Source organism: Caloenas nicobarica, chromosome 4, assembly GCF_036013445.1.
Source record: "Caloenas nicobarica isolate bCalNic1 chromosome 4, bCalNic1.hap1, whole genome shotgun sequence".
Classification (NCBI taxonomy): domain Eukaryota; kingdom Metazoa; phylum Chordata; class Aves; order Columbiformes; family Columbidae; genus Caloenas; species Caloenas nicobarica.
The window spans coordinates 66381419-66449701 of NC_088248.1; the positions used below are offsets into that span (position 1 = coordinate 66381419).

The window sequence follows — 68283 nt, forward strand, 5'->3', positions numbered from 1 at the left end:
TCAGAAAATATTTATTTTCAGCAGGCTTTGGAAAACCAATACAAAGCGTATTCGCCCCAGCCGGATAAAACAGAAACCGGCATCTCACAGAGATGAAACACAGAAGACCCTAATAAGCATTACAGAATCCCATTCCTGCATAAATACATATGCACATCATGCTTACTGTTGGTGAGGCCAATCATGTAAGAAAAGATGTTACTGTGTATATATGATGGGTCCTAAGCATAGAGCAAAAGGGAGCAAAAGAAACCTTGAAATGAATTGGGACTTACTCTCTTCCCCCTTACCAAATTTGTTAGGATTTCCTTCTAATAAACCTGTGAATTTTTAAATAAAATAATCAATGCCATTTGTTTAAATTACCATCATTTCTTTGGATTGATTAGAAAATGCGGCACATGCAAGTCATCTGTCAGGCTAGTAATATATGACTGATAATCCGAAAATAGCTAACAAAAATAATTCTTGCTTGTTTGTTAAACCTGTGATCGCTCCACCGTCTCTCTAAATGCAAATCTGCAGTGGCTTACAGGCCTGATGGCTTCTTTAAGGGCTGAGGTAAAGAACTTTTCTCAAAATCTCACACATTCACTTAATGGGCAGCTAATAAACAAAAATTACACTTTATGCAGATATTCCTCTCATCCAGCCCCCTCCCCTGAGTGATCTGTTCTGTAGTGTTGCCATAGAAAATGGAAAGGAAGCCTCCAATTAGGGAAGAGGTCACTCTTAAGCAGAGTTATTATGTAAATATCAGCCAGCCAGCACCCTCAAAAGAAAAAAAAAAAAGGCCTCATCCTGCAAGCCCTCCAAGGGCAGGCCTCAGCTTTGCTCTTGGAAAATCCATACCAGCAGGGCACGGCTTGCAAGAGCAGGTCTAAACCCCCGCAGGCTCTGCCAGTGACACCCGTCTTAACCCCAGGTAAAGCCCAGGAGGAGGGAAGGGCGAGGGGCCCCCGGCCGGGGGACCGGGATGCGCCGCACCGTTATCCCACCCTCCCGCAGGTACCGCCGGCTGCAGAACCGGCCGCGAGGGGGCCGGCAGGGATGGGTGAGCTCGGGTGTGGGTCGGAGGGTTCGTACCCCCCGCAGCCGTGCGATCCGGAGCTCTCCCTTCCACACCGCGGCCGCGCCCCGGCTCGCTGATGGCTGCTGGGGAGTTGCGGGAGGACCAGGGCAGGCGGGGAGCCCGGCCCAGCTGGCCCCCTCGGCGGGCGGGAGCCGCCTCTCCCCGCCTGCGGACAGGCTGCGCCCAGCCCCGCCAAGGACCGGCCGCCCTTCCCGGGGTTTCCTCGCCCGCCGGGCACCAGCACAGAGGGCCGAGCGCAGCCGAGCACGGCCTCGCCCCACCCTGGGCTGCACTTTTTCCCCTCGAGCACCTCACTAGATCAAAGTCTCCGAACGCGGCAGCATCCTCCATCCATCCTCCCTCCCTCCCCCACCCCGTCCTCCGCGCCGCCCCCGCATCACCCACTCGTGCCCCCCGCCGCCGCTACTCACCCGCGCCGTAGCCGGCAACCGCGACAGCGCCCCGCCAAGCCCTTGCCCCGCTTCTTCCCGGGAGGGACCGGCTGGCGCGATGCGGACGAAGCGGCGACGCACCGCCGGCAGCCGCACCTCGCTGCCGGCGCCGGGCTCCCTCCCCAGCTGTCACCGGCGGCCCGCCCCGCGAGGCGGCGGCCCCGAGCCGCTCCCGCAGCCCCGCCCCGAGCGGGCGGGGAGCCCCCGCCGCCGCCGCCGAGAACCGAGAACGGCGGGCGCTCGGGCGGGGGGCGCGGCGACCTCAACCTCGGCAGGTGGCCCGGAGCCCCGCTCCTGCTCCGGGAACCGTCCTCCCGCGCCGATGCGAGCGGCGTGGCCAGGAGTCACGGCAGCTCCTGTGGAATGTGTGCAATATTCCCCCTTAACTCGGCTTGCGACCTCGGTAGAGGTGGACCCGTGCGCGTTAAGAATAGAGTGCTGAAAAGGATTTATCAATTTGATTTTTTTATGTTACGCTGTACCATAGCACACAAGAATTGGACGCAGAGTTGCCAGATTAACTCAACTGTTAGCACCCACTATCCGTGTCAGACGGCTGTAAACCCTAATACCATTTAAAGCCTCATTATTTTGTTAGAATGGAACAGAATAGCTGCATGAGGCTCTCGGGCTCGGGCTTTGCTTGCAGGCTTCAAACCAGACTGCCTCTTCTGCCCCACCATACATTGGCTTTTAACATGCCTGTACTAAAATGGAGTTGGCAACTATATTTCTGTTGATCCAGATTCACTAGAAAAGCATTTCAGATAGTTAAACACAAAGCCCTCAGGGAGTGGGAATGGTCGTGATAATTAACTTAATGTTATGTTGATGGCTAATGCAGTATTTGTATAAATAGGCCCAGTATCAAAGAGAAAATAAGCAGTATTGCCATTGTACTTGTTTTGTTTTTTGGTTTGGGTTTGGGGGTTTTTTTGAGTAGTTGCTGCTGGGGTACTAAGTTTATGCTTAATTTCAGAAGGCAAGATGGATATGGAAAGAAAGCTAGATGGATTTGAAAGAAGAACCATGAACAAGAAATGTTCATCAGTCTTGAAACACGCTCAAAGAAGCAGGCTGATGGGTTTCACCAGAAATACGGCTCTGGGCTGCAACAGTGACAGAAATTTGATAAGGGGACACTTCAGTCTAGCAGATAAAACCATAATACTATTGATGGCCAAACTGAATGCTTCAAATCCAATTTTGAAGTGGAACACATGGTTTAACCGTAAAGGCAAATAAATAGTCAGAACTGCCTTTTTAGACCAAAAGGGAACATGCATTTCTGGGCAGTGTGAAGCAACATTTAAACAAATCTCTTTCCCAAGGGAGGTATTTCAAACAGGAGCTGAAGGAATTCTTGTAGGCAGAATAACCCTGAGAGTTTCTCATTCATAGAGAAAATGCTGGTTTTGATTTTAAAATCAATAAGAATTGAATGTCCCAGTTGGTGTTAATTACTTCATATAGTTTATTTGTTGCATTTTCCAAGACAATTTCAGGTATAAATGTTTGATACATATGCTCTTGAGAAATGTTAACACATTTATTAGTGGCTCTGTTCCAAGTCCGGATTAATGAAACCATAATAAGCAGCTTTTTATGCTTTAGCCACTATCTAACTAGTTTTTACAGGAACAGGACTTTTGAGCCTTAGTTCTGGCCCTGGTCAGAGAGAGAGAGGAAATTGGAGCCTTTAAATAATATATGCATGGCCTTATATTAGTGTTGTGTCTTGTGCAAGGACACAGTGTTGTGTTCTGAAGAAACACAGGATGTTCTGTATAGGGTTTACGTATAATGGGCTGGTGCATAGGGTTGTTACAGGCAAATAATTTTCTGACCTTATTAAATATTTTTTGCTTGAAAGTACTTAACAATAAATAAGAAGGTAAAATGTATAACTTAGCACTTCGTTTCTCATTATTTTTCATTAATAAAAGAGTTAGAGCTTTTTAAAATTTACATAAACTAGGCTTAATGTAAAAGCAAGGTTAGGCAATCATGTTCTTGTCTGCACAAAGTCAAAAAGATCAGCTCCCTGTCAGACATGGCTCTATAATGTGCTGTTCCCTTTAGCTGGAAAGCAACCTTCACTTCATGAACCCTGGAGCATCCTATTGAGAGTGTGCAGTTTGATACCCACAGGAGCTGAGGGACCCTTTGCGCTGTCTGTGCTGCACAAATGTACTGTAAAGATGTGCCCATTCCCAAAGAACTAATGCTACCAGTGAACATGGAATATCCAAGAGCCTAGAATATTGAGTGAAAGGAAAGATTTTAAATCTGATCTGTTTGTTTGTTTGTTTACATCAGCATTGCATCTTGCTGGAAGAAAATGACTGGGTGCTGCAATACTTGCCCAAGTTCATGCAGGAATTCTGTGGGTCAGCCAGAAATTAATCCTGATATATCCTGGTAACTGTGGTGTCCCTGGTAATGTGGGAGGCTGCTGAAAAACACACACAGAGTGTGCGGTAGTGAAATACAGAAGACATCTGCAAAGGAAAAGAAACGTTTAGCCCAGTTAGTGGCTGATATATTGTTACTGTTTATTTGGCTATTGCATTACCAGCTTTCTAGCTCTGCTTTTAGTGATTAGTAAAGCAGATTGAAATATTGAATCTGAAAAGTGCTATGTGAGAGATCAGCAAGAAAATACCGAGCTCTGTTCTGAATCCCTCAAAATCAATGCAAATTCTTCATTTACTTCAGAAGGAATGGAACTGAGACTTGGAATTGACACTTTAAAAATGCATTTAAAATTTTTTGCTAATTTACAGCTATGTAGTTTAGAATTATAAGCATTTAAACTTTATTTTACTCAGGCTGAAGTAACTATATTAAATAGAAAGCAAAACAGAATTCCAAGGACAGTCTATAATTGAAAGGTTAATCCATTTTTAATATTGATATACTCATTGTAAAGACTTTTAAGCATGCGGACTAGCAGAAGGATGTCAGAATCCTTGTTCTAAATTTGCCCTAACTTTTTAATCATAATCAAAATCCCTTGTAAACAGTGGTGATCCTCCTGCTCAGTTAAAACTCAAGGTGTGAGAAATTTTTAAAACTTCAGCTCTGAATAATTGTGATGCTTTAAGCTCTTGCATTCTTTTATGAAAAAATAATCCTATAGCACTTGTGAAACTAATTTACACGCAGAGGAGATTATCTGCTGCTGTAAATGTAAATGGATTGCATTGATCATCTTTTGTTATTGTTGTTGTTATTAATATTATTCTTGATGTGATTGTTATTTTTATTGGTAATGTTATTACCATTATTATTTAGAAATAAGAAATACACATCTAAGGACGGATCTTTGTTTTACACAGTATGGTTTTTCCTATTGAAATGCAGCCATCTGCAGGCAACTATATAATAGTGCGTAGCAACACTACCACAATTACGTATAATATATGGCCATATTTAAAACTTCTCACTGATCAGCACTGATTGATATTAATGTTGATACTGCTCAGGACAGGAAAGGACAAACGAACTACTCTTAGGGGGTAAGTTAGTAGACTTAAGTAGACTGACTGTGATTAACCACTTTAAAGGATTTGGGTGTGATCTTTTATGGGAGTGACTTTTCTAGAAAAGTTGGATCCAAGACATTCATTTCAGAAAGCATGGGAGATTCAGAGTCATTGGAATGAGGTTTGTTCTTCTAAGTTATTGCAGCATTGTGAAACTTGCAGTGGATTTTCATTTAAAACAGTAATGTTTTCATATTAATTTAAAATGCTTTTAAAATCCTATTTATTCATATGCAAAATGGCTGGGAAGAGCTGACCTGATTTTCTACAGTAGGTGAGATGTGTTTTGGTCAGAGAACTGGCCTGCTAAGTGTCTGCAGATGGGTTACCTGGGCTCCCTCTCTCCACTGCAGGTAAATCTCTGTCAAGGCCACCTTGGCCCCAGAGCAGAGGTACTTCTTGCAAACCCCTAGAGAACGTCTTGCTGTGCAGTCATGTATGAAATTGATAGTGGTGTCAACACGCACAAGAAAAAAATCACCTGCCATGCTGTCGAATTTCAAAATACAGAATTTGTATGTGCTGAACCAAAAGGGAAGCTGGTGCTGGTGTCTGCAGCTCATAAGGTGGAACTTTAACTGATGGGGGACACTGTTCAGTTTGGCCAAGGCAAAAGCCACCTACACCTGCCTGCAGCCTCATGTGAGTTAAACAAATCCTTTCTATAACACGTATTTTGTCAGAAGCAAATCTTCTTTTATAAGTCGTAGAAACATGGATATGACAGGTTGTGGTATATCTTCTTGGAGATGTTCTTCCCTCTCTCACACCCTATTAATGGGTTCTGCCTTAGGTGGGTGTTGGTAGAATAACGTGTGCTTCTAATAGAGAATACCTGCCATACAGTTATCATAGCAGCCAAAGGAATCAGACTGCAATTAAAGAGTTGAAATATGTTCTCTTCCAAGTGTAGTTTTAACAATCATGAGTTACATTTCTCTTTTGCACTGAGTGGATCGTACAATATTCCTTTCTTTTGTTTATGGGCATGTGGCTGCATGGATATGTATGCACTTTTAGCATATTTTTGCACCTGGTTTTGAGAAGTCACTTTTTCCTTAGTAGAGCTGGAAGAGTCTTCTGGGAATATACACGCTGAAATTAGGATTTATTATAGGCTTTATATACAACAGACTTGGTTAAAAGCTGCTTTGTTGTGCAGTAACATATCAAATTAAAAATGACAAAATAAATAGATGAAGTTAACAACTATGCTGTGTAATATGGGAATAAAGCATTTGACTCATGCTAAAACAAAGGGGAAACCTGAAGATTTACAGTATATTAACCCATGTTTGGTCAAAGATACTGTTACAGAAGTAAGCACTAAGGCTTTGGTTGGAAATTGATTTCTAGTGCTACCTGCGTAGTTCTCAATGCATATGTTGAGACGATTAGCTGTAATAAAGAGAGGCTAGGGATTAAAGGGTAAAAATAACAGCCATTATACTTCTTAGAAGGAATTCTCTGAGGATGTGCGCCTGTGGTTCACTGATGTCTGCTTTAGTACATACTACACTCAGCTATTCAGAGCTTTGTTGAAAAAGGCTGTGAAACACAGGTGTTAAAACCAGGAAATTTTGGTGGACCTTTTTTCTCTTCATGATTCTTATTGTTTCTTTTTAAGGATGGGCTATTTAATGGCCACCTCATCTTTCTAAAGACAAGATCTTATTATAGTATTGTATATGTTGATAATATATATGTTTGGCAACTGTAGGTTGTAGCATTCATGTAATAGAAACTGAAGTGCAAAGGAAAAAAGAAAACATACTTTATTAATCACCCAGTTAATACCAGCATTTAATTATATTGAATATTTTAGTACTTCTACAGCAGTTTATGTGGTTACAAAGTAGATGTGCTTTTGTTGTATCAATGTATTCAGAACCAAATATGAGGTTACGCATCATTTCAAAGGATAGGAGCTGGCTGAAAATGTTCATTAAGAAATACCACAGCTTCTGTTATGCACACTGATGTAAATCTTCAATTAGTTTAGAAAAACAAAAAATATTTTACTTCCGTTTTGCAGATAACTGCAAGGTCTTTGTTTTGGTGCATACTGAGATATTCCCTCGGATGTAACTTTCTTATAGAACGAAAAAAAAAAAGTTAGCTGTCATGAAGTTCATCTTCGTGAAGAAAGGATGATGGGGAAATGAACACATAGCCTGATAAATCCCTTCTCTTTTCCCTATTAAAAGAGAAGAGGATCCAAGTATTTGTACATCTTTGGAACTAGGGTATAATTGAGCACAGGAGATGTGCAAGGTGTGCTGTTTCTCACCAGAAAGCAGCTCTCTTTAATGACAGAGTAGGACTTTGAATCTTGAATGTGGTCTTTTCTTTAGAGGCAGAAATTGGACAGGACCAGCTGCTAACCGAAGGAGAAGATACTGGAATCAGTGAGTTATACCCTGTGGAAGATGAAATGGGCACTTCATTACTCATCCCAGTGATGCTCTAGCATGACATTTGTCAGTGAAGATATCGACATTTCTCCTGCATTACCATATTCTTATAAATGCTCAGAGGCAAAACAACTGAAGTTTTTCCTAGCTGTCTGTAGATTTCTTTGTGGTGCTGTACCTTCCCTGCCCACTCCCAATCCATCAAAGTTGCTCAAAGTGAGGTTAAGATAACTAAAGAACAATTAAATTAAGCATTAAATTGGTCCTTTTTGTTGTTGTTGTTGTTTCATCCAGTGCCCCACGAGTTTCTTGAAGGTTTCTTTCTTCTTCCCACTCTGCTGTTGAACGTTTTGTTTTAAAACCAGATGTCATCCTGAACATGTGTAAACAGCAGATCTCTTATTGTATGAAGATTAATTAAAGCAATAATTCACATGTATGTCAACAAAAGTGAAAAAAGACAAATGTATTTCTGGCTTTTAAATTGCTAATTGTGAATATTGCCAACTATCGTGTTAGCTAACCAATGTTTCAAGCAAGCAAAGTATTATGCTGATCAGATATCCAAATTTATCTCTTACTAAAATAAACAAGACTGGCTGATCAGTGGTCTCAGCTGTGTCCAGCAGAAAAACCTTTTTAGGTTAACTTAGTGACATTAGCAGAAGTAGCAAATAATAAGAGAATAACCTAAATATCATACCTTTTAAAAGTGATATATTGCAAAAATCATATGGAATTGAACACATATCAACATTGTGAAGCTTCTCAAGCCTTGTTTAAAAGAAGAGAGGTTCATAAAGTAAATACCCTTTGTGGTAAGATGAGAAACTATTTACATTTGAAGAATAAAGGAATGTTGATAAAAATCTCAGAGATGGATGAAATTTTGATAGATCATCTGAACTATCTTGTTCTCCATGGCATTATTCCTAATACCTGGATATTCCTTATAGAAGTTTGTATTGCCTCCTCTTAAAAACCTCTGATGATGATTGTACAGATGGTCTGTTTCAGTGTTCTTGTAAAGTTTTAATGTCTACTTTTCTGCAAGTTATTACTACCTGTTCTATCCCCCCTTGAGCACTAAAAGCATTCTCTTTGCAGAAGACTTTGCATATTTTGAAGTATCTTCTTTGCTAAGGCTGAAAGACTAATTTTTCCATCTTTTTCCTAAATTCCATGTAGGTTTTTGAGCCATCACTGCTCTCCTCTAGACTTTGTCCAGGTGATTCACTTTTTTTCCAAGTATAGACCTGGGTTTTGAAGTGTGGCAGCTGTGGCCTTACAATCCTGTGTAGTGAAAGGATTATCTCCTGTATGCCTTATGTGCCACGATGGCACTTGCCTTTATCCGAAATAGAATGACAGTCTTGATTTATCGTTTTTTAATCTAATGTAATCCCCAATGTACTGCTATCTAGACAGTTATTCTTTGTCCCGTGTTGATTTCTTGATCAATCTTACTATTGACCCATCCTAGATCATAGATTAGCTGTATAAAATGTAACATCCTGTATTCGTTCCTATTAAATTCCATCTTGTACTTTTTTTTGCAATCTGTTGCAATCATTGTAATGTTAAAATAAGTGAAGAACTGTAGCAGATTGTCTTTGAGTCATTTAGTTTAAGTTTTCATGGATGAATTCCAGCAGAGAGGTGAATCCTGCACTAGGACAGGGAAAGAAGTAGTAGAGGATTGGTTTTGAATCTCTTCCAGTCCTGTGTTTTTGTGATCATGTAGGGATTTTTCAGTAGTTTCCTTTGCAGTTAACAAAATCAGCAGGAAACTGACTGAAGCTCAGTAGTGAGCTGTGCGAAATGTATTTTGTTTGTTTTAAGCTATGTTGTTAAATTCTGATTCCATTGTGGAAGATATAATAGGTAATCTCCTTCCATGAAAAGTACATCTGACTTCTGCACTCAATACAGAATATAATGGTATCTTCTGATTAATATATTGGGGAAAACCAGGGAAATGCAAACAGGGAACTGCAGATACTGTCATATGTTGAAAATGTGCTAGTATTTATTTTCTCTTTAAGAAAGTCAGAATTACATAATTTATAAATATAATTTATTTGTTCACCAGGAGCAGTATTTCTTGGAAGTGTATCTCAGAAGTGTATCTCTTGTTATACCCGTGACCGATGCAAGTGCATTAAAACAGTGAAGAGAAATAGATGTGCATTAGCAGTGGAGAGGAATAGATGGCACATGTTAAAAGCCAGATAGCTGATATTACCTTGATGAGTTTTTGTAAGTATTTGCTTAAATATACATAGACCTAAGAAAAAGGATATTAGGAATACAAAGGTAAGAGGTTCAATATTAGGAGAGACCGCAATTATATTTCCCTTTGCAACCTACTGCTGTCTTTTTAGGTATATTTGCTGTGGATTTTGCCCTTATTTGCATCCTAATTTCTTTGTCTTTGGAGAATTTATCTTAAGCTTTTTGTGAAGGAATCACCATTCTACATATCTGTTTGGCTTTGGGTTTTTTTAGGAGGAGGGAGGTACAAAAAATCTGAAGTCACTACTGTAGCCTTTAATGTTTAATTCTGTATTCTTAGTATGAACAATTAAATAGGGACAGATGTAAGTATGAGTAAGTGCTTAACTACGAACATTAGGTTAATTTTTAGGTGTTCTTTTGCTAGTGTTTAATATGTTGCAAATTTTGAAACGTTTCATAATACCTGGAGTGTTTGCGTGTCCACAAGCTTGGATGGCCTTTGTCCAATTATATCACTTCGCCTAATAAACAATAGTAACTTTCCCTAAATCCTTGCTGTATTTAACGATTTGTAAGGTCCTTCAGAAAGGCCTTTAAGGAGCTCTTGCAAATAGAGAAACAGAGCAATGAAACAGAGCGATAGAAAATGGCAAATGTGAGGCCTGAGGCAAGGTAGCAATTCAGTCCTGATATGTCTCCCTAAAAAACTCAGTGTCTTTTCATGAATGAGAAGAGTTGATGTGGCTCATTGGGCTCACTACTCTGTCCTGCTTAAGGGGAATATGGCTGCTTTTCTTTACTCTGGTAGATTCATTTTTCACTTGCATTGTTCTCTGTTTATATGTCTCAGCTACAAATCTTCACTATATATTCAGGTAACTGTCAGGGTTTCCTTCCTCCTTGAGAAAGCATTTCACTCGAGATCTTTGTGGCTTCTGATGACCCACCTTCTGTTCTTAGCGGATTCCAACCCTAGTTAGATTATGTTTATGCTCAGTTTAGAGGTGTTACATGCAAATCTGAGCAGATAAAAGACAACCCTGGTCCTCTCATTATGAAGAAAGAGATATCACTACAGAACAAAGCAGCTCAGACTGAAATTCTCAAGTAACTCCCTTCAATATTGACACGGAAAACTCCAAAGGGAAAAGAGAGGATGAATGGTGTATCTCTAGAAACAAAGTTCCTTTATAACAGAGCTATAGGGACTAGAAGTTAAACACAGCTTGTCTTCTTTCATCCCCTGAGAGCATTTGAGGCTGGAAAGTAAGAGGACAAAGGGATGTCTGTACATCTATGAAGGGGACCTGCAATGAGAGTTACCGAGCATAGACACCTGTATTAAATGCACTTGCAGAGTCCCATCACATAAAAAATTATTTCTTATCTGTAGAATCAGGATATGCCAAAAGTCTTAAAAGCATCACCTGTGTAGTTGTTTTTGTTTGGTGTAGTCTCTCTGTAAACTTTAGTGGCAATTTTCCCCTTTCAGCAAATACTGTGTCTGAATTACTTGTTACTTGGCAGATACTAGCTTCTAGCTTTACTAAATACTTTTGGTCTTTAACATTCTCTTTCTTTTTTTTTTTTCATTAAAGCAGGGAATGAAACAATGACCTATTTTGTTGGACATATAAATGGTGAGGGGTGGGGTTGGTCTTGGGCTTTGTGGTTTTTTTTTTTTCAGGTCTCTTTATAGAACAAGGGCACCCTATAGGAAAGCAGTACTCTGTAGAAATTCTCTTATAACATTTAAGTGATTTTTTTTTCCCTTATGCAGGCCAAGGTACCTAACTTGGCAGTGCATTTCATGCAATCACATGCATTATATCTATACTGTAGATCACAACTATTGTGTCCATCAAGTACCTGGCATTTTGACCCTGTCGCTTTGAGTAGATTCAATGAATATTCACCAAATAGATTTGGTAACTGGGAAAAAAAAAAAAAAAAGAAAAAAAAGAAAAAAAGAGTTGAGAAACTTCCACAGTGAACATCCTGTGTTTCAGTTTGTGCGCATTGCCTCCTGGGCAGCACTGAGAAGAGTCTGCCTTCTTTACATCCTTCCATCAGATATTTATAAGCATTGATAAAATATTACTGAATCTTCTGTTCTCCAGTCTGAACCACTTCAGTTCTTTCAGCTTCTCCTCATATAAAACATGTTCTGATCACATCTTTGTGGCTATTCACTGGAGAACCCAGAGTTGGACCCAGCTCTCCAGGTGTGGCCTCACCAGTGCTGAGTAGAGGGGAGGGATCATCTCCCCCCACCTGCCGGCAACTCTCCTCCCAGTGCAGCCCAGGGTACCACAAACCACCTTTGCCTCAGCAGCTCATTGCTGGCTCATGGGCATCTTGTCCACCACAGCCCCCAGGCCTTATTCTGCAAAGCTGCTTTTCAGCCGGTTGGCCCCTGCTCTGTACTGGTTAGCGTGGGCTACTGGACCCCAGCTGTTACTGGTTAGTGTGGTTACTCCTTCCCAATTGCAAGACTTTACTTTCATAACATTTGAGCTTTTAGCTTTGCTTATTATTGCCATAATTTGTTTTAATCCGGGTATTTTTATAAATATGTCTAGGTACGCTAACAAGATTCCTTTAAAATATGCAGATTTATTTCTGTTCAGTGTTAAAAGAACCCATGGTATTACAATACTGATTCTTCTCCAGCACTGCTGGATACATATAAAATCTTCAGTGTTGGCCTTTATCTCTTCAAAGTCAGAAAATTGTAACTGTATGAGTAGAAATGTAACAAAGAAATGATTAAAGGAAGGATTAAAAAAAAAATGGCATGCATGAAAAGAACAGAAGAGAAATAAAATTGTAATGCATGCCTTTTCAGATTCCAGGCTTCTTTAGTGTAGGTTAAGTGTCTTTGCAGGTGTTTTTTACAACTTTGGAGTGTGGGCTATCAAAACTGCTGTGTAACTTTCTATTCTGTTGCTGAATTTATCTGTGCATAGTAGGATTAGAAAGCTTTTGGATATGCATATTAAAATATGTGAAAGGCAAATTTTGGCTTATAAAATAGAATGTGTAACCATGAGTCTCTTCAGCTGTAGAGAGGATCTGTAAGTGTGAAGATGCACTTTGTTCTTTAACTTAATATATTAGAAATAATTTGACTGAACATAGCCTTGCTATTTAGGAGGGAAAGAAAAAGAAAGATTAGAAGATGGGTTGAGGGGTAGGGATTAAAAAGCATCTGTAGTACAGGGAAGCTTGCTAATTCCATAGGCAATACATCTTTCTGTATCACACTCCATCTGTAAGCGGGAAGTTCCTGGACAAGGCTGTTCTTCGGTGGCTGCCGTCCATGAGGGCTCCTGCGATCTCCACCTTTTGCTGACCACACTGTTCTCACGGTGTCCACCCTCCTGCCTTATTTGCGGGGAGTGCACGTTCCAGTGGCTACGTGTTGCTCTGTATTGCTCTTCTTTTCTTATTGCTCAATTAAATCTGTTTCCGTTTCAACCTATGAGTATTTCATCCTTTCTCCTTCCCTCTGCCTGGGGAAGGAAAAGGCCAGAGAGATCAGTTGTTGCACTATTTTAGTCACCACCCGGGGTTAAACAGTTAACACCCAGTTACCAATGTAACACTTTTCATAGAAACAAAGAACTAATAATGTTTTTTTGCATTTACTGGATGACGGTTTTCAAGTCTGAACTACTGTGAAAGAAACAAATTATTATTAATTTTCTCGTACTGTCATTTATCTCCTCAAGCTAAGCAGCTTTTATTCAGTTTTAGGAATCAACATTTTCAGCTGGAAACAGACCTTGTGGCTCCCAAGTTACTTAGAATTTCTTTTAAGAGTGAAATTTCAGACACGTGTCTTAATGATTTTCAGTTTCATCTGCAAATACTGAATGATAATAAGCCATTTTTCTGCAACGATTCTTCTCTTTTATTATTATTAAAGTTACAGCCACAAATCAAATTTAAGATTACGAAAGCTTTTAAGACCTTTTAAGACTTCTGAGAGCCTTCCTGTGAATTATTGCCAGGCTGTTCAGAACAAGGAGAAAAGAAACTTGACATCTTTTAATAGACTTCACTTATCTAACATAAGCTCATGTCTTTTTAAAGTGTCAGAAATATTCTCTCAGGTTGATTGGTTTTTTCAAAGTCCAGTTGTTCAGGAGTGTGATCTCAAATAGCGCGTGTCCATCAAGGTGATTTCCTTTTCCTGCTTTCATAGTTGGACCCAAGATGCAGTCTATAGTGAATCAGCTATGATTTGCCTCACCAAACCTACAGTTTTCTTTCTTCTGGGGCAATTAAATTGGCAAGCAGTTATAAAATATTCTCCTAATCACAGGGCATTGTTAACTAAACAATTGTAAGAAGCTGTGTTCTGAAACAACAAAACACAGACATCTTTCTCACCAGTTGTCTCCCCATCTTCCATTCTAGGAGGGTCTACCAAGCTCCCTGCCAGTTCTTCCTGCAGGCTTCTCTCTCTGGATTTCTCATCCCACCAAATATCACTTGATACCTAGTAACTAATTTTGATGAAGAAATACCATTTCTGAAGAAATTTAGTAATTTTAAGAATATTCATGGCTCTTTCATATGCTTGTTGCCTTTTAAGCAGCTAAAATAGCTCTGTTTATAAAACTACTCAGTTCTTTACAACTCCCAAATGTTTAAACAGTTGTTATTTGAGCCTGCAGGCTGAAATCTGCCTGTCATTTGTTTGTTCACGATGTTTCTTTACGAGACTTGGTCTGAAACTGTTGCTGAATCCTTCTTTTCTTTACACAGCTCTAACTTAAGCCAGCTCAACACATTAATACTGGAAAACTTAACATATTGACAAGGCCAGGACATGTAGCATTCATATAGAGCAGGATCCACAGCCATACGTCACACTGACTGTTCACCTGTACACAAAGATGAACACAGCTGAGGTGTGCTGCCATCCTGAATATGCCACTTCTCAGGTTCCAGAACGTTTTGCAGATGTATGACAGTTATTTATCTCTTTCCCAAAGTCTTGCAATATTTTCCTCTTCCAAGTGTTTTACTGCACAACATTTTGTTGTTCATTTCTAATCAAAACACACAGAAAATTAACATATGGGGGGAAGTAAATCATAGGGGTCTATGGCTGTCTTAGACTCACCTAAGACTTACCTAAGCTTTATGTAACAGAGACGTTCAACCTAATTCTAGGAATAATGCAGGAATACAATCACATATAGAGCAAAGAAGTGCATGAAACTCAAAGAGGATAAGTGCATGGATGAGAAGGTATGACAAAATATTCATCTTGGAAATACCAATCCACCTACGAAAAAAAGCAGTCTGAGTCATAAATCCTTAATAAGAAACAGTAATACTAGAATGACCCAGAGCATACAGTAGAACAACTATGACCTCACAATACAGTGAGGAAAAAAAAAAAAAGTGTTTATTGTGTACAGTGTGCCAAACCAAAGAATTTGCTAGTATCTGATTCAGCACTAATGATGTGACTATTTCCTGCATCCTGGGCAGCCCAAAATTCTGCTAAACCAAATGCTGATGGATGAAGAACTGAGTACAAAGAAAAAAAAATAGAATTAAGTTTTGCAGGGAATTAGGATGAAGGGGGCAAGAAATACATGCCAGAAGTTACTGAAGAAAAGTATGAGGAAGATCAGTGCATCTCCATGCAGTTTGTGCTACTGTCACTCCACCACTAGTGACACTCAACAAAAGCTGCCTTCTGCTTTTTAGGCACCATTCCTGAAGAAGGATAGTGGTAGAAAAAATATTTTATTTGCATTAGAATACTTCACTGAATACTGTGAAAGAAAGGGAAAATTCAGGTATGTATGTAGTATTTCACTGTGTCCTCTATGTCTTGTAGATGCCAACTATTAATTTACTATATCTAGATAAGGACATATATAAGAGTGCAGAACAGCAAGTTCTTGAGAGTGCAGTTGCACAGACTTTTTCTCTCTTTTTTTTTTAATTTTTCCCACTGTGAAAAGTAATTTAGAGTTCTTCATCACCTTTTATTTCTGTTGAAGGATTTCATGTATAAAATTGTGCAGCTTTAGTGAAGAACAATTTCGTCCCAAGGAACAATGGTATCATTAAAAGAGAACGGCTGCTATTTATGACCTGTACCTGATCTGGTATCCTGAGGGTTATATTGACTCTCCTCCAAAATTTGGCTGAAGATGTTTTTCTACACTTATTCTTAACTGTTTCACATTCTAAAAAGTATTCCCAAAAAAGGGGGCGGGGGGGAAAGAAGGAAAATGTATTCTGTAAGTAAAATAAGAACATTAATGCAGCAGCTCAGATTGGAAAATATTAGGTCTATGATAATAAATACCTGACTTCAGCAACTTGGGGATATTTATTATCACTACAAGGTTTGTTATTTATCTGTCTGTTTAGCTGTTTATCATCATTAGAAGCTCTATTTCAGTGAATTAGTTACCTCATTATTAGGCATTTCTAGTGAAGCCTATTTATGCCTATTTAGTTGAGAATGTGCCTTAGATATTTAACTGTGGTTTTGTGTATGATGGTCTGAAGTTCTAGTGATCTTCTGCAGCTGTAATTTTCCTGTACTTGAATGATTCCTTCCACTGAAACAGAATGTGTCTTAATATCATTAGACTATTCAAGAATGTAGAAGGCAGTAAAGTTTCTACTTCTGCACACAACATTGCCTGTTGAAATAATATTTTAGACTTTTTTTTTTTAAGTGTACTGAAAAAGAAAGGAAAGCATAACTCATGTTCTTTTTAAAAAATAAGTTTCACCACTTTTTGATCTTAGGTATTTGTGTTCAAAGGCTTTTCTTCCAGTAACCTATTAGAAACACATGAAAACTAAAACTGGTATTAAATTGCACATTAAGTATCATTGTTCAGGTTTATGCATTTTTTATGTATACTCAGATAAAACTAGCAGTTATGTTTCATAAGCTCTTACAATAAAGGCAGTAACTTGAAATCACCTTACATTGTCCTTAACCTGAACAAAATGGAATATCCTATTTCAACCAATGCTATAAATTATTTTTCTCTGCGCTTTCAACTTCTATACAACTACAGTAGAAGAAAATAATGCTGGTGTTACTATAATCTTTTCCTACATCAGCTTTTCCTTTATGCCAAGTTTAAGCATTTTGGAATAAAACGAAAATGGGCAGTTTATGTGATCACACATGTTCCAATAGGTTGAAAATTCAGAAAGGACAAGAAAGGATTCTGACCAGTTCTGGTTTCTGAGGTTACAGTGAAATGGTTTGGAAATACTTATGAAATGTTATGTATGTACACCTTTACATGGGGGAGCAGGAAAAATTAATTTACTTGCACAGGATTTGTGGCAATTTTTAAATGATGCATTTACTGTTTAAATGATGCGTTAATGTGCAAAAGAACTGTATGTAAAGTATATAAGATGTCCCCAGCTCTTAAAAACCACCATAGGTTGTATTGTATGAGCAGAAACAGGCATTTGTTCTAAACTGTCTCCTCTGTGTGAGAATGTTTGAGTGTTGTCTCCACCTCTTTCCTTAGGACTTGACTGACTGGGTGCTGTCTTCTTCATTCCTTGTGAAGACCATTTTGGGGCACTCAAATCTTGTCAGGTGTTATCATAGAGAACTCAAGAAAACTGAGTGCCTTGCATGCCTGTGTGTGACAAGACACTGAAGAGTCAGGTAACTGTTGTTTTGAGATACCACAACGGTTATATCTTGTGGTTTCCTCAGACGTATCCTTTTTTTCTTCCTGGAAACTTTTCTAGGAGAAATTTGAGGATTTTTCTCACTGGTCAAGGACTTTTTACAAGCTGTCAGACCAATAACCGGGCTGCAACAAATCTGGAAGCCCAGAGCATGTGGATCTTGTACTGCTGGTTTAAGCAGGTGCGCAGGTCTGCAGGTGGAGTTTGTCATGTGTTGTACAGTGGCTGTTGACCATGGACAGCAAGTCCACCACTCCCCGCAAATGGGAGCCTTACAGTGCTTGTGTGCAGATATTTTCTCCTCCAGCAATACAGGATTGGAATACAGCAGCTGTACACCACTTACAGAAATACATCTAGATTAAAAGTCTAAAAAGAGCATTGAATTTGTAGATAAAGGTGTGAATTTGATCAGTCTAACTTTGAGCTAAAATTGTGAGATGTCTGTGATGTTTAAGCTCCCACTAGTAAATTAGCATTTCACACCATCCGTTCTCTGTGGTTTCATCAAAAGGAAAATTTAAACAATTTCAGTTTCAAAGGAACCAAGTGGAGCTTGTATTTATATTGAAATAGATTTTAAGAAACTAACAATGGATATTGCCCAGCACTCTGCAGTCCGTTCCCAAATACAAATTACTTTTTTTAAGTGCTTGTCCCTTGAGAGTTCAGGAAAATCACATTTTCTACCACCTTCACTTTATTATACATCACAATTTTTCCCGCTCTAATTAGTATAATACATAACATACATCTCTACCAACTACAATATAGCAAATGCTTAAAAGAATTAAGAGTGTTATTGCCACCTGGTGGGAGCCTCATATGTATAACTTAGTAATTACAGACAGGATTGTGAAGATGTTGAAATGGCACAAGCTGACCAACACCATCCTGTGAGAGCATACAGACTAACTACATTTGGCACCATGAGAATAATTAGGTGATTGCATTTGCTGTGACTAAACAGCATTATAAAAGAGCTGCAACCTGATCTTATACCCCTTTTCATGTCAAGTAAAGTCACTGTCAAAGTTAGTAGATTCCACTGCTTTTGATGTTAATCAACAGAACTGGAGTACTGACATGCAAAAACAAAATCTGAACAAGCATAGTGAAATATATAATAAAAAAGTGAAATATAATAGAAAAGCTGTATGTAAAAGGTTTTGGAAAGATAAAAGCTGAATGGACAAAGAACAGAGGCTTAAATCTGCATTTCAAATCGTCTGAACCCTTTCTCTTTATTATTTTATGTAACTGACAATGAATAATGTGAACTTTGCAAATAATAATTGTGACATTCTCTATCTGATAATTTCTTAACACTCCACTTTCTTTTCTGTCAAAGTGCTTGTATTCAAAGCTTTGAAATATGTGGCCAGTTTTTTAGGGAGGAAGCAGTGAGATTTGGAGATAGCAATGTTGACATAAATATGATTTGAAATGTTTAATGACTAACTAAAAAACTGAAAGCCACAACATGACAGAATTTGATCAGACATGTAGGATGAACAGCATAGATTTCCTGTCAGAAATTTATTTTTCAATGTGAGTTTTGCACATTTTAAAAAACTTAATTAGGTTCTACACAATCTCTATTACAGAGTCCTTCACATTAAACGTCAATGAAACTGAGATGTAGCAACTCAGTTTTTCAGAGAGCTACTTATACATAACAACTTGTATATGTTTGCTCCTGTGTAGTAGATGGAATCCTGGAAAGGCCTGAAGGTAGTTTATAGAAAACTTTTTGTAGTATCCTTTGCAAATTCTTATTGCTTTATATTTCAAGCCATGTAAGCTTGTCTATTTGGCAGAGAAACAGACGTTTCTATTCATCCAAAGTGGCCAGAGATTATTTCCTCCTGAAATGCGGGAAGATGCTTATAGCGTAAATTCAGGGATTGAATCAACTAATTCCATAGCTAAATTTCCTTTAACCATTACTTTCCAGATTTAACACTGTCAACCATCACAAATTTTTCTTGCGAACTTTCTTGCTATAATGATGTGCTCCTGCAATTTGGGAGGAACTGAACAGAAAAATCTTGGCTTTAGAGATATGGTTTTTTAATCCATTCAAGTTGTTCTGCAAAAGAGAGAGGGGAAATGGTTACTCCAATATGCTTAGGTGATAAAAATGTATATAATATATTGAGGGGTTAATTCATAATTATATTTGGGCCAGGGTTTGGAGAACCTGTACATTTTAGAGCAGGCGTTGCAGAAAACCTGGCATCACTGCCTTCTGATCTGTGTGTCTCATACAAAGTCCAGTACAAGGATGTACTTCAGAAAGCAAAAGCAATCTCTGGCACTTGGGAGCCCTGGAAATTACCTGAATCATGCATAGGGGTTTTGATAAAGAAAAATCTAAACAAAATTACACAGAAATCACTAAATATTTTTTAATTCTTTCTTTATTTAGTATTGTCTGAGGGAATGTTTTTGGTTTTTAGTTTCCTGTTCATGCCTTGCAAGCTTGTTTAATCCATAAAGCAGTCTGTCATATAGTCAAACAGATGGTACACATATGTGTCCCCTTAAACAGGTATCAGTATGAACACGTACAATGTTCTACATGCACCACCTTGGATGGCACTGATCTGTTTCATTCATTCACACTAGAGGTCACTGTGAGCAAAAGATTATGTTCAAGTTGCAAGGGAAAGAACATCAATGGATCAATTCACAGGATGAAATTCATGTCATTTTGCAACTTGAAAGGTTGATGCAAACTCATCTATGTTAACTACGTTGTTTGAGGGGGACCATGGTACTTCTTAATGCAATCTCATTTACTTACAAACTACTTACTAACTTCAGAGTAAGAAGTTACTTCTATCAAGAAATTCTCAGTGCTTAAATATATCCAGTTTAATTTTAGACAAAACTTCATGTCTGGCAACACCGAACTGACTCAAGGTAAGAGTTCCAGAGTTCGTTGATACTTGTTGCTGTTTTTTCATGTATTAGCATTTTAGGTAATGTTCCTCCCCTCTAGGAAAACTGCCCTGTTCTCTCTAGACTGCAGCAGAACAGGACAAGTACAACCTTGATTCAGGCACAGCTTTGGTTAGGCAGCCAAGTCCCATTTACATTGTGGATTAGCAATAAAAGCAGTAGCTGTCTCAGAGTGAAGTTGTGAAAAGAAGAATCAAGAACATTCAAAGAAGTGAAAGAGCGGCACAATTCCCTTCACCTGCTCCAGGGAACACATCCAACCCAGGACTTCTCTTCCAATAGCTGCTGTGTCAGACCTTCGCAGCTTTGCTTAATTATCACCAGTGTCAATCTGGTTGTACCTGTGCCTGTTTCCAAAATCTTTTCCTCTTTCAGAGTGTATGTCCATGATTAGAAAAGATAGCTGAGAATTAAGTGCAAACTGAACATCTGATGCCACATAAGTCACCTACAGTGTTGGTGTTCATGAAAAGGAAAATGCTGACCCTTTCTCACAGCTGAGAGAGCTTATGGGAGAATGACAGCGTTGCTTTTTATATAAAGCAATGATGATGAACACTGTTTGCATGCTGCCATCCAAAGAGTATTAGGCACAAGGACAATAGAATAAAGAGAAGTTAAAGGAGCAGTGGACAGGGAAAGATGCTCACCATTACCCTACATACTTTAGTGCATGAAAAAGCCACTCTAACCCTGAGGCGACAGAGATGTATTTAATATGTAGATCTTGGAAAAAGAGTCTTCATTGCCAATCTTCACAAAACTCCTCCATTTCTATTTTTACATGCTTGTTGTGCCCACTTTCTTATATTTTTATTTGTTTCCTCCCACCTTTGCCTTTTATGAAGTCTTTCTCCTGTATGTCCATCCTAAATGGCACAAATATCTTAGCTGTTGACATCATATTATCGATGCTCCAAATTCTGTGTCCATAATCTCAGTATGCTTAATGTATTAAGCTCTTTCTGACAGAAAATATCCCCTGCTTTAGATTTACAAACCACTTTCCAAAAAAAATTTAAAAAAAAAAAACCCTGTTTTCAGCTTGGTCCTTAGTCTGACACAATGGTACTCAGCTGCTCATGAGGTGTGCTGGAGCTTTTATTGCACTAATTTTACGCTGATGTAATGCTTCCATCAATTAAATGGTACTGTTAAAATGGGTGTAACAGAGTAAACAACAAAACCTATTATTTTGAAATAACAGCTGTTCTCTTAATTGGTAAGGTGGGGCAAAAAAAAGAGATGACCTTTGAGACAGCTTTTAGTACAGGTTATTTAGCATCACTCAGACATTTTCATTTCCATAATGTACTTCCTTTCATAACTATTCAAGATGCACATGGCATTTCTCTATGAATTTCTCAGCTTTTCTCACTCTTATAACCAGAGCACTGCTGACAATATTTTTGCTAGGATTAACATATTACAGAAACACAGAGTAATTACATCGAATCTGTTTCTGAATGCATGAGGGACTGAAGAAATGGACTCTTATTCAGAGCTGTTGTGACAAACCCCGAGTTGAAGGCTGTTTGTTGGAATGATTCATACTTCACGCAGGTCTATTTTCCTGGAGGATCACTGCTTTCTCTCTTCATTTTAGGAACAGTTTGATTAAATAGTTTTTCCTCTGGACTGCTGAGAAACTACTTGTATGCCAGCAATGTTACAAATGTTCTTTCATTTCAGTAATATGATAGGTAACTCAGTCTGGATTGATTTAGTAACAAAATGTTGTATTTAAATGTTGGTTAGCATGATCTTGTCTTCTGATGTTTTGAATTAAATTTTCTAAGAGATGGACTTTTCTTAAAACATTTCAATACTACACACATGCCTAGATGCTGAAATATAAATTTCACAAGAGAATGTGAAAATGTCACTTTGTATCCCATGCAGTTTAACAGAGGTGACACATGAGTTGCTCAGATCATTAGATGTCCCTGTTGAGGTATATTTCTTGAACTCATTGATGATTATATGGAAAAGCAGTTAATTTCAACCTCTACCTCAGTACCCCACCTGAGATGTTCAGGCAATCTGCTACTACATTTTATCCTATCTTGAGTAAACAATGTTCACAGAAATCAGCTAAAGTCAACAAACTCCACTCTGTAAACTTACGATATATTTGTAAAAGGATTGTTGATTCTCCAATACAAAAAGAAATGGGCTGAACTGCAACCTTTTTTATTTTGCTCTTGTTGCAATAAGATTTTTTTTTTAATCTGGGCTGGCAGGAACCTAATACAGTTCAACAAGGAGAAGGGCAAAGTCCTGCACCAGGGAGGAACAACCCCAGGCACCAGGATGTGCTGGGAGCAACCCAGCTGTAAAGCAGCTCGGCAGAAAAGGACGTGGGGGTCCTGGTGAACACTACATTAAACACGAGCCAGTAATGTGGCCTTGTTGGAAAGAAGGGTAACAGAATGCTGGGCTGTGTTAGCAGTGTTGCCAGCAGCTGGAGGGAGATGATCCTTCCCCTCTACTCTGCACTGGCGAGGCCACTCCTGGAGTGCTGGGTCCAGTTCTGGGCTCCCCAGTACAAGACACATGGACAGATTGAAAAGAGTCCAGCAAAGGGCCACAAAGACGATGAAGGGACTGGAGTATCTCTCCTATGAGGAAAGAGCTGGGGCTGTTCAGCCTGGAGAAGAGAAAGCTCAGGAGGATCTTTTCAATGTCTATAAATAGCTGAAGGGAGGGTGCACAGAGGATGGAGCCAGGCTCTTTCTAGTGGTGCCCAGCGACAGGACCAGAGGCAAAGGCCACATACAGGGGGCTCCATTTGAACACCAGGAAAAGGTTTTTTACTGTGAGAGTGACCGAGCACTGGCACAGGTTGCCCAGAGAAGTTGTGGAGTCTCTGTCCTCGGAGGTACTCAAAAGCCATCTAGACATGGTCCTGGGCAACCAGCTGTAGGTGGCCCTGCATGAGCAGGGGGGTTGGAGCATATGACCTCCAGAGGTCACTTCCAACCTCCGCCATTCTATTGATTCTATGAGTCATAGTATATAACTGAAACTAAAAAAGGTGTTGTGACAAATTGTTACAGCACTTCCATGTTTCTTCTCTGTAGCTGTAACAATTATCAACTGTGATAATGCCAAATGGGCACTAATCATTTATGATGAAGTGTAAGCCAAAGTGAAATTAGTGGAGTTGATAATGGAAGCTGCCATCATGTTTGAGCTTGGTTTACTCTCAGTCATGTTATATGTATGTATATAATGTGTACGTGACAATCCATTTACTGCAAAGGTTCAGTTGTCCTTTTCTTAAGTACGGACCTGATCGAGTTCAGCAATGGCACTCGTGCATTTTCAATTTAAGATCGGCCATAAGCAGCCACAGAACATATTTTACATCGAGTCTCTCTATTAAGCAGGTTAGTAGTCCGCGTGGCAGCTTTAACCTTGAACCGAGCTCCTCTGGAACGGCTCCCACCGTGCGTGACTGTGCCTTGCGCTGGACAGGAGTGGGTGCGAGCAGCAGGGGAGACTTCATTTTACACTCCTTACTTTTCCAGCTACCACCCTCATTTCCACCTGTTCCCTGAGCGAGTTACATTCGTTAAGCACACCCACTAAATATCAAATCAATTGTATAGAATAATATCTTGAAGCAAATGCGAATAGCAAGGGGAGCAGATTGCAGCAGTAGAAGTTTGACATATGTGAGTTAAGTCATACTGTCAGTCTAAAGAAACAACTACACAGATAACACAAGGCAGGCATTGTATGTTCCTGATAAAAGCATATTAGACTCAAACCTCAAGTGATCTTCCCCAAAATAACTGTTTTTCTCCAAATTTTATTTTAATTTGAAGTAAACAGATTATTAACTTTGCGTTTGTTGAAACTTATTTTAGGTGAAAGGAAGAATTTTGTTATGACTTCTAAGGCAAGAAAACAGTAAGGATACTCGGGACCACATTTTTGTCTGGGGATTAAAAAATACCCATGCAGCAACATCGAGCAGGATCTAACTGATGTTTTAAAAACAAAACATACAGTAGCTCCCCATGATATGCTGCAAACTTGGAACTTGTGAAAAATCAACCTAATTACTCACATGAATGGCTAAATCTTAAATTTAAATCTCCTATTTTGAGTTTATGAGGTTGGGTGTTTTCTTGGTTTTTGCTTTAAACTAGAAGCTATTCACAGTGCCCTGTAGGGACCTTGGCTTATTTGTTTATTTTAAAGTTGCACAAAAAATAAAAACAAATGTATCGCTTCTAAGTTTACTAGCAACACAACACTTGCAGATAAGTTTCCCAGCCCAGGAGCTTTCCGTGTACTCGGCAGAAGTACAGGAGTACGTAGTAGTAACTCAGACCGTTAGGAATAACTGGTTACTCGGTCACTACCCCTTTTCCCGTCTGGAGGAGCGCTGCGGTAGGTGCTGGCCAGGCCGCGGAAGCCGGTGCCGCCCACCCCGGCTGACAGGGGGCACCTGGGCAGAGCTGGCCCCCGCCCTCCCTTCTGCTCCCAAAGCACGAGTTACGGCCCTACTTCAGAAGAGCTCTGCCGCACGACAGCTCGGGGCCGATGCCGGGAGAGCTGTCGGGCGGCTCCCCCTGCACCCGGGCACCGCTCGGAGCGGCCTCCCCGCCCGCCGCTGCCTGCCCGGGCTGCCCGCGGCCCAGCACCCCGCCCCCGGCCCGCCAGCAGCCGCCTCGCAGGGCCGACCCTCTCCCGAGGGCTGGCACCGCCCCCGCGAACCCGCGCTGCCGTTTTGGAGTTGTCCAAGCCCGCCCCGGCCGCCTCCATCCAGACACCCTCTCCCATCCCCCAGCGGCGGGCAGCGCCCCCCGCCCGCTACCGCAGCGCGGGAAGGGCCGCACACAAGGCGCTGCCTCCGCCGCCCGCCCCCCGCGGCCCGGCCCGCCCCGCCCCCGTCTCCTCCTCCCACCGGCCCGCCCGGCAGCGGCCGAGGCCTCCCGGGGCGCGGCGGGCGGTGAGTGGCAGCGGCGCTGCCCCCTCAGCGGGGAGGGGACCGCGGCGGGTGGGCGGGCCGGGGCCGGCCCATAGCGCTGCGGGCTCCCGGCGGGACGCCACTTGTCACCCAGCTGCCCGCGGAGCCACGGGGGAAAGTTGTTGCCGGGAGTGTGCGCTGCTGATTTCGCCCTGCTGGGCTCGGTGAGCGTCTGGGGCGGGGACCCCGGGCAGGACGGCCCGAGCTGCCGGCCTCCCGCCGGGCTCCGGCTGCGCGCTGGGGCTTCCCGGCCTTCCGGGGCGGCGGTTCTCACCCGGCACCCTCCGGCCTCACGGGGAATGAGGCCGAGCAAACTCCGGCTCTCCCGTCCCGCCCGCCGGGAGCGGCTGGGCGGCCGTAGGCGCAGAGTCACGGCCGGAGCGCGGCTCGGCCGGCCGGGCGTCCCGGGGCGGCGGGGTCCCCGGTTCCTCCTGCAGCCCGGCTGGCTTCGGAACAACCCGGGCTGCCGAAAGGCTTACCCTGCCCCCTGTCCTCAGGCGTTTCAATAAATCCCGAAGTCAAATCTAAGGGCCAACTTCCGTTCACTTCTAATCCTGCAGCAGGGAAACTTAGTGGTGCCTTTTGTAGGAGAAGTGCAGAGTGACTTTTGGGACGGGAGTATTTTTTTGCTAGCTAGCTCACACCGAGGTAAGTGCTTTCCTGTTCATCGCATGCGTACTGGAGAAATGCCTTTGCTGCCCGGCTCCCATTTCTGGGAGGGCTCCGGTCCCCCGGCGCCGGAGTCTCCCGCTGCGGCGCATCCTCCGCCCGCGGCCCGGGCTGCAGCCCCAGCGCCTCCTCGTCCTGCTCGGCTCCCTTGCGAAGCGCTAAGGTCAAGTTTAAAACCAGATGCAAAGTAACTTTTGCGGTTCTACAGTGGTTAAAAATACTCGTGCTGGTTTACTGGGAAAGTATTTTAATCTCTGTATTTTTCCTAGAACTGTTTGAAGGTTGAACTGGACTATGTTGGTTTATTTATAGCTTGATGTAGAAACATAATACAGAGATTCATTTACTTATATCAGTAAAATATCTTCCGGTTTAAGGAAGCTTAACTTTGGCAAGCAAGTTGTCTAAATTACAAAGAATGTTTTACGGTGGTAATACTGCTGGTACTTTTAGCATCCTGTTGTGATTTTTGCATCCTTTAAGTTGTTGGCTGAGTTAGGTAGTGTATCTTTGGTTTTGACTGTACTACTTTCATTTTTACAAGGACATCTTCAGGCCAGTAGTCTGAACATACAGAATTAAAAAGTATAGTGTGTAGTCAGACACCTTCTACAATGTTCCCTGTAAATTGTTTAACTTCAGGGAAGTTGCTCTTAAGCAGCAGGAGTTACTCTGGGTTATATTGTGGTAGTATATGCACACCTTGCTACATTCTGTCTTGTAAAAGCTAAGCTTTCAGTAAGCACTTCCTGAAAGTTCACTGATTAAGGAGCTCTTTACATCATTTAGGGAAGTGCTTACAGTGGAAGTTAAAAGGCCTTGTCCCATAAGGAATTAAAAGGCCTTTCCCTACCTGCCTTAGTGTTTTGGGTTTTTTGGTTGGTTGTTTTGGGGGAGGGTGTTAATAACTATTATTTCTATAAAATTGAACAGTAGTAAATAAAGTCAGCTTAGTTTAGATTGTGTGTATTTCACATGGAAACGTCTATAAAGAGCATCTTTGGTGGTGTCCCTCTCCTCATTTCCAGTTAGCAGAGTTCTACATCTTCTCCTTTGCCTTCTTACCTTTCTTGTCTTTCTCTGTTACCCAATTAGGTGCTGACTGTGAACCAGGCTCTTGATATTAAATGTATTTTTCTATCATTATAGACCTGTCAGTGCTGTTCCATAAAAAGTTAGGGGCTAGTCTTTATTTCTTGCATGTGTAAGTAGAACATTAGATTCAAAGAAGTTATTTGTGTGCAGTACTTCAAGGATTGATTAGTTAATTTTAGCATTTATCTACGCTTGAGAGTCAATTCTTATTTAGTTAGGAAGAAAGGCAGTTGCTATTCTGGCACAATGCTATATATGGTCAGTCTTATTCAACAATAGCTGCTCATGCTTGGAATTATTGAAGAGTGTATAAATACATCTTGAAGTTGCTATCAGCCTTCTTGCCCTTTTCCAGGCTTTTTGTTCAAGTGTTTATATAAATATACTTGGATTTAAAACTTTAACTCAGGTTTTATGTTTTAACCCCTATTAATCATTATTCTCTTCTTTTGCAGCTAAAATGAATTCAGATCCTCATCCCCTCTCCAGTCCCTCTCAGTCCCAGCTGCATCTTGGAAGGTCCCAGCTAAACGCTGCTGCTGTGGATGATAGTGAAAACCATCAGAAATCTCGACCATCCTCAGGAGATACTGCAACTTCTTCTTCAGTTCCTGGCTACTCCCATAGCAGGGAGAAAGCTGAAAAAAATGGTAAGTATGAATTTTCATGCAAAATTGGCTTATGTTAAACATTGGGAGATTATTGTGTGTGTATATATTCTAAACTCTTTTTCAAGAGACACTGTAAAGTCAAAAATAATTTTTTCCAATTTCTTTTAGCCTGTTGATGTAGAAGAGACTTTTCTTCTGCAGCTTACTTTATGCATATTTTCGAGGCTTTTTTCCATCCAATTTTTCCTATGTGCACAGAGCAACAGGAAAGAAGTTTGTTTGAAAAATTATCAGGAAGAATTAAATGTAATTTAGCATAATATTAAGGTTTTGATTTAATTTCTTTACTTGGCTAGATCTCATGCTAACTATAGCTTTAATATGGATTCTAGTGTGGATGAATAGATACTACTGTAATGAAGACTGCGGGAATAATAAACTGATACATGAAACCAGAGCAACAGCAGTGAAGTTAAGATCAGCAGGCAGATAAGAAGTTGGAGTAATAATCATGATACATTTTGAAAGGCAGAATGATGGTTCCCTCCCCTCGGTATGAACCCATTGAGTTTCAAAGAATGTGAAAGGTGATGGGATGAGACGTCTTGTGCAAAAGGTAGAAAGCAAAATACCTGGCTCCTGTATTCAGCTGCCGAGTTCGAGTTTTAAATTCAGTTTGTAATCTAACACTTATGCAAGAAGGTCTTGTGTTTGAGGCCTTGCAAAATTACTGCTCTTTGACTTTCTTTAAAATTGGACTTTTGATTCGGAAACCACTTGTGTGCATGCCCTTACATTCATAAATATGAGTCACTCTGTGGAAGGTAATAAGGCTATCCAAGAGTTTAAAATTGTTAAATGTGTGAAAAACTACATGGCATGTATGAGATGCAGCTGAGCTCTGCACATACTTCAGGCTAGTGTTCAGCTGTGTTAGCACATCTACTTTTTGCCTCTGATTCAAAATTGTCTGTTGGAACCTTCTGGGTTCTGTGTTACTAAAAGGCATATTCCAGATAGAGGGGAATTTTTTTGATACCTGAATTTATAACATGCCTTAGTGTATCATTAGCAACTTTGTCATCTCACCCACTGGTAAAACAATTCAGAGACGATGGAAAATTGATACTTCTAGCATTAATTACATGATTATTAATTTAGAATCAGTGCTAACAGGTATGTATTCTTCCTTCAGTCTCCAGTTTTAGTATGCTTCAACAGGGAAAGAACAGCAACAATATGAGGAATACAGTATGGAGTTATCTTAGACTTTGTTATAATATGATTTGGAAGAGGAAAACATAGGTTTCTCTTGTTGGTGCCCACATTCATGCAAGATGTTGAAGATTAATACAAACTATTGATCTAGTAGTCTTTTACACGGATTCTGTCAGGAATTCTTCTTCAGCTAATTTGGAGATATTCTGTATAAATATTGGACTTTTCAAATCGTATCAAGTTTTGTCTTACTAAATACAGAGGCCTGGAAAGAAAAGTAATGATACCTATGCAGTTTTGTATCATAGATGCTTTTGTTTCTGCCCCTATAGAAGAGGACTTTTAGGCTTCGTATTTCTCTGCTTCAGTTGTGACTCATTCCTGATTACTTTAAGTCTCTTCCCTTGAAAATCTTCTCAGTGCCTGGTGCCACTGTCATTGCCCTTTCCATCCTCATCTTCATATGTCTTGAAAGGTGGTTTTACCTCAAGCCTGTCTACCACGTGCCCATTTGCCCTTCCTGCAAAGTAGGTTGCTGGTATCCTGGGCTGCATTAGACAAAGCATTGCCAACAAGTGAAGGCACACAGAATCACAGAATCACAGAATGTTAGGGATTGGAAGGGACCTCGAAAGATCATCTAGTCCAATCCCCCTGCCAGGGCAGGAACACCTAGGTGAGGTTACACAGGAAGGCGTCCAGGCGGGTTTTGAATGTCTCCAGAGAAGGAGACAGGTGCACCTTCCCCTCTACTCAGCACTGGTGAGGCCACACCTGTAGTGCTGGGCCAGTTCTGGGTTCCCCAGTGCAAGACAGACGTGGACAGGCTGGAGAGAGGCCAGCAAAGGACAACTAAGATGATGAAGGGACGGGAGCATTTCTCCTCCAAGTAAAGGCTGAAAGAGCTGGGGCTGTTCAGCTTGGGGAAGACAGGGCTCGGGGGATCTTTTCAATGTCTATAAATACCTGAAGGGAGGGTACACAGAGGATGGAGCCAGGCTCTTACCAGTGGTGCCCAGTGACAGGGCCAGAGGCAATGAGCACAGGCCGAAACACAGGAGGTTCCCTCTGAACATCAGGAAACAGTTTTTCTTGGTTGGTTGGTTTTGTGCGGTAGGCTTTTTTTTGGTGTTTTGTTTGTTTATTTGTTTGTTTGTTTTGGGTTTTTTTCTACTGTGAGGGTCACCTAGCTCTGGTGCAGGTTGCCCAGAGACATTGCGGAGTTTCTATCCTTGAAGATACTCAAAAGCCATCAGGAAGTGGTCCTGGGCACCCAGCTGTGGGTGGCCATGCATGAGCAGGGGAGTTGGAGCAGACGACCTTCCAACTTCAGCCATTTGGTGATTCTTGAAATATTCTTGCCAATGTATCTGTATTTGTGATCTGTGCTTTTTCTTCCAATCTCTATTATATATGCTGTATTTAAGGCTATAGCATCAACATGAATGTCAAGTAATTTATTTCCTGGAAACACTCATTTCCTACTCATGCAGCATTATCCGTATCTTGCAGTGTAATCCAGCGAATTAATGAATGCCCTGGCTCTGACTCAGTAAAGCACTTAAGCACACACACACATCCTCAGCTGCACAGGTACTTCATTTGGATTGAATTCCTGTACTAGGGGTTTTTTGTCAGTAATTTTTCAATCTATCTTCTGCTAATGTATCATTAGGTAGCATTCTTATTATTTCTTCTATAATTCCTTTCACAGTGGGAGGTCACAGTGCTCTGAGAATTTATTGTGCAAATCAAATCTGGATTTAATGAAAAAACAATATTTCGTTGTTGATCTTGAGATGATTTGTGGATATTTTTGTTGTTTTAAAAAAGGGAGGTATTCCGATTTCTACCCAAAGCTGTTGCATTCTCTAGAACACTTCTTCCTGTATACATTACTGGGGTTTGTGTATGTGGTAGGAATTGAATGAATATCAATACATCAACTCTGTTTAAAAACAAAACAAACAAGAAAAACCCCAAACAAACAACAACAACAAAGTCATTACTCTTTCATGGATGTTCCTGGACAGGAAGTTTATTAGTGAGCAAAGCATATACACTACTAATTAGAGCTTATGAAATTTTAAAACCATTGAGTCACCAGTATCCATGTAAGCAAATTACAGGAAAGTTGCCAGTGGTTTAAACAGAAAATTTCTATCATGATGCTAGTGCTCTGTGCCAAGAGGAGCATGGTGTATAGCAAGGAAGACCAGTGGCTGCTTGCTAGTGAAGCCTGGTGGAGTTTGTTGAAACAGACTAAGACTCAAGTCCCCCAAAGATGCTTTTTTGCCTCCCAGGTGCACAGGCCCCTCAGTTTCTGTCCAACTGCTACAGACCCCTTTTTGGCATGTGTGTTTCATCCACTCTGTGCATCTTCCTTCCTTCAGATACTGCCCTAAAGCGATGCTAAAAGAAATAGCTCAGATGAGAGCTCTGGAGGTCTCAACACTGAATTCTCAAAATAGGCTTAAAAATATCATTCTTTTTGGTGGAATCATCTCCATTGCGTACAGGGAGCAGAGCTAGGAAAAAAGCACCTTCAACATGTTCACTTACTTAGCTTGTATCTGAATACTGCTGCTATTAATGTAATGTTTTTGAAGAGATGCATGAACGCACACTCCAGGAAAGCGGTCTGTATTGCTGTGCTAGAAGGTGGCTTTCTGTGGCCCAGTGGATATTTCACTTTTAATTCAGATGAAAAAGAGAGCAGAGTTGAAACATCTCACAATACAATAGTGATCAAATACTTACTTGTGATGTGGATTCAAGTAAATGCTTCAATTCGGTTATAATGGTAACTTGAACGGGACTGACTCTCACCCCAGGTAAATTTTTATTGTGCTGCAGGTTATCTGGAGGTGTTACCATTTCTTGTAATGCTTGAGTACCTTCAAGCATGTAAAGTGTCTTTTTAAAAAATTCACTGTCTGCCGGTCAGCAGATAAAAGAGGACATCCTAGGATAACAGAGAAATCAGGAGACAGTGTCAAGGTGATAATTTTTCATATGTGGATGAAACAATTTTGTGGGGTTTGTGGGTTTTTGTGGTTTGTTTTGGGGTGTTTTTTTAAGATTTTTGTTTTGGTTTTTTTGTTTGTTTGTTTTGTTGTTTTGGTTTGGTTTTTAATATCATTCAAGCACATTTGCTAGCCAATATGGTTGAAGAGGAGGAATCAGGTAGGAATTCAAAGGTGAGCGTTTGGGAAGTTTTGAGAGCATTGCAAAGCTAAGGTGCAGTGCTTGAAGAAACATCTCTTTGGTTAAGGAACTAATTTTTGTTTTGTATGTGGTTTTGCTGTTAAGGAAATATGCACAAATCTCTTGTTCTAGAATTGAGAACACATGGGGAAGGTATTTGTACTGAAAGCTTTGCAGACAGGAATCAATTTCTTATGTTTTGTTTGTAGATGTGCAGAGTTCTGCTTATACTTAAGGTTATGAGGCTTTTTTATACCTCTTGGAAGAGAACTATTTTATAAATTGCATTACTTAGAATTTATAAATAGTACAAAAATATTCTAAACAGTTTACAGCGCGTTGTAACAATGCACAACAGTGTGTCTCCAATGCATTGCTAAATGATAGCTAATGAATAGGGAACCTCTCTAATTTACAAATATTTTCGGAGTGTTAGCCTCTTCCACTTAAGGTTACAAAGAACCTTTGCTTCAAAGCTCTATTTTAGCACTTCTGTGTCTTCATTTTCTGGCAGTTTGCTTGTACAGACTAACTCTTGAGGTGAAGTGAAATGTTTGTGCAAAGCTTGAAGAAATCTCAGAAAAGTCTTTGATTGTTAGAAGGGGAAGATTATGCCTTGAAGTATTAATTGCTTAACAATTTATCTGTCAGTTTATTAATGCCCCTTCAAACTTCACCTGTAATTACTCAGGCTCCTGGAAAGCTCATTTGCCAAGCATTGCTGTGGGAGAGAAAGGATTCTATCCAAACAAAAGTTAATGACTGTATTTTCAGATAAAATTCTGGGACATTGTCGTAGTACAGAACAATGGGAATTGGCTTTTTCAGGTCTGTTGCTATTGTTGTCAATAACCTGCTGGTGCTTTTACTGTATGTGGTAGTGGATTAGACAGCCATTTGTTTCTGGAAAGATCCTCTACCTTTGCCTCTTTCACCACTTGAAATACATAAATGTTTTCTTTGGCTGATAGCAAAGAGATTGTTACTGACAACAATTTTTACCTTTGCACAATGAACCAGATGAAGGAAAGTGCCCTAGCTCAATATTCCTTTGTTATTTTTCAGGTGGATCAATTTTCTGACCTGTGTTTGTTTATGATAGCAAAATGGTTGTTCTAGCATAGTCCCAGGGTGTTAGAGGGATAGAAATAAATAGCCAAAGAATAGATGAAGATGAGCTAAATTCACATTAGTAAATCATGTAATGAAATAGGAGTAGCTCTGTAAATCGTTCCTATTATACGCATTTAAAAATTTAGTCTAGTGTTTGGAATACAGTCTTTCAATTTACTCTTCCCCAAAACGAATCCAGTATGCATGTTCCACTGTGCGCACAAAATGCATTAAATGAGAACAGTTGGAAAGTTAAAAGTACCTTCCTTAACTGAACCAACTCTCAAATAGAATGTATCTTCATTCATCAGCAGCAAGAACTGCTAATCTCTGCAAATATTTGCAGTGGCTTTGGAGGAAAACATTTGGAAGTCCTTAATGTCTGTACATTCATCTTCAAATAAAACTGCAACAAATCCCTGTTACACCACAATAATCAAGGAGAGACTTGAAAGTGTGCTGTTAGAGGGCCTCTTCCAGCAGCAGAAGGCCACCTTTATTGCTAAAGTTAGAAGGTGATGCTGGACATAAACTGGGAAATAAAACCAATCCTTTGCAAAATCAGTTGGTTATTAGATCTGCTTGCTAAGCAAGGTTGTAGAGCACTGTGGACTTGCAAAACAGTTGGGGTGGGTGTTTTTTTAAGGGCTACTCTGTTTTGACAGTAAGCTACTAACTGCTGGCATGTCTGTCTGGTGAAGAGCCTAAACTGCAGAATTGCTGAAATTCCATTGAGTGTTGTGCAGTTTCTTGTGATAACTTCAGGTCTTCACCTACAAAAATATGTGGACTTGATGAGGTTTATGATATAAACTTTCTCCTTTTTTTTTTTTCCCCTGCAGGTTGCATTTTTCTTTTTTTTTAATTTTGTTTTGGTGAGGAGGGTTAATAATGATGACTTTCAACTGAGAAATGACAAAAAGCTTATTTATTTTTAACTAGAGTTTTAGAACATGTTAGATTTATCCCACCTTAACAATGAAGGTTTTAGTCGGAGATACCTGCATAGAAAAAGCAGCAGGTCTGTCTCATTAGTTGTGTGTAAAATTATTTTAATGACTTTAAATTATCGTTGTACAATAATAGCTATGCTAGAAAGAAATACCTTTTAAGAATAGTTTTCCATCCACTTTTAAATTTTATAGTCTCTATAATATCATCGTACTTAGTCTTCCACCTACATGTTGTGTTTTGGTTTTTTTTTTTTTTCTTATTCCTCTCCTGACAATTTGCCTTCATTTTGTGGAGGTGCAGAAGGTGTTCCCTTTTCCATTTAATGCTATTTGATGACTTGCAATTGTGGTGTGACTAAGACTATTATTGTATCTACAAATGCATTGCTGCTTCCAGAGAAAGCAGAGTTGCATCCTAGATTTCAAGACCTCTGCAAACAACTGTTATTCCCTTATCTCCCATCCAAGTTATCAACTTTAAAATAGAATGCCGGGCAATGTATGCTAATATAAACATTTTTAATTGTTCTTGGGGCAAGTACGACTATCTTAAGATCTCGCCAAGGAAGTGGAAGTGCATAGAAGAAAAACATGCAATGTGCTTTTAATTGTACTAAGCCCTTACTTTGCAGGTAAGGTAAGAATCCAGGAGTCTTCTGAATGGATGAGAGGATTCAACACTCATGGATGAGCAAATAAGAGTCTAAAGTTAATAAAAACATTTATCAAAACCATGAAGTTTGTTGTACAAAATATTTCTTCCTCTCCAGTCAGTTCCTCTGTTTGTGTCATTAGATTCTGTACGTACAAATCATGTTTATGACATGATGCTTAATGCCTGCTTTTAAGTGGAACATCAGTCTTTCCAGAAACTTTACTCCTACATAGGTACTGCACACAATACCACTGAACTTCTGGAGCTTGTGGAAAATGAGTAGGAGGATTTTTCTCGAGACAAACTGGCTCCACTGAATGCTTAAAGCTCAACAGTACAATCCAGTGACACACAAAAGCTATTAGAACCTTAATTTTTGCTACAAAATGTACAGATCAACTTTTTTAAAAAGCACATTGATAATAGACAATCTACCTGTGGATAAACAGTTTAAATCTCTCTTTCCTGAAAGAAAGAGGTCAGACGCCTTTCATTTTGGAGATACGCTTACATAGCATCTTCTAGCAAATGAAAGGATTTTTTAAAAATTTTGTCACTAATATGTATATGCCTTTCCTCCTAAGTGTGTCTTAGATTCTGGAAAGCTTGTTTCATTATTGAAAACAAAATCTGTAATAAAGAGCTGTGCACTGTTGCCTGAAAATGTTGGATTTGTTGGATTTTGATAAACTTATCAGATTTGTGCTTACAGAAGAAACTTTTCTTGGCGGGGGGGGGAGGGGGGTGGAAATCCTGTGTAACACTATCAGGATTACCACCATCTACTTCCAAGAGGGACTGGAGGTGTTATATAGGGTGCGACTCCAAAAGAAATACCTTCTAGGGAGATTTTGAACAAAATGTGTTCTGCTGTTTCTGTTTTGCTTGATATCCCTGGGCAGGCACATCCGTAAGCTTTTATTTTCCTACTTTTTCCTTGACTAGTTTTTGCTTGAACAAATATATCTGTATTATTTACTTTGTAGGTGCGTGAATTCTTGTTACTTCCTAATGTTATAAAATCTTCAGATTTCAACATAGTAAAATTTTCTTTATACTAGCAAGTGAGCTATTGCTGACAATCTGCAAGAAAACGATATTCCGTGGCTAGTATATGTAGAATAGAATCATTTAGGTTGGAGGAGACCCTCAAGATCGAGTCCATCCATAACCTAATGTAACTCCAGCACTAAACCGTGTCCATAAGAACCTCGTCTAAACGCCTTTTAAACCCCTCCAGGGATGGTGACTCCACCACTTCCCTGGGCAGCCTGTTCCAATGCCTGACAACCCTTTCTGTGAAGAATTTTTTCCTGATATCCAATCTGAACCTTCCCTGGCACAACTTGAGGCTGTTTCCTCTTGTCCTATCACTTGCTACTTGGGAGAAGAGACCAACCCCCTCCATGCTCCAACCTCCTTTCAGGCAGTTGCAGACAGCGATCAGGCCTCCCCTCAGCCTCCTGCTCTCCAGGCCGAACAGCCCCAGCTCCCTCGGCCGCTCCTCATCACACTTGTGCTCCAGGCCCCTCACCAGCTTCGTCATCCTAGTTTAATATGTGAATTTCTTAAAGCAAATTAATTCTGTCTTCCAACATAAATTAACTGCTTCACTTTTGTGATGGGCTGTTATTTCTGATGCTTCAGTTATGCTCTGCTTTTTTGGTGGGGGTTTGCTGTATTTTTTTCAGTAGCATAAAAAGAACAGATGATTACACTACAGTCCTATTATAGTTTTGAACTGTGTAGCAAGACCTTTACTGACTTCCTAGGAAGCTATAACAGCTTCTCTTTCTGACTGTAACCCTGGCAAAGGGGACTCTTGGAGGAATAGAGAACAAGACTGGTGAAAGCTGAGGGGGAGACGGAACTCCCTTAGAACAGTGGTTTGAGAATCCTGTTCAATTGACCAGAACCAAAAGACACTAATGCTTCAAAGCAGTCTGCAATACAAAGTTTTGCAGGTGGGTTGTCTTTTGCAGCTGGATACTTGGTTTTAAGGAGCCAGAAGCTTTTTATCTTTTATTTAGTTTTAGCTTTATTCTACAGAATGTGTTGAGATCCAGCGGGGACAGAACACATTTTGGGGCCCTTAAATACAAACTGAGGATGAGAAATGAATGTTAAAAAAATGATGTTAAAAAATGACTGGCTTCCAGAAAGCCGACTTTCTTTGTGGATGTCTATGGTAATAATTAAGGTGATAGGCGTCCTTTTTGTGCACCTCCCTAACTTCCCTTGGGACAGGATTTATAGCGTGTTTTTGAACTGTTACTAGCTGTTTCTTTTCTAAGCTAAAGCAGTGCTGGATCAGATAGCTACAACTTAAACTCTAGGAACAGAGTGCAGTGTTAACTCTTGAGCTTACTGATAGTAGAACAGTACTTAGGCACTTTTGTTCTCTTAAATCTAGGATATGTTGCACTTCAGAAGTAAGTTTTCATGGAAATCTCCAGACGTAAAAGATAAAATAAAAATCCATTTTCAAGTTCATTATCATGAAGGTCATGGAGGAGGCTTTTTCAAATACAGTAACTAATCCAGTCTCTGTCTTTTCTGTGTCATGTCTTTCTCCACCTGCACACTTGTCCAACTTACCTTGTGGAACACAAGCAGGAAGGGTGGAGTTAAGCAGCAAATGTACGTTATTCATACTAGTATCCCCGCAAAGTAAAAGCAAGTAATTATCTGTGTTATTCAGATGATACTTCCTTTCAGATTCAATTACAGTAAGGCCTTCTTGATGAAGCGGTGAAGTGATGTATGCCTGAAGCTTCAAGTAAGAACAGTGCTGTGCAGTGTGACAGAGATCAGTTCTGACATCACTACACGGTATGTGGAGAATTTGTTCATGTGTGAGAGAAGATGTAATGTCAAAGATGACAATCTTCCCTCCCTGCTCCCACCCCAGTGATTTAGCTGGTGGAAGGACCTGTGGATGAGTGCTTCTTCCATACTACTCTTCATCAAACATGTAAATTACTCCTGTCAGTTGATAACATGGAACTGAGGGAGATGGGTGACATCCTGTGACTTCTTATAAGTAAAAAACCCACTTAAGTAGAGAGCTTACTGGATAAAGCTAATGAAAACATGAAGTGCAGTTTTTCTCCCTCTGGATGCCATCCAGCTTTTCTTCTCTCCTGCCTGAACAAACACTGGAGTGTTACAGTTTGTGAACTCTGTACGAAGGATCACAGAAGTTACTGTCAATGCTCAGTATTAATACTGCAGAACCTGAAAGGTGACAGGACTTTTTCAGGTTCGAGATTCTTGCTATGTTTTTCATGAGAATCCTTTATGCTATTATTTACAGCATGCCTGTTAGAGACAGGGAGCTTTTTCTAAATGCAGTGCTAGTGCTGTCCTCATTTGACTTTATTTGTATTTTACTGAGATGTTAAAGGTGTTCGACGGCAGCCGTTTACTTCTTAGAATGTTCTTCTTTAGCACTTTGTAGCCTAGAGACTTCCTTGCTCAGTGTGAGATCTTTGGTAGTGCTTTCTGGTTGGGTTGGTTTTTTTTCTTCTACTCTCAGTTTGTCCAGTTGCTATTTAAACTCATAAATATTTGGCATTGGCCAAATGCTTTTAACCAGTTGATACCCTTTGGTTTTTTGCTTTGGTAAGACATTGAAAGTCTCTCTGGTTACCTTCTCTATTTTGCGAATTCTTCATATATCTAGTGTCATTCTTTTCAGTTTCCTCCCCAGGTCAAAAAGCCCTGGTAACAGTGTCTTGCTAGCACTGAGCCTTTTTTTTTTTTTTTTTTTTCATAAAATGGCATGTTACAACTCCAACGTTTTATTCTGAGTGGTAATAGTTCAGAGCTTATCACTGCATGTACAATGATAAGGTGTCGTCTTGTTTTGCATTTGCTGCATTTCATCTGGCCTTTTGTCACTTCATCAGTCGTGAAATCCTTCTGTGGGTTTTGTTTGGGTTTGGTGTTGTGTGGTTTTTTTCAGTAATCCCTTCTGAGGTGCTGCGGTTTTTGTTGGCCTGAATAACACAGAATCATCAATAGACTTCGTCATCTTCACGTTAGCCACCGTGCCCCCCCCCCCCCCTTTTTATTTTCATTGACGTATAAATGCATTGAATAATATTTGCCTTATTTTATATCCATGCATGTATAAACTGATAACCTTTCCTCTGGGAGAAAGTAACTCGTGTATTTCTATTCTTTGTTTTTTATTTCTTAATCTCTTACCCACATAACACCCTACATTCTAATTTGTTTAGAAGCCTTTCTCCCTACCTTTGGATATAGAAATATGAGCTGGATTTGCCAGTCCTCCAGCCCTTTGACTCCTTCAAGGCTGTCTAATGTCAGGGCTTTCTACCCAGTGTATGTTTTTTTTGCCCCTTCCACAGGCTTATGAGTTGTTTGGTTGTTTTCTTCTATGTGTTTGCCTTCTATGGCTATCAGACTTCATGGTCTCTGTTATCACAGATCTCTCTGGTATTGTACTTGCAGATTTCCATTTCTCAGTTTTAAGTGAGTGGCTACTCGCTGCAGTATATAGTTCAATAGAATACTTGGATAAACAACTAAAAGAATCTGCAGTTTTCAACACAACTAAAAGAAATCATAGCATCTTTTTAGAAGATGTTTGAGACTGCTGCACGGGAGCCTCTCAATGATATTCCCAGGTGGGGAGAAAAAAACCGCACGATGTTTTAGGAGATCTATTTTACTGCAACCTTCTTTTTTTCAAATAACTGTCTGTGGGCCCCATAATCTGCTAAGCTTGCTGCTGGTTGTGTGCTTGAAAAAGGCATAAAATGTAGTAATAGATTCTGCTTTGGGTTGTTTGCCGGACCTTTTTCTCTTTATCTATCACTGTATATATTATAAATTCATTGTTTTTTCTATTTTTCTTTGGTTTGGCATGACCTTCGCTTTACAAGGATGCAGTCTTATTTCTAGAGAACTTTCTTTCTCCTTTTCCAGTCTGGCTTTGCTTTAAAATGCCACTGTAGCAGATTTTTTTCTTCTGACACTCATATCTGAGTACTAAATCTAATGTGCTGTTAGAGTGGCTCACTAACCTCCTAAACTATGTCCTGTACATTGCTCAATTAGAAGCAAGAATTCTATTGGGTATTTTGGTTTCTCTGATTAGTTCATTAAGTCAGTTATTAAATGTATCTAAAATATTATCTTGGTATCATTCTTGAATGCAATACTTTCTGGGAGGTAGTTTAGGTCATTATTGCTGTTTTCTGGCCTTTTTGCTGCTTTTACTTTTCTCAGTGTGTCTTGGTTGTGTTTATTCAAACAAGAGATCAAGAGATCTGCATTTAAAATCCCGTATTTAAAAAAACCTGAAATTTGCAAGATCATTTGTGAGATTAATTACTCATCATTGCTTGGCCCACTTTGCCGAGCTACCTTGATAGCAATTTTCATCTACGGCAACTGTCAAATCTTCTCATGAAATGGTAAAAATATTTATTTACTTTTCTAGGTGTGTGTTTGGTGAGGCTGGATGTGTTACCCCTGGCTAGGACTGAACGTATCAGATGTATTGTGCATGCGTTTAACTCTCCCTGACTATTTTCAGTCACCTCAGGAACGCTTGCTGTACTAACAAAACTGGAAGGCCAATCCGGAAATCTTGTTGTGTATCGTGTCATCTCAGATCCTTTATTCTCCACAACACATGGGTTTTTTCCTCCTCCTCCTGAACATCCCTGTCAGTTTCTTTTTCTGAGCCCAAATGAATGCTTGTAGTCATGATCATATAAAGTGTGTACGCCATACAGGTTTCCTTTATACACTTAGCGTGGGTGTTCCTTAATGCATTAATCTTTTGCTCAGTAGAGTTTGCATGCAGCTTTAATATCCACTTGTAAAACCTGTAATTTGTTTTAAACTTATATATTTCAGATTAATACTTTGTCTTCGTTATTGCTGCCTGTCTGAGAAACTGCTTTCAGTTTTCCTTCTATCCTGTTCTCATTAGGTTTCCGCTGTTCAAAGCACTTAGAAGTTCCAGGCTTGCGTTTGTGTAAAAAAAATATATGTATTGCGCATGATAACATAACTGTCTTGTGGCTGGCCCCTAATAACTGTGTGAACAAGAATGGGTTGGATTGGAAGGGACCTTAAGCATCATCTAGTTCCACCCTCCTGCCATGGGCAGGGACACCTCCCGCTAGACCAGATGCTCAAAGCACCATCCAGCCTGGGCTTGAACACCTCCAGGGATGGGGCATCCACAGCTTCTCTGGGCAGCCTGTTCCAGGGCCTCACCACCCTCCTGGGGAAGAATTTCTTCCTATGTCTAATCTAAATCTACCCTCTTTCAGTTTAAAGCCGTTAACCCTTGTCCTTTCACTACGTGCCCCTGTATTAACAAAAAGTCCCTCTCCAGCTTTCCTGTAGGTCCCCTTTAGGTACTGGAAGGCTGCAATAAGGTCTCCCTAGAGCCTCCTCCAGGCTGAACAACCCCAACTCTCTCAGCCTGTCTTCACAGGAGAGCTGTTCCAGCCCTCTGATCATCTTCTTGGCCTCCTCTGGACTTGCTCCAACAGGTCCAATCTTTAGCTTGAAAGGCATAAGAGACTGAAATAATTTAAAATACCAGTCTGTGGCTTTGGTACTTTTTGATCATGATCTTTCTCCTTTTTTTTTTTTTTGGTATTTGGAGAATTCAGGTGCTGTAGCTGTGACCTTACAAGAGCAAGCTGTGTGCACCTGACCAGCGGGTGATTATAGCAGGCGAGGTGCTAAAACTCCCTTGTTCTGGGTAAATCCACTTTACTGAGGGCTTTAATGTGTTTGTTTTGGTAGGAAAGTAAATCAACAAGCACTTTTATTATTCAAAATGCACTCTGTTGACTCTTTCTGCATGAAATAACTTTAATGGATTTGTTTTAAATTTCCACTTAAGCCTATGTCAGCAAAGCTGGAATCTTACTTTATGCAATCAATCCGCAAAGTAATATGTAGAGTTTCAGAAAGTAAATAATAGTCTTTCGTTTTCATCAGCTTGTCTACAGCCTACCTATGTAAACAGCTGTGTTTAGACTTCTGTATTCTGAGTATTTTTCTGGAGTTGCAAAACATACTTTTTTTTCTAGTAAACAGAAATGACTAGTAATGTTTTGATAGCATCTTTGAAGTCTATCAGCTAATAATGTGCAGCTTTAGTTTGCTCCTGCAAATGCTGTATATGACTGTGAAATGCATAGACCTTTATCAATTCAAGTGTATTGAGTCTCTTTTAATAATTATTTAAATAAAATGGGGTTTAAGTGACAGCTTTAACCTGTTAAATGAAAAACCTGAATTTCAAAAGTGGATATTTCTGTAGCCCTTCAGAGGTTTTAAATGCTTTCTGTAGTATGAGGACATAAATGCAGCAGATTCAAAAATACATCTGCTTCATCCTTTGCAGATCACAAATCTTTGTTTCCCCCCTTTTTTTTTAAGTGGAACTGAGAAAATTAAAGGATGCCATATTATTTCATGTGTTAAACCTAAGACCTAATCCCACAGAATAATAAAAAACATTAAAATTTTATTCCTAACGTCGTTGTTCCAGTATCCCCTGAAGAATTTGTGGTGAGTGACCTGTCTCTGTGAAGGCAGAATTAACTGAATTGGGAACTGAGCCCCAGAGTAGCCTGATGATGAACTAAGCATTACACAGGGTCTTGGTGGCAGGATAGGAACTACAGCCACATATGAAGTACTAAGCACGCTTCCATGTTCCTGTCCTGTCTTAATTTGTTTCTTATATGAATGCTACGTGCCACCTAAAACTTGCGTGGTTTCCCTTGCCTTCATCTGAATGACTGCGGTGCTTGTGAATCTCAAGTGATAGACTCCATTGGCTTATATAAATGCGCCTGACACACAACAGCTAGTGAAGTCTATTTTAATTGCCATAAAAGATACATGAAGTATTGCAAGATGAATGTTCCTCTCTTCTGGAAATTTTTATATTCAAGACAGAGTAAAATTCAACATTAAAAAGACATGAGTTTTTAGAAAAGCTGGAAAATAAAAGCTTCTACTGACAGCATTTCCACTGAAGTACTCTTATGTGGGAGGAATACACATCAAGCCATTTTCTGACTGAAAACATGCTTAAGAATGAGGAGGATAAGTTATAGATCACCATTTTTTATGGTATTTGTATAGTGGGTGTGTTTACTCTTGCATAGTATTTGTTTCAGCGCTGAGCTGAATTGAAATAAGCTGTGTATTGTCCATCCTTGTTCTAAAACAGACTTTGACTGTGTTTTGGACCTTTTACCTTCAGAGACTGACCTAAATATTTCATGAGAAAGTAAGCCGATGTGGCAGCCATGAAACTTGAGTTGTTCATGCTTTATCCTCTTGCTTATCCTTTAAGCAAAGGAAAAATATTGCTAGCTATGGGAACACTATGATACTAAGCTATTCTAAATTTGGTCTCCAAAACACGCCACAACCTGCTCTTCCGCCCTTGCCCTACAACTACAGAAGCAACCTACAGACATAATTTTAATTAACTATCTTATATTTATAGGTCACATGCGAGAGTACATAGAAGCGATAACCAGGTGGGAGGGATTGGACAGCAGGTTGAAAATAACAGCAGGAAGGGTTTCTGTGGCAGTCAGCTCTGTTAGCACAAACATTTCAACAAGTTTGCCCGCAGTACCAGCACATTTTATTTTCTTTTCTCAGTGAAGAAGGTGGTAGTTGGAACATAAGGCTGCACATTCTTAGTTTTGCTTTTTTTCTTTTTGTACCATGTTTGCAAAGAACATTTTTTACATGTTAATCTGCAATGTGATTACAATAAAGTAACTTTATCCTGGTGTTGAAGAAGCGCAATGGGAATGCTCTGCAGCTTTCTATTATAATACGTGTTCTTGTCTAACACATTCATCTGAGCAAGAGATGGAAGGGTTCAGAGCCACACCATGTGTGGCAAGTGGAGCAGGAGAGAAAGGAAGCCACTTTGCACATGTAAGCTGCCAGATAATCACTCCTCTTATTAGGGCTAAGATTAATTTAGCAAACTGCTTTTTATGGTTTGCCTATTTTGTGAGGGTGTCTAAATTCCATTTAATTATCAAACACTGACTTCTGAATGGTGCCTCCTGTTTTGGTTTATCCAGAGCATCATCAAAATATTTGTGGTGATCCCTTCTCAACATGTAGAAGCCCTGAACACACACAAAAAAATCCATAGCCAAGACTGCTGCAGAAATTTTGGTGCAAAATAAGTTAATGAATGTGAAAGCACAGAAAAGAAAACAGAAAAGAAACAGAAAAGAACTGCCTTACCCAACTTTTTTTCCTTTGACTGGGGTAGACGGATGAATATTATGTTTATTTAAACAATATGCTCTTTCCTGTAACTTCTTGTTTATTGTAAGCAGAAAGCCCCTGAGTTATGTCTGCTGGTGTGAGTGGTGCCATCTGGAAAACAGGCTTCTGACTTGTTTAGAGTTCAATCCTGTTGCTTATATATCAGAGCAAGGAGATTAAGTGGTTAATTTTGCAGGGATTCTGTTTGCCTGTTTTACAATAATATTTTTACAGCTTTCTGAAAAGACGAAGTACTAAATGAAAATTATTTTTCATTATGTGCCTTGTTTAGCCAGACAACATGTTATAATCTGGCATTAGTATTTTTCCAAGTGGAGCTTGGCAGGCAAAACTGTGGCTTGATGAAGGAGAAAACTTACTTCATGGTTCACTCTTGTTAAAATAGATCCATTTTAATGAAAGCCTTGGCTTGTAGCCTATTCTTGTTTGGAAATAGTCCCAGTACCAGGGATGTTAAAGGATGTATCCCTGTTCTTTGGGAATCAGTTGGAATTGGGTCTATTTCTTTTTCCTCCTGCCTTTTGAAAAAGAGCTGGTACTAAATGGCAGCTCTGCTAGCAGGGCTGCTTACCAGCTTCTCGCATTATTGCTGCCTGAATTAGCTTGAGGCTGAAATCTGTAACTTTGAGTGGATGCCAGAAAACTTCTCTCAGTTGATTTTCCACATTTGGAAACTTTGCTTCCTCATTGTACTTTCTCAAGCTGTCTGTGCCCCCTGTATATCACTACCAGGCATTGTGGTGTGTTTGGGGACCTTGTTGGGGTAATTTGGTACATGTGGGTCAACCTTTGGTGCTTACTGTTGAGTTTGGATCTTCCTTTCTAACCAGGGGTTGAGGTTGGCTGGTAAAACTGTTATTCTGAGTCAGTGGTCTGTTGCCTTTTCTTACACTTACCCAACAAAGTAGAGGTTGTATTGATTTTTCTCTTTAAAATTCTTCCAAACTAATTTATGAGAAATCTTCTAATAAAAAGTAGCAGTTCTGGTCTTTGTCAGCTTTTCCATTAAACTTATTTTTCATCCATCAAGTAGCATGCAGCATGACATTATTTACAAACACTGGATGTCAGCTAAAGCTCTCAAGATCTTTTTCTTTATGATTGACTGGTGAAGCAATATGATGCTTTTGAATAAGAAAATTGAAAAAAGGCTGTGTGTTTACAATAGATATGAAGGAAGAAAAAATTAAGTGCAAGTGAGGTTTACAAGGTGTAATCATTGTTAGTTTCTATGTGCTCCAGTGACTAAGGAGCTGAGTTTTCAAATACACTGGACATGTTTTAAAGGCTGGTTAATTTTTCAAAGCTCTTGAAGAGGTTTCACTACTAAATAAAGAGGCTGGCAGAGGAAAGACTGAAGTGCTATCAAGAATAAGAATAGTAATAGTACAAAAGCTGATCCATACTATGTTTCACATGTGCTTATATTTATCGTAAGGAATATTCTTCTATTGAGAAATGAATCCTTTGGAAGTAGATGAGAAACTGTAAGCTGTATGTGTCGTCCTGTGACAGGTACCAAATAAGCAATGGTAAATATGCTGAAGTACAACACAGGGGGAGCATAAATACTGTAATGAGTTAAATTGCACTGTTCTTACTAAACAGTCATGTTGGATTTTTTAGATATAATCCTTTAATTCTTCAACCACATATAGCAATGATTTAGAAAATACTGTCAAATATCGCTAGTAAACAATTTTCTTTACCAAATTAATTTATAGAGGGCATGAAGGAAGAACCTGAAGTGCTCTTTGAGGAACTGCTTGAGAGGGCCAAAGCTGGAGAACCAAAAGCACAAACGGAGGTAATTTTACATGCTCTTTGTCCAGTCTTGTTTGTTCTTAATTCCAAAAGTAGCACTGCTTGCTGTAGAGCTATTATATTATCTCTTTAGTTGAACTGTATCTGTTTTGCACTTAAACTGTTCAAAGAAAGGTGATGCCAGATGGTTTTTCTGCCTTGAGAAGTGCTGCTTGCTTCAGAGTGTTACTAGTTTCAGATCCAACTCTTGAGTAAGCCTTTGGGCTTTGGCATTCCATTGTCTGGTGTACTGGTCTAGTATAAATAGCTTAAAATTGTTTAGAAGGGTTTTAATTTGTGTTTAACTTAGTTGGTGTTTTACTTGAGCAGTCTTTTCCAGCTCCAGCTTTGATGGCAAAAGGGAGGGGTTATGGTCTCCTATGTGCTCATTGGTGGTTTGGGTTATTCCCCACGGATCACCACTCTGTTTGCAGAAAGAAAAAAGGTGAGAGTGGGAAAGAAACCCTTTTAAAGCTGGTAAAAAAAAAAAAAATATGGCAATACCAGGCTGGCTTCCCACTCTATCTCAATTTGTTTGAGGGGCAGAGTGTCCTTGGAGTTGTAACCAGAGACAGTAATAAATTCCTCAACCTTGAAACAGCTGGTGGCTTTGCAGAGGATAAAGCTTTAGCCTTGAGGGAATCACTCCTATAAAATCCACATTTTGGCTCTATTCCTCCACACAAAAAAAAGCAAACCCCATAAACGTGCTTTCAGGACATAACTTCCAGTTGACTAAGAAATACCTAGTGTAATCTAAGCCTATGATGTGTGCATATATATGTATATAAGTAATAATTTCTTATCCTTCTCAATTCATTCCAGCTTCACTCCCTTCCTTTAGCTCTTTAACTGTGTACACTTTCTATTCCCACACTATAATAGAATTATTGTCATGAAGAGATCCAGCCTACAATTTTGCTTCACTATGCAGTCAGGATGAATTGACTGCCTGAAAAAGAACCCCAAATACAGTCTCTTCTATGCTATCAAATTACTTGTGACTTTTGGAGAGAGAATTAACTTTTAGTTTTTAAAACTGTGGAAAAAAAAGAAAATGGTTCTCTATTGTTGCATATGTCCCTTTAGAATCAGTTAGAAAAATCTATTTTTATTTCTTACCTCTGTAGGAGTATGAACGAGAATCTGAGACAGCAGTGTTGCGCTGCGTGCTAATAATCGTGAAGTCAAACACCAGAAATCACTCAGTTCACTGGCGTGTAGTTACTACTCTGAGTTTACTCAAAAATAACCCTGCAATGACTGTGGAAATAAACGCACTGAGTGGCTGTCAACCTGTATTACTGTAGCTTTATGTAGTTTCTTTATTGAGAAATAACTGTACAGCAATTATGTAAATGAGACACCCACAGCTGGAATTCTGTCACGGAGAGGAGGCAGCTCTGTCTCTAACCAGAGGATCTCTGCAGGGGAACTGCTCCAGGTAACCGCCTCGCTTAGCAAAGCCCACAGGTGAGAGCAGCCTTTGGAGAAGTTCAGTGTGAACATTTGTGTTAAGTCGTCACCAGCTATGACTTCACGTCACAATTTTAGTTCATGGGAGAGAGAATCCCAGGCTGCTAAAATGGCAAATCTGAGGCTGACACCTTTTCCCGTCAGTTCTTCCTCCTTCGATTCCTGCAGGCCAGAGCTTCGCAGCCGTCTTCAGGTGGTTCGTGCAGGAGCTTTGCTATGACAGGGAAAGGTGGCTGTTACATGGGGCTTGTTCAGAGGGAGCTGGTAGACCTTCCAGTGGTATTTCATGTTTGTTATGAGACTTGGAGGTGTTTGGTTTTTTGGTTTTGGGTTGGTTTTTTTTTTTTGCTACCAAAACTTGTAACATACACAAAGGCTTGTAATTTTATAATCAAAATAAAGGGAAAATATTTTCTGGTTGCTTAGATTTTGAAGGTGGGTTCTGTACGTATTTTTGGAGGGGTAGATGATTAAATCTTAATGCTGACCTTAAAAAAAAACAAAAAAAAACAAAAAACCAAAAACAAACCTCAAAAAACCCAAAACAACCAAACAAAACAAACAACTGCCAAACAATTCAAAACAAACCACAGGCAAGTCAAAAACCACTTACATCATAAACCAGGTGTTGTGCTATCATTTTGCTTGTGCAGTTGCCTTGTGCAATATGACTAATTCTAAACTCTGCAATATGAGGTTCTATGTCCAAGAGAGCCTTATAAACTTAAGAGCTGCATCATTAAGTGCTTCTACGCTTGAAGCTTTGCTCAAAATCTCAAACAGCTGTTCTTGTCAGAGGGTGTTATTTTCCATGTAACTTGTTCAAGCAATTCCTTTCTGAAAAAAAATAGCTGAAGGTACATCTGCAGTTGGGGTGATAAACTACCAGGCAATTGCTGAAATCTTTCATTTTTTTTCCATCTCGTATACTCTCTTTTTGGTTTGCCACTGTATCTGTGCATTGCCTGTTGGACTCTGGCATGACTTTGTAATCAATGTTTAGTTCTGTCTCTTGGATTACTTAGGCCGGTTTTTTTTTCTTATTTCTGTATGGTTTTGGACAGCTTCACTGTGGATGCTATGGGTTTAATCACTATGATGTCAACCCAATAACTATCTATGTAGAAGTTGTTGGAGCACTCACTCAAGTGTATGAAAACAGTTGAAAGGCTGTAGACCTAACCTTTACTGGAAGAAAAAGATCTTTTTGATATATCACTGTGTTTAATCTGCGTGGGAATAATGTGAATTATTAACCTTTCAAAGGTATTTCTTTAGTCGCCTTTAGTGGTCATACCAAAGGCAAAGTTTCAGAGAAACTGTCAAGCAGGTTTTTTTCAGCGGATAACACTGTGGACTTATGGAGCTGTACTCTTAAGGTATTGTATTAATTACTTCTAGAATGTAACTGAATTAACAGAAGGGAGAGAAGGAGTGCAGTGAGCCAAGCAAAAGCATTTCCCAGATTCTCCAGGTGTGCAGATAAAATGTCCAGTAGCTTTGGCCACTTTCTGCCATTTAATGTTTTGTTGGCTTGTGGTATGAAAAGCAGAAGTGTTTCATGCTATTGCATATTTACTAGTGTATTATCATATATTTCATTTTTATAGAAGGAAGAAAAAAGGTGGTGTTTTTTTCTTATCTGTAAAACAGTAATAGGCAACTGCTTGATAATTTCTGTGATCCTGAATAGGAGAGTTTTTACAGGCTATTTCACTGAATTTGCTTGATGCTTAAGCAGTATTATTCTGTTCACTAACTAATGATGAGTTAGCTTTGACCTTCAGTGGCTGACCTGCCGTGGGTCAGGGATTTCATTGCTGAAGCCTCCTTCCACATCGAGGCCCTTTGTCAATAACTTCATCTGAATTTCTGAATGTCACTGGGCACCAGGTTATTACACTTAATTTTTGTGTTTCTAAAATGATGCTAGCAGTGTTGTCTGACCATTGTTGTAGGAAGAAGATAATTCAAGAAGTCTTTTAACACCAGCAGCTTTACCTGCTCCTGCTTGATGCCCAAAGACCCACAGCGAGTAATTCATTGACCTGGCTAAATGTATTGTGATTCCTTCTTGCTTCCAGTTCTAGAGACTGATCTTTCCCTGCAGAAGATCAACTTACAGCTATGTTCTTTAGTGCTATGAGCAACTGTTTTGACCTTTTGTTATTCTAGCTGAGTTCCAGGGAGTAGGAGGGAAGAAACAGAGACAGAGTGTATTTCAGTAATTGAAGGAATTCTGTTCCCTACTTGTTCCAGGTGGGGAAACACTTCTTAAGATTAGCAGAAGAGGAGGATGAAGAACTTAACAACTGTAGTGCAGTTGACTGGTTCATCCTTGCTGCTAAACAAGGACGAAGAGAAGCCGTCAAACTGTTGCGTAGATGCCTGGCAGACAGAAGAGGTATGGGTTCTCTTGAGACTTTTTGCTTGCACTTCCCACTTGATCTGAAATAATGCTGTATTCATTTTAACACTGAAAAGAGGGGTGAAAATATGATAGGAATGTTCATGGCAAAATTATGTGAGTAGTTGGTGGCAGTCTGTTCAGATAGGTAATTTAAAAAGCATTGATTGCTGATACTGCTCATAAAAGCATTTATATTAATTATTTGCTTTAATTCCTTCATGGAATTCATGCTTGTTCTTCCCCTTCCCACCTTTCCTTGAAGCTTCTTTTCTTTGACTGTGGAGGTCATATATAACCACACAACACCTACATATCCACTGTTGTTTCATTCTTTTGCCCATCTCCAACCTCTATCCTAATTGGTGTTTTTCACTATCTCCTTCCACTTTAAGATTCACATCTTCCTTCATGCTACTTCCCACACTTGGAATGGTCTCCTGTCATCTGCCAACTGTCTGAACTCTGATTTATAGGGGGAAAAAAAGGAAAACAAACAAACCAACCAAAAAAAACCAACAAACTTTTTCTTAAATTCTTGCTGCCTTTTACATGTCACCCATGCGTATCTGCACCACCTTTTACCTGAACCGCTGTACTTAAAAATTGGAAGCAAGACATAACGATATTGTGTGTCGTGCACAGTCTTTGAAGTACAGTTTAAGTTTTAGCCAAGCAATTAGATTTTTATAAGCAATGGGCACAGAAAGGCATTCGAGTAATTTACTTAGGTAGTCAAGATGTGAATGAAACTTGAGAAGTTTCAGACTAAACTGAGAAAAATAAATTGTGGGCAAATCTGTCATTTCTGCATGGATGTGGGATAATAGTTTGTAATGTATTTTTCTTTTCTTGAGGCATCACTTCTGAGAATGAGCAAGAAGTGAAAAAGTTATCATCTGAGACTGACTTGGAGAGAGCTGTGAGGAAAGCTGCCTTAGTCATGTACTGGAAATTAAACCCAAAAAAGAAGAAGCAGTTAGCAGTTTCTGAAATGCTGGAAAATGTTGGGCAAGTTGACAATGAAGGTTTGTTTATGACCTGATTTATGGTATTGATAAAATACAGACTTACAGGCAGAATACAGCTAGAAACATGAAGGTGTTTCTAAACAGTCAGGCACGAGGTAACAGTAAAAATGTATGATCTACTTAAGAAAAAGTGTTCATAACTCCAACTCTTTTAATAGCTGTGTTCTCTGGACCAATAAAATTAGTTCACAACGGCCTGACAACTCTTGGTCTAGGTTGTGATTCAGCTAAGCGCTCATTTGAGTGCCCAAATATTAAAAATACCTTGATTCAACACTCGCTATCCTTGGAAAAGAAATCTTTTATGGCTTTGCTGTGTTTGATATTTTTTTTTCCTTAACAGTCATTCTGATTATGTTTTACTAGATATTTCAATTTACAAACCCAGTCTTCAAGACATCTGGCTCACTCTGCCATTACAGCAGTATATGTTAGCTATGCCAATGCCATTCTCTTTTCTAATACAGTAGTAGGAATATAGAAAGCTATATAGCCACTTTTTACCTGTTTATATGTATGTTTGTCTCTTCCTGAGTTCGAGGAAATTGAGATTTTTCTGAAATTCAGAAATTTCAGATTCTCCAGATATTGTCGCTTGAAGAACATTCTGGTTATTGTTTGACCACTTTAACTGACTGCTTTGACTTTCCATAAACTTCTCTTACTGAACCAGATGGTGAGAAGCAACCTGGCCCTGTCCCCGCATCGGTGCAGAAGCAGAGACGAATGCTGGAGCGATTAGTGAGCAGTGAATGTGAGTGCATGCTGCTGCTTTCCACCTTTGCCTGTTGTTTTGGTTTCTGTTATGTTTTTCTGAGGAATTTTGTGCTGCCACAGTAAGAATGTATAGTAAGTTTTCATTGCTATGAACTGCTAGCGCTAGTTTGTTTTATGTGCAAAGTAAATCTGTATGTGAACTCACAGAAGACATCACCATTACAGTCAACTTGTCAGTGATTAGTATACTAAGAGGAGTTTGCATGTCATTTGTTATTTTTATATTCTTGCCCTTTCAGCACTTACAAGTCTATTTTTAGTTCTAAACTACAGTAAGCTTTCTGATTACAATAAGATAATTAATTATGCAACCATTTAATGCCAGCAGGTTCCCCCATTCTATTTGCCTTGCTTCTGTTTCCCATTCTGTTATAATTAATGTTTGTCTTTTCATATTTGTTCAAGAATTGATATAGGAAGGATGCATCAAGATATTTCTTTCAAAACTTAGGAGGAGCTTTGTTCATGTAGTGGGGAGAATTAACTCACACAAGGTCAGATTTGTAGACCAAGTCTTTGAGTTTTGAAAGGTATGGTGGGGTGATGGGTTGGAATTGAGATAAAGTTCTCCCTAGCCTTGCATACCTAAGAAATGCTGCTATGCTGTTGAGCCTTCAGGAGGAAAGTCAAATTATAAAATTAAGAAAATGAATTATAAACAATGCAGCATGTGTAGTTTTTCAAGAATCTTACCTAACGTAAGGTTTGATTAGTCATTGTCAGGAAAATCTCACGTTCTTGAAATGCAGTAAGTCATATGGGGCATTGGGCTAGTTGACCTTTAAAGGTCCCTTCCAACCCAAATCCCAAATTATTCTATGAATCTATGATATGAAATACTTCAAGTTCAATCTAGATCAGTTCTTGAAGAGCACTTTTAAATGTCGCAAACCGTATCACTTACTAATACATCTGTGGTTGAGATTATGTTTAACTGAAGTGTCATATGTGGATTAGTGAGCCACATCTGGGGGTTTGCCCTTTAAACTCCTTGAAATATTAGATTTATATTTCATTAGGTCAGTTTGGCCTTCAAGGATTGTGTTCACTACGTGGGTCACTTCTGAAAATAACATTCCTAAGAAGAGTGGAGTGTTTCAGTTTTACGTTGACTTTCGAAGAAGTAAGAGAGGAAGAGGCACGTGTGCCTGTGTACAGGACTGAGGGAGCAGGTGATGGAGAAATAGTATTTTGGAGAGCAAGCTTCTGGTCCTATCAAAACTTCTATGAGAGCAGGTCAGCTGCTTTTGTTACATGTCTGCCACTTCTGGAAAGCTGGGAGTAGTCCTTCAAGGATAAGGCTATTATGGTTCACTGTCTGATCATCACAAGGCAGATGTGTCAGGGTGTATTGGATCCATGTTTCATTGGTGCTTACTGGATGACACTACTGTCCTTTCCATCCCTTAGCTGAACTGGCACATGCTGATAGAGCGTGAGCACAAAGCAAGTAATTTTTTTCTGGATTATTCAGTAATTCAAAGAATGTCAGACAAGGAACTTGCTTTTTTTTTTTCTTTTTTGAAGGCCTAAATGGCAGATAAAATAACAGGAGAGTAAATGAACCTATATGTAAGCGTAGGCAGAAATTGATGTGCATATTTTTCTTTTTCTACAGCAGATGGGGGAGGCAGGGGAATTTGTCATAACCAAATTGAAGAAAAAAATCTATGAATAATAAAGTAGAATCTACAACATACACTTTTTATATCAATTTAAGAGACACTTGGGTGACAAAATACTAATGACGTTTAAAAACGAAAAGTTTTCATCAAACACTTACAGTGGGAGTTAAGCTGTTACGTCTTCTCTAGAGAGCTTTTATCTTTTCACAGATGAGTAAGACAGCTGTTACTCTCCAGAATTTACTTCTCTAATCCACTGAGTTTCTACATGTATCTTGCCAGCCGGAGGTTCTTCCTTTGGTTTTAATACATTGCCAATACTTAGGAGATGATTTTTAAGCTAGATATGTGTTTGCAGATATCTGATCTGGGCTATCCTTAATGAAGGTTTAAACAGAAGATTAGAGCTGACATTTTCAATGGACAGTTGTTGCGTGCCTGAGAGTATACATGTCATTACATTTGATAGGCCATCTATACATAGTAAGTTAATGATTCCTTCCCACTCAGGATGTCCCTTGGTCCTGTAAAAGTGCCATTAAGGAATTTTTGTGAGGTTCTAACCATGTTTGCTTGCTGATGTCACGCCAAAAAACCTGTATATTTTGTTCCAATAGGACAATACATTTAGATGACACATTTGGTATCAGGCTTGATCTGAACTGCACCAAGACAGCTAATGAGTCTTACTGATTTTTTTGTGCAAGTGATGTCACCTTACAGTCTGTGAATTATAAGAACAGTTAGCAAAAATAAATCTTGTTTCTTGGGAGGCAAGCCAGATGGTATTTTGTGGGACATACAGGTTCATGGGGGAGTGGGGGCGGGTGGGGGAAGTAAAAGACCGAGCAAAAGGCAACATCCATATTGTAAGATTAAAGCAAAAGATAGATTGTAAGCTGAACTCTTTCAACACCCCTCTTCCTGTAGCAAGTATCTTGACAAGAACCCTTTCTTTTGTTCTGTATCTACAGTGTTTTCAATATTAAATAGTGATATATTTATATATAACTTATATATAACTTCTACAAATGTAGCGGGTTTTTTAATTAAAAATTAATAGTCTCAAACCCACTAATCCTCTGATTTTAAATTTACTGAAGCAGTTCATTTTTCTTTCTCTTTAAAATCTCAAACTAGTATTAAGCAGGCCAGCTTTCATATCTTTGTATCAGCTGACTAGCTAAACTTACTGTGTAGGAGGTGTGTTACAGATTTTTGTCATTCAAAACTCTTTCATATCTACAGCAATGTCATTTGCTTTAGTGTATGGAAAAATTTGCTGTTAATTGTCCTTCTTTACAAACGGCATCAAGCTTGTCTACCATGGAAACTAGCTAATCTATGCTAACGTAAGGAGCTGGCTGTGAGAAGAGTTTGAAGCAGCGTATAAATCATCTTCTGTCTTGCAGCACCCCTAGAGTTTTCAGAAGTAACCTCTTGCCTCCCTTCTGCTCACAGGAGTGGATAAGAATCTTCCACAGCAGAGTGATAAATTTTGTCTCTATGCACAACTGAGCAAAGTATATTTTGTTGCTGGCTTTCTGTTTTAGGTCACAGTTGCTATAGTTTGGAGAAGGCCCTTTGTATAATCACACAGCGTATTAAATTAATACATTGTAAGTAATCTGTGTTTAGTCTTGTAGATATGAATAACTGGGCATTTCCCATAATTATATGTCTGACTTATGAACTCAGAAAAATGACTGTTAAATGCCAAATCAATATTGCTGGCACGAGCAGCTTGTTGTTTTCAGCACTGATCACAGAAAAAGTTGCAACGTAAGCCCGTGTTACCAGTAGTTCAGTTCTTGAAGCCCAGAGTAGATCTTCTTTAATATCAGGAGAGCAAATTAATATTCCAGCTCATAACCAGTACAGTTTTGTAGTGATACTATTAACTCAAAGTCTTCATTTTATATTTTAGCTAAAAAATTTATTGCTTTGGATGACTTTGTTGAAATTACAAAGAAGTATGCAAAGGGAATCATCCCATCTAACCTGATTGTGCAGGAGGAGGAAGACGATGAATTGGCAGGGAAGACTCCTGAAGAGTTACCCCTGCGGCTGAAGGTAAAAAGGAACTACTGAACAGGTTATGTTGAAGGGCTCTTAACTTACACATTTCAGACAAGACAGAGATGACTTGCACGTCATTATTAAAGCTGATGTTTAGTTTATATAGGTCAGTATGAGAATCATTGCTGTAATGGTTTTTTTACTTGACTTCATATATGTTTACAGTTTCACATATATAAGTCGTATATTTAAGAGAAAGGGATAATGGTTTTCCCTGGAAGAAGGCAATCTACAGTCATTACATCTCAGTGAGGATGTAAATGTTCCTGTCATAACTACCATATTTTTATTATAGATGTTATTAAATGCTTCATATCTTTCTTATTTAAACAGGAGCAAGCAGGTGGGAAAAATTATCCATAGCCTTGAGGTGTGAAAAGGTTCTAATGGTAGAACTTGTTAGTGGTTTGCTATACTGATAATTCTGTAGGTAGTGAAAGAAGGGAAGATTAAGGTGCATGCACTCTTTACTGGTATAAATTTTGAGCAAGGTAGGGGATCTCTAGCTGCTGATAGGTGAGATTTTGATGTAATTGTCATTTTGTTGTCTATTATCATATGGTAGGGGTGAAAAAAAGGGGGAGGGGATGAGGGGTATCTCTTTCCAATCTTTGAATAACTAATATTCTGAAAGAGATGCATTTATGAAGAAGAACAGGAATACCTAATAAATATGCTTATGCCCAAGTCATCATGTGTGTTGTTCCAGTCCATCACAATGCATAGATACTTGAAGCATTCTTGGCCTTTCCCTTGAACTAATAAATACAAAAGCATAAGTTCCAGGGAAACATAAAAACTATGGGTTTATGGGAGAAGGAGGATTGTTTGCAGCACCTAATGTGCAAATGCAATATTTGAATATGTTTTTGAAAAATCCTGTACCTTGGTCTCGATCCTATGTAAAGCATGTGGTTGGTCATAGGAAGAGGATTTGATCCAGCAGTGCCTCTGTTTGGTGACTGTGTTGGAAACTGCCACATAACATAGGTAGAACTTCAAGGTCCTGGACAGTCACTGTTGTGGAGTTAAAAGAATCCCTAAACATGTAGTCATTGTAGTTAAAGATATTTCGGCTGCTTTGAAACCAGATTTTGACAGCTGCATCCCTAGCTGCCTTAAAGGTAAAGCAAAACTGTAAAGGCTTCCTGTAAGTGCGTATGAGTCATATGCACTACTTCCTGTAGTCTATATGCAGTTCAGAATGTATATATAATCCTTACAGAACACTGGTAGATTCAAGTGCTTTAAAGCTGCAGTACTCACAGCTCAAGTAATGACTTAAGACAGTACAGGACTCCAGCCATGTAGTTTATCTTCAGTATGAAGTTAGCAGAGCAGAATATTTGACTAGGAAGCCATTTAATTATACGTGTCAAAGGTAATGAAATACATGTTTCCTGAAATCAAAATCGCCTCTGAGCTTCGTCTGACCGAATTAATCAAAATAGAGCTAATAATATCAGACAAAGTAATCTCATTTTATTGGCAACATTTGTCTGAAATATAAATTTTTCCATCTCAGCTGAGATTAGGTGACTGACTGCTACTGCTTCAGCTAAGAATATCTGTGATATAAGGATACAAAACTGCTCATAAATAAAATGTTTCTTTCTCTCTTTCCAGGTTGTAAAATATCCACTTCATGCCATTATGGAAATTAAAGAATACCTTATAGATATTGCATCAAAGGCAGGAATGCATTGGCTGTCTACCATTGTTCCAACACACCATATCAATGCTCTCATCTTTTTCTTCATCATCAGTAATCTGACAATTGATTTTTTTGCCTTCATTATTCCGTTAGTCATATTCTATTTGTCCTTCATTTCTATGGTGATTTGCACACTGAAAGTTTTTCAGGACAGTAAGGCTTGGGAAAACTTCCGTGCTTTAACTGACTTACTGCTTCGTTTTGAGCCAAACCTAGATGTTGAGCAAGCTGAGGTGAACTTTGGATGGAATCACTTAGAGCCGTATATTTATTTTTTACTCTCAGTATTCTTTGTCATTTTTTCTTTCCCTATAGCAAGCAAAGACTGTATACCGTGCTCAGAGTTAGCTACCATCTCGGTTTTCTTCACAGTGACAAGTTACATGAGTTTAAGCACGTGTGCAGAACCTTACACACGAAGAGCATTAATGACCGAGATAGCAGCAGGTTGCTTATCCCTTTTGCAGGTATTACCTGGGAATTTTGGCTACTTGAAATTCTTGGGTAAAACCTTCTTTACTGTTCCTGTAGGCCATTTCTTTGTGATAAATGTAAGCATCCCATGCCTTCTGTTCTTGTACTTGTTCTATCTTTTCTTTAGAATGGCACAACTACGGAACTTTAAAGGCACCTACTGCTACCTAGTCCCGTATCTGGTCTGTTTTATGTGGTGCGAGCTCTCTGTGGTCATTCTGCGGGAATCCTCTGGCATTGGGCTCGTTCGTGCATCAATAGGTTATTTTCTGTTTCTCTTTGCGCTCCCAGTACTGGGTGTGGGCATTGCACTGATGTGTCTTATCCATTTCATTAAGTGGTTTGTGTCTCTGGAGCTCACGAAAATTGTAGTGACTCTGGTTTTGTGTACTGTTCCTTTGCTGTTCCGATGGTGGACGAAAGTTAACGTCTCTGTAGTCGACGTGGTTAAATCCCTCACTCGAAGCTCAATCGTGAAACTCATTCTGGTGTGGATTACAGCTGTAGTGTTGTTCTGTTGGTTCTATGTGTATCGGTCAGAGGGAATGAAAGTTTACAACTCCACCTTGACGTGGAATCAGTATGCTTTCCTCTGCGGACCCCGATCGTGGAAGGAGACTAACATGGCACGTACTCAGATTTTATGTAGTCACCTGGAAGGACACAGAGTGACGTGGACTGGGCGGTTCAAGTATGTGCGTGTTACAGAAATCGAAAATAGCGCAGAATCTGCAATAAACATGCTTCCACTTTTTATTGGTGATTGGATGAGATGCTTGTATGGTGAATCCTACCCTCTTTGTGACCCCAAAAATGTCACGTTGGAAGAGGAAGAATTGTGTCGTCTGAAGTATTTGACAAAGCATAACTGCCACATGAAAATGTTTGATCGGTACAAATTTGAAATAACTGTGGGCATGCCTTTCAGTAGCAAAAATGGAACCAAGTCTATAGAGGAGGATGATATAACCAAAGATATTGTGCTGAAGGCAAGCAATGAGTTTAAAAAAGTGTTGTTGAACTTGAGGCAAGGAAGTATAATTGAATTCAGCACAATTCTGGAGGGTCGTCTTGGCAGTAAATGGCCTGTCTTTGAACTGAAAGCAATCACTTGCTTGAATTGCATGTCTAAACTCTTACCTGCAGGGAGGCATGTGAAAATAGAGCATGACTGGAGGAGCACAGTGCATAAAGCCATTAAATTCGCTTTTGATTTTTTCTTCTTCCCATTCCTGTCAGCTGCATAATGAGCTCTCGTATTGGTTCAGTGGTATCTTCAGTGTACACTGCATTTACACTACCAAAGGTTTGGCTTCTTGAAAGGGAAGAAAAGAAAACAAAAACCACCTTGCTGTAGCAATGTTCAAAATGTATGCTAATGTAGAGCATTGGTTGAGTTTTGTAAGTGTACACACTGTATCCTGACTTTAAACCCTGTATGACTGAAGTAATATACACTAGTTTTAATATTATAAATGAATGCAGGGGATTGCTGCTGACTAATTGCATGGAGATGATTTTGTCCAAAATGGGTATGTATTTGCCCGTGGTACAACACTAGATGCATTCACTGACTCGATGTTAAAAGCACTTTACTCTTTAAATATTCACAACATGCCCATTTGTATTTTCACAGGTATGATTTAGAATAGGTAGCTGACAACAGCTTATATTGCATATATTGCTAGTATTTATTTGGTGTTTTCTAGGAAGAAGTGATCTTATAGTCAGTACCTGGTGGTGATATCTGCGTAGAGAACTTATTGTTTCAGTATTTGTCCAGAAGATAGTGACTTCAATGTTTTTTTGAAAGGGCACACCGTTTCACACCCCAGCAAGGCTGTAAAAAGTCCTCAAGCGTCCATTTTGCATTAAATATTGTGTACAAAATATGCTATTTGTTCTGATTGGTTGTGATAGCTACACATATGACATTAAGGTATAATCCCTGCTGGTGTTTGGAGGATGAACACTAGAGAGTGAGGCTGGTATTGAGATGGTGCCAGTAACACACAAGCCAAAGCAACTGAAAATAGTACCTAAAAGTCTACAGTGGAAACTGAAATAGTACATTTGTTTAATGATTTGTATTGTGCAAATAAACATAAAATACAAACTTGAATTAAACGAGTACAACATTTGTTCATTGTGCTTTGATTTTGTGAGCAGTTGTTTATGTTGTGCTAATAACAGCTTTCACTGCAAAATACCATTTAGAATGTTTAAAATTTTGGGGTGTGAGATATTTGTAGTTTTACTTCACGTTATTTCAAGCTAGCAGTGAAATTGGAGGGCACCGGGTGAAGTTTTTGTAGCTCACAAATCTAGACGTGGCCCTGCTTTCATTGGGACTTATTACCTTTTTTAACCATTGGATGACTGTATTTCGCAGATGCGTCAGGCTATTAATATTTCCCTCACTACATTTCCACTGATGGTGCATTAGATCCTATTTGCCTTTGCATATCAGTCCTCACTGGGGGTTGGGGCAGGGGGGCGAGTTATCAGTGAAAACTCTTGATAGGGAAAGGGAAATCTTGGGGAAAATGAGGCATCTGGCTGCCCTCCAGCTGTGATCACCCTCTTGAACATCACCCCGGGCTGCAGTTGGGAAGAAGCCAAAGGCGCCTCCAGGCGAGCTGCCAGTTCCACGGCAGGGAGCCAAGCCCGACGTTGCAGAGCAGAAGCCTCCACCATCCAAAGCCATCTAGTCATGTCTGAGCCCATCACAAAATCTATGAGGTACGATTACGTCTTCCAGGCGCTTTCTAGTTTGGAAAACTGTCAACCATGTCTCTGTTTCCATCTGGGGAAAATAAATGGTGTAAGGTAGCAGGTAAATGCAGATTTCGACATGTTTTTGCTTACCTGGTCCCATTTTGGCTGGAAATAAGCCTAACTTAGCCTTTTCACCTGTTGTGAGAACATCCATAGGCTCTTTTCAAATACTTGAACATTCTTCCTGGCTCTGAAATTTAAGCACAAAAGGTGCAGATTTTTGTTTTCCTTATGTACATGTAGCTGAAACTTCTATTCATATGTTTGTCAGGATAAAAAAAAGGCAACAGTCTTGGTATTCAGAACTAACATTAAAAATTATTCTGTTTTTAGCTTTTACTCTTTGTAAGGATGTCAATTTACTGACTTATGGTGGTGCATTTTGAAGAAGTTACTACATATCCTGAAAAGGACAAATTGATTGAAGTCAGATGTGGGAAGTCTTGCAAGAAGAGGGAGAGTATTTTATTGATTTCTTTGGAAGGAATTGCTTTTTAAGAGGAGATGAAAGGGTTAATGCAGGTACATCAGTTCCATCTATAACATAATATCATTATGAGTCTTAACTCCAACACTTCTGAGACTTGGACTTCAGCCTTTTCTGAGGAAATTATTATGGGATATTGGCATATAACTGTTACTACATTTGCAAACTTATTAGCTAAAATTCTTCAGTTCCTTGAAGGGTGGGAGCTCCCTCGGGGATCTTGGTACCAATATTGGTCAGATTCCAAGTTACACAATTCCCCTTTATGCACTTACGTGAAAAATAACTTGTGAATTAGCTAGATCCTGGGAAAAATAATTCATGTGCTCTGTATGACAGGTTGATGGGAACAGCTGAGTTTGTCACATTGTTCTTTTCCAACAGAGTGGAAAGTTTTGAATGCTAGCACATTGGAGGCAATTTTCCATACATTTTCAGCTCTTCTATGTATCTGAAAGGGGAAGAGGAGGTAAATTTGGCTTCAAGACCTTTAAATAATGCCCTTTAATGCTAGTTCTCAAATGTTCCATCTTGATGCTTTTATACTTTTATTGAAAAAGAGGATACATTAACAGTAACATGATGGATAGGTACTCTGGTGTTCTGAAACCTTTAGCAAATAAATCTTTTCTTTCTAAATTGTATCTTAGCTGACAAGCACAAAATCACTAATAATAAGCAATGGCAGTTCCAGGCAAGGTATTTTTGCAGAGGGTGTTTTTATCTGCTTCACATCTTGCGAGCAAACAGAGCACAAAATGACTTTGCTCTACTCATGTGCTTTAGCTCTGTATTCCAAACCAGTCCATCTTCTAGACTGGAAAGGAGGGAGACAGAATGTGGCAGCTGCTGTTAATTATTCAATTAATCCTACATTTATTGTTTTCTTACTCAGTTTTGAAGACATGATGAATTATAAACAGTTCCAAAGATAGGTGCCCTTTCTCTAGGCTGATAATTCAATCTTTAGAATTAGTATTAATTAACTGAAGAGGAGGAGGAGGATGTTGCATGGCTATTGACACATCTAAATTAGGTTCAGCTGTTCTCCTGTAAGCTCAGCTTTAGCATTTAGGATACATGAAATTTAGAGTAAATGTTCATTATTTGAATTTCATCCTCAAAGGAACATGAAAAAGTACTGCTTGTTCTCCAAACTGGTACGTTCTTCTATAAGCACAGAAAAACAACAAAATACATATAGAAATTCTGAATAATTTAAGAGCCCACTCTGGAATGACTAACAGCCTCTTGTGGCAGGCAAGAGTGAAGAGTTCATACTTTGCATTTTTCCCAGTTCTTTCAGAGAAGGAAATCAGTAGATCTGTAGTAACTACATGTGGTTTTATTTCTAGAACTAACTGGTCTTCTCTTAAACACCATAAAATAGCTATTATTAATTGTAAATTTGCTTACAATTTTTTGTAATACAGGGTGATAAGAACGTTACCATTGGGGTAGCTCAGTGCTTTCTTATTATACATTCCTACACAGCCAGTGAACTTGAGCCTTTGACATAAAATAGTATGTGACCTTCCAGAGCACAGCTGTCTGCCTTTTGGCTTCTCTGTTTCCACTGAAAAAGAAGTTTCGAGGCTGTGAATACTTTCTTAATACTTATGAAATCCACTGCAGCCTTTGGGGTTAAGGGTCAGATTCAGTAACAAATGAAATCAGGCTGTGCTCACAGTTGCAATTGTGATAGCAGATAGATAGGAAGGAAAACCAGCTACTCAGTCACTAAGTTAGAAAAATAGCAATCCATCCAGCAAAAATCAGGTGGAATTTGCCACCTGGTAAAGAGATATATACCTGCTCTAGCAACTTCTACATACACGCAAATGTTACTTAAATGCAAATAGGATGCCTAGAAACCAAACAACCAAATCACATTACTGTTTATATTCATTAATTAAGATGGTTCATTTGTTTTCATATTATTGCTCAAAAGATTTAATTAGCTTTTCTGGGAGAATCATTAGCATCCTGCAACTTCCTCTTATAAATTATACCCTGATGTGTAAAATATGAGAATCACCTTTCCATTAAAGAAGCATGTTCAGCATGGAGAAAACTTGTGTTTTCATCACCTCTAATAAACTTGAGCTTTGGGGTTTGAAGCAGAACAGGAACATAGAACCAAGGATCTTTGCAATGCTACTGAAAAATGTCTGTGTGTATATACAATCACACTTCCCAAAATACAATAGAAACAAAAGAGCAGGAGGTCATTGATTCTTAGCCAAGAGGCAGTTACATGCCCAGCACATGTGTAATACGGGGAATTTCTGTGTATAATATATACAGTGAGTGCATACATTGTTTTTGCATCAGAGCTGCCTGACGCTTTGGTTTGCCTCCACCCACGTAAATGTGCTCCTAGAGTTTTCCTGCCGAAGCAGCACGTCCTTGGGACTAGACATCAGCTGTCCCTCGCCAACCTTTGCCACGTGGCTGGCTCTTTTAGCCCTAACTCCCCTCTCCCTCTTTCCCAGGTGACCTGTGGGTTGGGATGCGAATTCCTCCTTAACTGTCTCACTTTGCAACAAGGAAAATAAAGCAGTGAAATTCTGGTGTCTTTGGGTACATTCCCACTGCTTCTGAAGAATATGCAGGTTTTCTACAGTTGTCTTCAAACTCAAAAAAAAATGTAGATACGCTCCCAGGGCAGTGACAGTACTGACAACACAAGTATGACTTGGCAGCCCAGACATTCACAGCCTGACTTGGGCTGGTGGGTGGAGTCCTGGAGACTGGTGGCACTAAGTGCTTGATCATGGATTGCTTCGCTTCACGTGAGCTGCAGCAGAAACAACATTCCTGTGGTGGTTCTGGCTGGATCGTCTGCCCCAACACATTGTCAGTCTGCTGCCCCCTCCTCCCCGTGCAGATCCCCATTACAAAGAGAAAAGAGAGGGCTCTACCCAAAGGTTTGTGCCTGCTCCAGTGTGATGGGGGATGGATTTACCAGGGGAGGCTGTGTTCAATTAGTTTTGAGCTTTCCCACCTGCTACCAGTAATAAAAATCAGGCCAGGTCATATGCAGGGTTGTCTCCTCCAGAGCCACAGTGTGCCGAGGTCTCTGCTGTCCTGGGTGCAGCGCTGGCAGGAGCTCTCTGCTGGGAGATGGTACGTCTTTTGATGGCAGAGGGTGGGTGGGATTGCTGCTCTGAAGGTCGAGTCTCAGCACTGAAAAGACACCTTGTACAGCCACGGTGAGGTGGCAGCAGCTTCTGCCCTGGACGGCAAAGTGCTTTAATGGTGCTGTGCTGTTCGAGGGGATCCCAAACTCCCAGAGAAGGTTCTGAGCTGTACTGTACCACCCAGAGGTCTTCGATCCTGGCCAGGAGCCCTGTTGCTCCTGTGGGCACAAGGGAGGTCCTAGCATGGACTATTCCTGTCGCCAGGCAGTGCAGGGGTCTCGCTCCTGGCAACAGTTTTCTGTTGCAGCTTTTGTTCTAATCATGCCATCTTTATTAAGGTGTTGGTATCTTTTTGTACCTAGATAATGTGTGACAGGTGGGGGTTTTTTTAGGGGCCATTTGGAGAGGAAATTCTCAGATGGCTTGAGTTTCCCCAACATCACCTGTCTTCTTCTACAGACTGTATAGATGGAATCTTAATTTAGGATGCTCTGTGGGGCCTGAAATAAGTTAGCAAGAATACTCCTCTCAGTACTTACCTTTATTGCTTGAGTGGTGTGAGTGTTGTAGATTTATGAAATAGAAGCATCATACCTCCAAAACGGCTTTAGTCTGTGCACAACACAAGTCTGGGAGCTAGAAAGGGTGTGCCTGATAAACAAACACACGCTTGGCAGTGAGAAATATAAAAGCAGAGAGAATGGTGTGGTGCGTTGCTCTTGGGAAGCTCCTATTTGATACCATGACACAAATGTCAGGTAATGTTTTAGTGCCAGCTTTTAGGTGCATCCTCTGCTCATGAGGTCAGACTGCAAAATCCACTTCACTTGGACAGGAGGGAATTTAAGTGCTTACATTAGATTTTAAGAATAACTTGAAGCAGATTTGCACATAACTAGTTGTGTAGGTGTACAGTAGTCAGAATGCAATCTTAAACTCTAGTATCCTGCATCTTAATGTCAGTGGGAAGGGGTGTTTTTAACCTCCCTTGCATCCCCTGTGGCTCTGGCAGCAGCTCCACAGGTGCTGCAGCAGCTGCTGCATTCCCAGTTGAGTTCCTGTGGTGTTGCCAGTGCAGCTGGTTTTATTCCCACTCTTGTGACAGGTGATATTTCTCTTAACCCTGTTCCTGAATCTTATAATGACATGTCAGTGTACATTTCAGGAAAATAAATTTGTTTTAAGAGGAAGTGCATTTTATGGGCTAATAACCTAAGATTGACTTAAAATCCCTTAATTTTATAGCTGAGTCTGTAACTTCATTTTGGTTGACATTTCATTAGTTATGAGTCGGTGCTAGTGACATCTGCATTGGCTTTATGGAGGTATCGGTGAATGATGTACAAAGATAATTAACAATTCTTGTTTCCATTCTTAATTATTGGCAGAGATTTACCTCTCGTCTGCAGTTCAATGCGGGACGCCAAAAGCACCTTAGTGCAAGTCATCACCCGGCTGCTTATGAGTTATAGTTCTTCAATAGTTCATCTTTAAAAAGTCAGAAAATACAGTCCTAGAGAGTCCAGCTAATCTTGTGCCCTCTCGGGCAGTGCCTAGCAGGGAGATCTGGTTGATTACCCTCCAGAGAGAGGTTGCTTTCCCTCTCCAGGCCACCTTGCCACAGCCGGTACCACCAGCCTGGCAGGGCTGCGGTTTGTCGCCGGTGCCATCGGAGGGCACTGCCGGCTCACGGCCGGAGGAACCGCCGAGGAACAAAAGAACCCGGTTCTGGTTTTACTCCATTTCGGAGAGGAAATGCAGTTAGGAAAAAAAAATCTTTTATGAAAAATAGGTAATCATTTTTAGACCCCAGTTCAACAAACGACTAGCAAAGTCATCGTTGCGGAGCGTATCTGCAATCCAAGACTGTGGAAATGGAGAAAAATGTGTTTTTCCTTGTAATAAAATACTGTGTAGTGATAAACTAACAGGATCTGAACAGTGCACGGCTAACTTGTGAGTGTGCAGTCTGGCTGCTTGGCAGCTCAGCAGCTTTTTGGGATGGTTCCCATCTCTAAGATCTTTTAACATAAATCTGCATTGTTTGCTTCTGTTGTGGCAAAAGAGATGACAACATTCAGTCCTGATGACCCTTCTGTTGGAAATTCTGTTTTCTCCTCTCTTCCTCTGTTAGATGAAAAAAAAAAAAAAAAAAGCTTATCAGAGCTTAATCCTTTTCATTAATTTTATTGTCTTTCTGTTACCTGAACAGAAAAGAGAGAGAGAGAGAAAATCTGTGACAGAATTTAATTAAAACTTAGGTAGATGATATGTTTCTTTTAAGGGAAACTACAACCGCAAGTCTTGCTCGAGATGTCCATACACTATAAATTAATGCATAGATTTGGGGAAAGCAGAAAGCTTGTGTCAGGATCACGCACCAGGTAAATGCTGGCAGGAGAAAGCCTGAAAGGCTGAATTTTCACCTTTTACAAATCAAATAGAGAGACGACAGCAGGTTGTTACAAAGTTTTTGTTCTATTTTTGAAGATGGCACGATTTTTCTGCAATAATAGCAAGTTTGGCGTCAGAAAGGGCCTTGCAAATGTTGCTGTTAACCACAGGAGATGGCAGTGCTTGACAGCAGGAGCTGTGTCATGCTAAATTAGAAAGGGCTTGAACCAAGCCCAGAGGCCCCCGTGTATCTCAGAAATCGGTGTGTGTTGATCTCAGTGTGGCCTGTCTTTATCTGAAATAATTTCTTCACTTTAAAGAGTGAGGCATTTCAACAAAGCATCTCTTTTGTAGTCCCCTCTCCTGTTCCTCCCGCCCTATTCAGTGCTGGTGACAGCAGGGATGTTTCCACGACAACAAGCCATGCTGTTGCCTCAGGTGACAAACTATAAATTCAATAAATAATCACTGAAAATAGCTTCAAACAATTAATTAGGTAATGGAAATGTTATTTTAATAGGGCTTAGATGCTTTGGAAGTAGTGTACAGATCCAATTCTGATCAAGAATTTGTCTACGATCAAAACTGAAGCCACCATCTGAAGGTCAGGATGGATATCACTGCCTGAACATTCTAATAGCTCTCTATTTTTAAAAAGTCTTCAAGTTTAAAACATAGTCAATCAAAAGGATGCAATGCAAAGCAAGTTTATTTTCTTTTGGTGCTAAATTTTGTTCGAAGCATATACCGGCAGGAAATACGTTTAAGGAATTTACCAACTTCATCATCAAACATAGTCCGTGGCTAGCGCACAGCTTGTGGGTGTGTGCTCCTGCAGCGGCGTGAGAGACAGATGATGAGCCCAGCAAATGGTTTTGCAATAAATGGATTTTTCAGTTTTCTCTTTACAGAAGATGCTTTCCTAGAGTTAAAAATGGATGATTCATAAATCTCTCCTAATGCTGCTTCTAGTAACAGTTCAATGCATCTTTAATCGTTGTTTAAAAAGTGAATCTCTATGGGAGTGTTTCAGTTCTGTAGCCTGAAGTTTCTCTAGCCCAGGGCAGCTCTACTGTCTTGTAGCTCAGAGGTGGCGTAGCCTTCAAGCACAGATGGATACACTGAGTACACGCGGACGTACGTCACAGTTCTCATATAGCACGAGCACTCTTTGGGACCAGTAGATATCCTGGCAGATTTTTTTTTTTGCTTTAATTTTGCTCTAATTATTATATTAAGTTTCTCCGATACAGTGCATCTATGAGGCAAGAGCAAGAAGGACAGCGATAGGCTGGTTATGGATTATGGTTATAGGTTAAAACCTAACTGTCCAAAAAAAAATTCAGTTTCTGGATGAGGGAGTCTGCAGTGCTCCTACTGAATGTTCTTCTCAAGCAGCTCCCTTTTGAGGGATTATTCACAGCCCTTTTTTTTTCACAAAATAAAGATGCCCTATTAGCTCCCTTTGCACTATGCTGGCATTCATGCTGCTGTTGCAGTGTGTCATTGCACAACATGGTTCAGGTAGCTGAGAATAATGTAAAATGAAATATAATGTGCACTAAATACTGGTGAGGCTTCTTTTACAGAAAGTTTTTGAGGCAGAAAATGGTGATTTATCTAAACTAAGTTTTGGAGAAGCCCTGTTGGTTTTGTTATAACTGTCAGGTCAACAATGAAATCCAGGTTTGCTGCCAGCATGGTAAGAAATATCTCACAAGAGCTGTTGTTTGGGGTGTTCACATAATGCAGAGAGAAGCCTGGCTCTGGCCTGTCGCCTGGCCCAAGTCTGTGGGACAGCTGGGGGAAAGGTGTATCTGAAGGCTGATAATGGAAGGGAAAAGATT

The 68283-nt window shown here is 39.8% G+C and overlaps 1 protein-coding gene across 1 annotated transcript; it reads left to right on the forward strand.

Moving 5' to 3' along the window:
* Nucleotides 1–25432: 25432 nt before the first annotated feature.
* WFS1 (wolframin ER transmembrane glycoprotein) lies at nt 25433–59775 on the forward strand. The gene is made up of 8 exons (XM_065634673.1): nt 25433–25552; nt 27608–27802; nt 45973–46055; nt 49787–49931; nt 50792–50962; nt 51639–51719; nt 55295–55440; nt 57073–59775. Exons 2-8 carry the CDS (start codon nt 27613–27615, stop codon nt 58879–58881), a joined length of 2625 nt encoding a protein of 874 aa, XP_065490745.1. The 5' UTR covers nt 25433–25552; nt 27608–27612; the 3' UTR covers nt 58882–59775.
* Nucleotides 59776–68283: the final 8508 nt, after the last annotated feature.

Bases quoted from the DNA above. Each gene is read 5' to 3' on its own strand.
- WFS1 (XM_065634673.1), top strand. From the start codon at position 27,613: ATGAATTCAGATCCTCATCCCCTCTCCAGTCCCTCTCAGTCCCAGCTG. The intron at 27,803-45,972 runs GTAAGTATGAAT...ATTAATTTATAG, and splicing joins GGAGAAAGCTGAAAAAAATG to AGGGCATGAAGGAAGAACCT. The intron at 50,963-51,638 runs GTTTGTTTATGA...TTACTGAACCAG, and splicing joins TGGGCAAGTTGACAATGAAG to ATGGTGAGAAGCAACCTGGC.